We start from the raw sequence: 72,089 nt of genomic DNA, 5'->3' as shown, positions 1-72,089 counted from the left end.
AAGCAGCATTTGTTGGATCTTCCTTTTTATTCCAGTTTGCCAATTGGTGTCTTTTGATGGGGGAATTAAGTCCATTAATATTTAGTGTTAGTATTGGTAGGTATGTGGTGATCCCTGTCATGTAGTTGTCTTTGTTGATTAAGGGTTTGATTTGTGTAGCTGAATCAATGTTACTCTCTACTTTCTTGCCTTTTCTTCTCCTATGGTTTGGTATTGCCTGCCATTCTGTGGTTTTGTTTGCTTTTACTTTCTATGTGCAGAATTCCTTGGAAAATCTTTTATAGTGGTCATATATTGTTTTAGTTTCTGCTTATCATGGAAGACTTATTGCTCCATCTATTTTGAATGATAGTTTTGCTGGGTAGTATCCAAGGATTGAAGTTATTTTCATTTAGTGCCCAGAAGACCTCACTCCATGCTCTTCTTGCTTTTAATGTTTCCATGGAGAAATCTGCTATGATTTTGATAGGTTTACCTTTGTATGTTATTTGTTTTTTCTCTCTTACAGCCTTCAATATTCTTCCCCTATTCTCTGTGCTTGTTGTTTTTATAATAATATGTTGTGGGGTAGTTCTATTTTGGTCAAGTCTGTTTGGTGTCCTGGAGGCTTCCTGTACCTGGATGGGCATAGTGTTCTCTAGATTTGGGAAATTCTCTGTTATTATTTTGTTGAATATATTATGAATTCCTTTTGCTTGCACTTCTTCTCCTTCTTCAGTGCCCATGATTCTCAGGTTTGGTATTCTGATGGAGTCAGTGAGTTCTTGCATATTCCTTTCACAGATCTTGAGTTGTCTGACTAATAGTTCTTCAATTTTTCCTTTAATTTCCATTTCATCTTCAAGTTCTAAGATTCTGTCTTCTGTTTGTTTTATTCTGCTGGAATGGCCTTCCATTTTGTTTTGTATTTCTGTTTCATTCTTTTTTCTGAGGTTTTCCATATCATAGGTCACTTCCTCTTTAATATTGTCAATTTTTGTCCTTAATTCATTTATCTCTCTATTTATGGTTCTCTTGCTTTCATTTTAGTGTTTATTTAGGGGTCTATGATTTCATTTGTTTTTGTGTTTTCTCATATTCTTTATTTTTGTTCTCTTGGAATTTCTTGAGTGCTTCCTGTACATTTTGGTTGACCATGTCTAGTAACATCTCCAAGAAATTCTCAGTGGTTATTGGAGGATTTCTTCTTTCAGAGTGTTCTGTGTGGGCTTCCTTGGGTTATTTGGCATAGTTTGTCTTTCTTTTGTTGGAGTCTGGATCTGGGTATGTTTTCTTCTTTTCCTTCTGAATTCTGTACTAATTTATTTTTGGGGGGAGAATGGTTTCCATCCCTTTTTCACTTTACCATATTTCCACTTGATAGCATTTCTGTTCCTGGACTATGTGTAATTTAGTGTTAGCTGAGCTACAATAGTGAAACTAACAAAATCAAGGAAGAAGGAGAATATAGATAAGAAAGAGAAATAGAAGGAAATAAAAGAAAAAATTTTAAAAAGAGAATACCAAGGAAAATAGCAGGAAGAGATGGTAGATGGTCAAAGAGCAAATTAGACAGCCCCACTTTTAAAGGAAGGCAAACAAACAAAAAATTAATAAATAAATAAAATAAAAATAAAAAAATCACCAGTTCAGGAACAGTGGAATTTCAGTCTTAGTAGTTCTGCTGTTACTGCTTTAGCATCTAGATCTGTCTGTGTTTCCTAGGCAGGTTTGGAGCCCTCCTGTGGCTGGTGGCTTGTCGGTGGGGTCCCATGGTTCTGTGGGCAGAGGCCTGTTGTTGAGGTGATCTATTGGGCCTTTGGAGCATGGGCCTGGCATGCCTGAAGTGCACGGCCTGGCAGAGTGGAGATCATATATGCCTGTGGATCACCAGCTTGGCAGGCCTTAAGGATGCAGTCCTGGCAGAGATCGTGCATGCCTATGGATTGCTGGCCTGGCAGGCCTAAGGGGCATGGTCCAGCAGAGATCATGCAGGCCTGGCAGGCCTCAGGGGTGTGGGCCAGTGGAGATCGTGAATGCCTGTGGATTGCCGGCTTGGCAGGCGTTAGGGGTGCAGCCCAGCGGAGTTTAGACTGTGTGTGCCTGTGGATCTCCAGCTTGGCAGGCCTTAGGGGCACAGGCCTGGTGGAGCAGAGATCGTGCAGGCCTGTTCGGGTCTTAGGGGCATGGACCCAGCAGAGTGGAGATCAGGAATGCCTGTGGATTGCTGGCTTGGCAGGCCTTAGGGGTGCGGTCCGTTGGAGATCGTGCAGGTGTGAGTGGTGGGAATTTGGGGGAGTGCGCACTGGTGGGGCTGAGGAGCAGGCCCAAGGATTGGAGATCCCACAGCCTGTACCACTGGCTGTTCTTTTAGTAAATCATGGCATGGGGAAGCCTTCCATGAGCTAGGGTTCAGAGTGCTGATGTTTCAGCTCTTCCTCATGCTTTACCTCAGCCAAGCATGTCTCCAGCATCTCGGCAAAGTCATTCATGGAGCTCATGCGATCTCTAGCTGTGTCCCAGTCACCATCTTGGATCCTAATGTGTGAGAACAAGTGGTATTTTTTATTGTCATAGCTTTCCACATGTAATAAATTACTTGTATTGTCCCAGGGCTTTTGTTTTGCCTGATCCTTGCATATGTTTTGGCTTGCAGAAGTGGTTATTGGACAGGTGTGTGTCCTCAATAGACATGGCCCATGCAGAAGGAAGATCAGAGGATGAGTTGTAGGAAGGAGATGTCTGCCTTCCCATGCCACAGTTGAGTTTGCACATGCCTGTGCTTTCTTAAGCATGCTACAACTGAGGCTTCCAATTCATTGGAACTAGCAAAGGGTCCCAGACCTTGTGGCAAATACAATGGTTAATATGGATTCTCATTCTCATTGTTATTGCTAGCAACATATGTCAAAACTGATCAACCTCTGTTCAAAACCGGGATGACTGAGTTGTGTTCATATGACACCATTCTTGGGGTTTGCCTTACTTCTCCAGTGACTCCACAGTTCCCTTTTCTGCTTGTCATCTTGATCTCTAAATGGAGAGTCCCACAATTCAGGCCTCTGACCTCTCATTTATCTCCCACATTCACTCTGCAGGTGATCACAAATGCTCCCATGATTCAACTGTCTTCTACTCACTGAAAGTTCTCTCTCTGCTTACCTGTCTATGCTTAACCTTGAACCTGAACCCCAACCTTCAATACCCAACTTTCTACTTAAAATTCCTTTAGGTGTTTCAAATTTAACACACCCTATACTGATTCTTGTCTCCTCCCCAAACTTGCCTCTTGTCTTAGTAAAATCTCAGTGTACTCAAATGTTGAGGCTAAATGTTCAATTACATTTTATTTCACTCTGTCTTTAGCACACATCTAGGTGATTTGAAGAACCTGCCCTTTCAAAATTCACAACATGACATATGTGACCACCACCTTGCTTTTCACAACCTCCTTTGCAACACCATGGACGAACAACATCATGGCTCTCCTGAAAGTAATGACATCTTGCTGGATCCTCATTCTTCCCTGTGGCTACTCTCTAGACTGTTTTCTACAAGTGCCAGGCACAGCTTTTAAGTTCTTTGCACATTTTAATCTGCACTTCTTGTACCCAGTAGCTTCCACAACATTTGGGTCTTATTAAAATTATGCTTCCCTCCTCCTCAAGAAGCCTGTAAGTTAGAGTGACAGAGGGTTCAGAGGCTCATCTTTTCATGCAATGTGGTGCAATGAGGTCTCTGAACTACTGTTTGTCAGTGCTGGGGATCAAACTCGGAACCTTGTGTGAGTGCTCTACCACTGAGCTACAGCCCCAGCCCTAGCTCCTCTCAAAGCTGTGGGTCTTTCCACCCCAGCTCACTACAGTAGAGTTTACAGAGAATACTGCCTGGCCACCTCGTACAAGACAGGAACCTTATTCTAGCACAGCAGTATAATTAGAGTGAAATTTATCTATTGCTTATTGTTAAAAAGAAGCAGTAATAAATAGCTCAGAAAATAAGAAACAGTAAATAGATAAAAAATGATTAAGTTCTTTACCCTTGAAAACTAAAAACATGGATGGAAGGATTCAAAGTACAGAAAGAAATGAAGGGATATTCCATATTTACCTGTCGGTCATTCCCTAATTCCCAAAACTCAGACTGAGACAACTCCTACTCTACTTTCTCTCTCTTTGGATTTGCCTTTTCTAGACATTTCCTGTAAGTAGGATAATACTTCTTTGATTAGCATGATATTTCCAAGGTTTATTTGTATTGTTGCATATCTTACTACTTTATTCCTTTTTGTAATCAAATAATGCTCCATTGAGTGGATATACTATATTGATGGACATGGGAGTTGTTCCTACTTTTTTTGGCTATGAAGCATAATGTTGCTATGAACACTTGTGTACAATTTTAATGTAACATATGTTTTCACTTCTCTTGGGTTTTCATTTCTCTTGGAACATATGTTTTCAGTTCTACTCATAAGTCATATGCTAAGTCCATGTTTAACATGTTGAATTGCCAGACTGTTTTCCAAAGTAGCTACACCATTTTGCATTTCTAATTGTGTGGGAAGGTTCTGATTTCTCAACATCTTCATTATGACCCTGAGAGTGGGCATGAAGTGATGTCATTGTGGTTTTGATTTGCATTTTCCTCATGACTAATGATGTCAAGCTTTTCAAGGGTCAATTAGCCATTCTCATATCTTTTTTTGTTTTTTTGGAGAAATAACTATTTTGTCCATTTTTTCAATTGATTCTTTTTTTTTTCACTGAATTGTAAGGGATCTTTATCATAGACACAAGTCTCTGATAATATGTGATGTTCAAGCATTTTGTTTTATTCATTAGTTTTGGTTTCTACTCTCTGGATGGTGTTCCTTAAAGCATAAAAGGTTTTAATTTTGATGAAATTCAACCTACTTTTCTTTTGTCATTTGGGTTTTTGGTGTTATACTTAAGAAAACTGTCTTTATAACTCAGGGTTATAAAGATATTAATTTTGACTGATTTAATTTAGACTGTTTAATTTTTCAGCATTATTTTTCAGTTTTCAGAGAACACATTTTCATTTCTTTTGATAAAATTGTTTCTTTTTGGGGGAAGTTTTTTTCTTTTATTGTTGTCCTGGGTGGGGGTACATTGTGACATTTACACAGGTTCTTAAAGTGTATAAAATATATCATGCATGAATTCACCTCCTCTACTGTTCTCTTTTACTCCCCCCCCCCTCCAATTTCTGGAGTAGTTTTAATAGGTATAATTTTTGCATTTACATATATGTGTACACAGTTTTTGCACCATAGTCACCCTCCTACCCCTTTTTTCCACCACCTCTCCCCTCCCACAGGTGCTAGCCCTCCCCCTAGGCAGACCTTGTTCTGTTCTCCTGTTATCTGATTTTGCAGAAGAAAAAAGAGAAAAGATAAAATTAAAAACATGACATCCTAGCTTGCTTGAGATAAAGTTAGCTACACAGAGAGTTTCCTTGTGATATTTCCATGTACATAGGTATTATAACCCCAACTGGTTTATCTCCTCTAATTTTCTTCATTCTACCATGTCTTTTTCTTATGGTAGTTTCAGTCAGTTTAAGATTTCTATATTCATTCTTGTATAGAGAGTATATTAACCCAATTCAAGTTCTTAGTTTCCCTAACCCTCCTGTGTCACCCTCTACTTAGGGTGACCAGTGTTTCATAATATTGCTGCATCTGTATTAGGTCTATATTCCACATATGAGTGAAAGCATGTGACTTTTGCACTTCTGAGCCTGGCTAACTTTACTTAAGATTATGTACTTCAGTTCATTCCAATTACTTGCAAATGACAAAATTTCATTCTCCTTTGTGGCTGAGTAAAATTCCATTGTGTATAAATAAAATATTTTCTTAATCCATTTGTCAGTAGTGGGACATCTTGGCTATTTCCATAGCTTAGCTATTGTGAATGGTGCTACAATAAACATGCCTTTGTGGTAAGCTGGCACACAATCCTTTAGGTGTATCCCTAAGAGTGGTATTGCTGTACCGTATGTTTTTAATTTTTTAAGGAGCCTCCATACTGTTTTCCAGAGTGGTTATACTAGCTTACATTCCCATGAGCAGTGTATAAGGGTTCCTTTTTCCCTGAGCCCTTGCCAACATTCTAACAGGAGTGAGGTGGAATCTTAATGTTATCTTAATTTGCATTTTCTTTATGACCAGGGATGGTGAGCATTTTTTTCATGTGTTTTTTAGCCATTTGGACTTTTTCCTTTGAAAAGGCTCTGTTTAGTTCATTTGCCCATTTCTTCATTGGGCCATTAATTTTTTAGGTGTTTAGTTTTTTGAGCTCCCTGGTTATCAGTCCTTTGCCTAATGTATAGCTGGCAAAGATTTTCTCCCATTCTGTGGATGGCCCCTTCAATTTAGAGACCATTTCTTTTGTTGTGCAGAAGTTTCATGTAGTCCTATGTGTTGATCCTTTCTCTAGTTGCTGAGCAACTTGAGTTCTACAGAGGAAGTCATTGCATAAGTCTATTAATTCCAGTGTATTCCCTGCTCTTTCTTGTGCTAGCTTCAAGGTTTCAGGTCTTCCATCAAGGTCTTTAATCTACTTTGAGCTGATACTACTACAGGGTGATAAACATGGATTTAGTTTTGCTTTTCTGCAGCCAGATACCCAGTTTTCCCAGCAATATTTGTTGAAGAGTCTGTCTTTTCTCCATCATATATTTTTGGCACGTTTGTCAACAATCAGGTGGATGTAGTTGTGTGGATTCATATCCGGATCCTCTATTCTGTTCCACTGGTCTACATGTCTGTTTATGTGCCAGTACCATGCTGTTTTTATGCCATGGCTCTGTAGTATAGTTTGAAATCGGATATTGTGATACTTCCAGCCTTTCCCTTTTTGATCAGCATTGCCTTAGTTATTTGCAGTTTTTTTTTAATGCTTCCAGATGAACTTTGGGGTTGATTCTTCAATCTCTGTGATGAATATCATTGGGATTTTTGATGGGAATTGCATTGAACATGTAGATTGCTTTTCGTAATATAGCCATTTTTACTATGCTGATTCTACCAATTCATGAGCATGGGAGAACTTTCCACATTCTCTAGTCTTCTTTGATTTCTTCCTTCAGTAGTTAATAGTTTTTCTTGTAGAGATCATTACAGCCTTTGTTAAATTTATTCCTAGGTATTTGATTTTTTTTGAGGCTATTGTAAATGGAATCATTTTCCTCTATTCTTTCTCAATTTGTTCATTGTTGATGTATATAAAGGCTACTGATTTTTCTAAATTGATTCTGTATCCTGCTACTTTGCTGAAGCTGTTTATGGTGTCTAGGAGTTTTTTAGGTATAAGAACATGTCATCTGCCAATAGGGATAATTTGACTTCTTCCTTACCTATTTGTATTCCTTTTATTTTTTCTTCCTTTCTTATTGTTTTGGCTAGGAATTCTAAGACTATGTTGAATAGGAGTGGAGAGAGTGAGCATCCTTGTCTCATTCCTGACCTTAGGGGAAATGGTTTCAGTTTTTCCCCATTAAGCATGATGTTGGCTCTAGGTTTGTCATATGTGGCCTTCATTATGTTGAAGTGCATTCTTTCTATTCCTAGTTTCATCAGAGCTTTTATCATGAAATTGTGTTGAATTTTGCTAAAATTATTTCTAAGTATTCTGATGCTATTGTAAGTGGATTTTTTTCTTAATTTAATTTTTAGAGTTTTAGTTGCTACTTTACAGAAATATAGCTGATTTTCTATATTAAGCTTACACCTTATGGCCTTACTTAACTTGTCTGTTAGCTCCATGGTTTTTGTGGATTCCTTAGTATTTTTTAGAACAAGATCATGTTATTGGTGTGTAGGGATAGAGTGTCTACTTCTTTTCATGTCTTGATGTATTTCATTTCATTTTCTTCACTAATTTCTTGGCTAGAACCTTCAGTACAAAGTTAAGTAGAAGTGGTAAGAGCAGACATCATGGCTTGTTTCTTATGTCAGTGATAAAGTATTTCATCATCGAAGTAATCTGTTAGTAATGTTGGTATTTTATAGATTCCCTTAAGTTCACTTCTATTCTTATATTGCTGCGTGTTTTTATTCTGACAGCCTTTGCTTTTACTGTGACAATTGAAATGCTTATGTGCTTTTGTTGACCATTTGACCCCTGAGTTTCCTTGTGGAAGTCCTTTACTTACTAATTAAATGTCTTGTTACACTTACTTGTTGTTCAGAATTTCTATTTCTTGTTCAGTCATTTTTTTATGTTTCTTGTAGGAATTTGTTCATTGGATCTAATTTGCCTAACTTGTTTACATACAGCTGTATAGTGTCACATTCCATGTACATATCAAAAGAATGTGTATTCTGTTCTAAAAATAAATATGTTAGGTTTATTTATGTACACTGTTGTGCAATTCTTCTATTTCCTTCTACTTCTTCTGGCTGGCTTTTCTATTAATTGCTAAAAATGTTGTATTTAAGTGTCTGACTATTATGTCACTTACTTATTTCTTCCTTTAAGTCAGTCAGTTTTTCCTTTAGATATTTTGGGGCCCTGATATTATGTACAAATGAAGTTGTAACTGTTTTATATCTTCCTTATAGATGAACATTTTCATTATTGTAAAATATATTTTTTATCTCCAGTAAAACTTTCATTTAAAATATATATCATTTATTGTTATATTATATGTAATATGTATTTTATATGCACATATATTCCAACTTTCTTATGGTTTTTGTTAGAATACTTTCCTTTTTATTTGCTTTCAAGTAGCTTTTTGTTTTTGTTGGTGGTGGATTTTTTAAAAAGATTTATTAACAGTACAAAGGGATTTCATGTGAAAATTCCAAACATTGGCTACAGTTTGTGAACAAGCTGTGATAAACATGAATGTGCAGGTAGCCCTCTTGCTTATTGACTTACATTCTTTCAAGCAAGTTTATGCCCTCTCTTATGTTCCCTTCACCACTCCCTCCCCTTTCAAAACAATGTTTGGTCAGTTTGTTTGTGCTGTCTCCATGCATACCATACACAGTAGGTAACATACTATGATTCTTTTCACACCCAGGTACCCTCTCCAATTCCCATACTGTCCTGTTGAACCTCCAACTATGGACAGAGTCTCTTTGTACTCAAGTCCCACTATTACTTTTTAAGTCTTTTTAGACATAGATTCCTCAGATTAGTGAAAACATTCAGTATTTGGCTTACTTGCAGAACTTGGCTTATTTCACCCAATATGATCTCAGGTTCTATCCATTTTTGTGAAAATGGCATAATTTCATGTATCTTTCTCCATTCATCAATTGTTGGGCACCCAGGCTAATCCACTGCTTGGCTATTGAGAAGGTTATGATAAACATGTATGTGCAGGTGTTCCTCTTGAATATTGATCTATGTCGTTTCAGACAAATTGAGAGTGGTATAATAGGGTCATATGATAGGTCTATTTTTAGCTCTTTTACCTTCATACTGATTTCCATAGTGGGTATACTACTTTACATTCTTACCAACAGTGTATGATGGTTTCTTTCTCCCTTATCTTCACCAGTATTTGTTGTTATTTGTGTTATTGATGATAGCCATTCTGACTTTGGCAAGGTGGAATCTCAATGTGGTTTTGATTCGCATTTCCTTTATGGCTAAGGATGCTGAACATTTCTTCATTATTGGCAATTTGTACTACTTCTTCTGAGAATTGTCTGTTTAATTCATATGCCTATTCATTAATTGGATTATTTGTTCTTTTGATGTTTAATTTTTTTAGCTCTTTGTATGTACAGGATGCTAACCTTTATCCTAAGAATAAATAGGTGGTGAAAATTTTCTTCTATTCTGTAAGTTGTCTCTCCATTATGGAAATTGTTTCCTTTGATGTGCAGCTTTTTAATTTGATCCAATTCCATTTGTCAATTCTCCTTATTTCTAGGGCAATTGGAGTCCTATGCAGAAAATACTCATCTATGTCTGAACCTTCAAGAGTTTTACCATAGCAGTGTCCCAGTTTCAGATCTTGCATTAAGATCTTTGATCCATTTTGAATTGATTTTTGTACAGGGTAAGAAAAAGGAGTTAAGTTTCAGTGTTTTGCATGTAGATAACCAGTTTTCCCAATGGTTTTTGTTGAAGAAGTCATCTTTTCTCCAACATATATTTTGGAATCTTTTGTCAAAAGTCAATATGGTTGATGTACTTCCTATAGAAGAATGAATATAGAATTTTTAAACCTGTCAAAATCACCATAAGAAGAGGACTAAGGTAGAAAAGAGAAAAATGGAGGAGATGAACCAATTTGGATTACAATAAATATATACATGGAAATGTCACAAGGAAACAAATGTATAGCTATTTTAAACAAACAGAAATGTCATTTTTTTAACAAGGATAGAGAACAGGCCAGCAAATGCTGTCTGGGGGATTGGTACCAGTGTGGGGAGGAGGATGTGGGGATAGGGTGTAGGTAGGTGAATATGGTGCAAATATTGTGTACACATGTGTGTAAATGGAAAAATGAGATGTGTTGTAACTCTTCCAGGAATGGGGGGCAGAAAGATAAAAGAGAATGATGCAGGGGGTGAATTCAACTGTGATATATTGTAAGAACTTTTGTAAATAGCACAACGTACCCCCAGTACAACAATAATAAAATAAGTGAATTCATCAAATGACTGTTGCTGTGTGGATTTATTTCTGCATCTTTTATTCCATTGGAATTCATTTTATTGTTGTTTTTATGTATTAGTACCATACTGTTTTTGTTATTATGACTCTATAGTACAATTTGAAGTCTTGTATTGAGATATTTCCATCATTGCTTATTGCTCAAGATTACTTTGGCTGTTCTGGGTCTTTTGTGATTCCATATGAATTTTAGAATTGATTGCTCTATATCTGTAAAGAATAACATTGGGATTTTGGTGGGGATTGCATTGAATCTCTAGCTAGCTTTCAGTAGTATAGCAATTTTTGCAATATTAATTCTTCCCATCTATGAACATGAGGAGGTCTTTCCATCTTCTGTTGTCTTCTTCAATTTCTTTTTTCGAGTCTTTATAGAGATCTTTTACTTCTTTGGTTTATTCCTAAGTATTTTTTTGAGACTATTGTGAATGGGATTACTTTCCTAATTTCTTTCTCAGCATGTTTATTTTTGGTGTATAGAAAAACCACTGATGTTTATATGTTTATTTTGTATCCTGCTACATCACTGAAGGTGTTACTTAGATCTTGTAGGTTTTTGGTGGAATGTTTAGAGTCTTTTAAATGTAGTATCATATTTGCAAATATAGATAATTTAACTTCTTCCTCCTCTATTTGAATCTTTTTTCTTTCTTTCTCCTGCTGTATTGCTCTGGCAAATCCCAGTACTTATTGAATGAAAGAATTTGTGGGGGAAGTGTACACCATTGTGTTCCTGATTTTAGCAGAAATGATTTCAGTTGTTCCCCATTTTGTATGATGGTGGTTTAGATTTGTCATATATAACCTGCATTATGTTGAGACACATACCTTCTATTAGTAGTTTCTTCAGAGCTTTTACATAAAAGGATATCGAATTTTGTCAAAGTCTTCTTTCTGCATCTATTGAGATGATGATGTGGATTTATGTATTTTGAACTATACTTGCATCACTGAAATGAAACCAACTTGATCATGGTGTATGATTTTTTAATGTGTTGTTGAATGCAGTTTGTAAGTATTTTATTGAGGATTTTTGCATCTAGGTTCATCAACGATATTGGCTTATAATTTCCTTTTTTATGTGTCCTTATCTGGGTTTTGTATTAGAGCAATACCAGCTTCATAGAATGAGTTTGGTAATTCCCTTTCCATTTCATGGAGCAATTTGAGAAGTACTAGTGTTCATTCTTATTGAATTCATCAGTGAATCCATCAGGTATGGGCCTCTTCTTTGTTGGGAGACTATTACCACACTGTAATCTCACTAAATGTTATAGATCTGTTCAAGTAGTTTATACCCTCTTGGTTTAGTTTTGGTAGATGTACTGCATGTAGTAATTTAACCATTTCTTCCAGATATTCTAGTTTATTGGAGTATAAGTTTTTAAGTATTCCCTAATGATCCTCTAGATTTCTTTAATGTTAGTTGTGATATCCCCTTTTCATCTCTAATTTTATTGATTTAGGTTTTCTTCCTCCTTCTTTTTGATAATTTGGTGAAGGGTTTATTAATCTTATCTTTTCAAAAAACAAAGGTTTTATTTCTCAACTTTGAATCCAAAATGTATCCCCTATGTATAGCACATACTTGGATCTATTTTTTTAACCATTCTGATTATCCTGGGTTTTTATCCAGTTTTTCAATTCATTCATATTTAATATTACTATTGATATAGTTGGATTTATGTATGGTATTTAACTTTTTGTTTAGAATATATGTCATGTCTCTTATTTTCTGTTCTTCTTTCGCTACTTCCTTTTGCATTAATGAATTTTTCTAATGAAATGTGTAAATTCCATAATGATTTTTCAATGTATATTTTTAAGTTATGAGTGGCTACTCATATGGCTTATAATATCTTTCCTAAGTAGAATTACTTTCAGATTTATACAAAGTTAATTCCAATGGGACACAGAAACATAACTCATTCTATTGCTTTTTCTTTCTTGTGCTTCTATTTATATTCAATATCTGTATATGTTAAGAGCCCAAAAATATATTGGTGTGATTATTAATTTGCATAATTTTATTCTTCTTAAGGGAGAAGCAAATATATACTTATGGAGTTTGCTTTATTAAGTTTCATACTTAAGATTTCCTGCTTCTATTTGTTGCTTTGCATTTGGTATACCATTTGTGTCACTTCCCTTATCAGAGCTTTGCCTCAACTATTCCCTTTGTTCTAGTTTAATCAAACTTATCACATGTCTACATTTTAGAGTCCCAATTATATACATACTGCTTTACATAACTGTTTTTTCATAGGTCAACTAAGAAAATAGAAAAAATATGTACTTATACTGTCCTTCATAATTATCTAAATACTTACCATTAGCGGTGCTCTTTCTTTTTCATGTAGATTTGGAGTCACTTTCTTTAGCTTAAATAACTTATATAAATATTTCCTGCAAGGCATTGTACTTTCTATAAATTCTCTCAACTTCTGCTTATCTGGGGAGAGTATTGTCAGGTTGTTAAGTGCCATAGAGAATAGAATTAGACATTCTCACATCCACTGAGATTAGCACAGGATATGTAACCACTCAGAAAAACCAAGAGTTAAGATAAAATAAAAAAGCAGAGAGGGGCAAGTAAGTTACAAATCAAAATTTTTGACATGACATAATAGAGAGAAATATCTGAATGCCCAGATAAGTACAATATGTGTGTGTTAACAGCAGTGGAAGTCAGTAGGAATAGGTGTTCAATGAAGTATCTTATATTCACTGGGAAAGAATTGGTGCAATGTGGGCTGCCAGACAGTATTTAACACCCCAATAGTAGTTGCAGGATAAGCAAGCTGCTGTAGTTATCAAATCACCCCTAACCATTTTCTCTGACTATTAAAAGGGATTTCATTTGTTGCCTTTTGTTTTATCAGAAAGAATGTCAGGTGGTTGAACATGATCACCTAGGTGCTAACAAGTTTATATGCACATGAGGTACTATATTAGGCTTCTTCTTTTCCTCAGCCAGGCATGTTGATGGGTTAGATTTATTGCATCTAATCCATCAGACTGTGTGTGCTGGAGGACAGGGAGGAGCATGGGAGAGAGGAGTATGGATAAGTTCCAAGTTGCTGGCATAACCAATTGAATGGACGGATTTGAATATTTATGGGAATAGGAATGCTGAATGAGGACAAGATAACATATTGGGAGACAGAACCTTTATGCTGAAGCCATTTAAACTCTGTTGAGCATTTATGAGATATGCATGCAAGGAAGTCTAATACAGGACAGTGCCCAAAACAAATATTGACAACAACGACAATGATGGCTACCTAATGGTCATGGTTCTCAATTTGTACGAAGATTTTGGAAACACTCGGTTACCTTCAGCTATGTACTAAACACTGCCAAAATATTTCCTGTCCTCTAGCACATGTTTTGGCCCTAAATATAAATGTTAATCTTAACTCTGTTTTACTCCCTGGCATCTCAATCCTCAGCCCTTTCTAATTTCACTTGGATAAACACAGCCAAGTATTTTCTTCCAAAATACATATACAGTACATCCAAGGGTTTTTCTACAGACAGATTCCCAGAACACCAAACAAAAACGAAAAGATGTCATATAAACAAAAGCAACTTTATTTACAAAAACTCAACTTAAGATTGAACCAAGGAAGAGTGAGTCAGCCCCAGTCACCATCAGCAGATGTTCCTTGTGGTCACTGTGGTTGCTTTTTAATCTCTGTTGGTTGTTTTCAAGCCTTAGTGTGTGCAAATCACCTGGTGGACTCACTAAATTGAAGAGTCCTGGGACCCACCTTCAGGGAATCCAATTCAGTGCCTGGAATGAGTCACAGGAAATTGCATGTTAAGGTAATCATAAGATGATAAAAAGGTAGTTTTATCCATGGATCACACATAGAGAAGCTGCCTGTCACACTGGTCATTGACACTGTGCATGTTTGTCATCTCTGCCTACTTTGGGAGGTTGTAAGCATGAGTGAGATTAAGCACACCATTATACCTAATGCCAGAGCTGGGGACTGAACTCTCCCTACCCTGAGCGTCTGCAGACCTCAGACTCTGTATCTTCTGTTATTGCTTCTACCAAATACTCTCAAGCTGCCTTGTTGCCAACACAGCTGTCTCACATAGAAAATAACTCAGGAATGTTTCCAATTAGGCAAATATGACGATCAGTTATTCTAAACACATTTTAGAAACTGTTTACCGGGGGAGACGTGCAGATTTAAGTCTGGCCTTGTGGAGAGTGGGCATCAGGGCCAACTTTTACATAAGTGCTTAAGGTTCCCCACTGTGTCTCCCAGATGTGTCCACTTTGGAGAAGGCTCCTGTGCAAAGAAAGTGTTGTCAGGACCTCTTTTCCCCAAAGGTTTCAGGTGCCAGAGAGTCATAAAAGTGTGATTATCAGGAAGTTTGCATTCACTTTAGAGGGTCACAAGCTTCAGTCAGGTTCCATCTGAACTGAGCTGTGTGTTCACACTAACCCAGAAGGAATGAGTAGATATGGCTTTGGAAAAACTGAAACTAATAAAACATATTAAATCAATTTATGACCAAATGGACCATATGGCAGCCTTTCATAACACAAACATGCTTATATACATATACATATATGACAGACATACATATATGTGTATGAATATAGGTACATGGATGAATGGATAGATTCTTTATAGGTATACACCTTTGTAAATACACACAAATACTTAGAAATAATTGTATATAAAATAGTTCTATGGTACTGGACAATCTGTACAAATTGAAGTGTTCTCATAGGTTATGGGTAACACAACCAAGGCACTTACTCCAGTTCTTAAGTGCTTATTGCTCATTACTGGTTGCCATTTTGTTTAGAGTGATAAGATAGAAATGGAAAAAGCAGCTTTGGTTTGGGGAATGTAGTCAGTTATTGAATGCTTGACTAGCATGTATGAAGCATGGATCCCATGCCCAATACTGCAAAAAATTTTAAAAAACAACAAACAAGTACATTTCTAAAACTAGAACATATTGTTGGTAGTTTCTGCAGGATCTGAACTCAAGAAACATTGCAACATTTAATATGAGTATTGCAAATAAGTTTAAGGTAAAAGTAACACAAGTCACTGTTTCACATAGATCTGCCATATGATCCAGCAATCCCATTCCTGGGGATATACCCAGAGGAATGCCACTCAGGTTCCTCCAGAGACACCTGCACACCCATGTTTATTGCAGCACTATTCACAATAGCCAAGTTTTGGAAATAGCCAAGATGCCCCACTACTGATGAATGTATTAAGAAAATGTGGTATTTATACACAATGGAGTTTTATTCAGCCATGAAGAAGAATGAAATCTTATCATTCTCAAGTAAATGGATGGAACTGGAGAGCATCATCTTGAGTAAGGTTAGCCAGGCTCAGAAGACCAAAAATCATATGTTCTCCCTCATATGCAGACTTTAGATCTAGGGAAAATGCAGTAGTGTTGTTGGACTAGGGTCACACGCTAAGAGGAGAGCACATACGGGAGGAATGGGGATAGGTAGGAAACCCAAAACTTGAAAGTGTTTGATGTCCCCATTGCAGAGGAGCTACTACAGTAACCTTAAAATGACAGAGGTTAATATGGGAAGGTGACCGGGAAGTAGTGAAGAGATCAGGTAGAGATGAATCAATTCGGGTTGTAATACACTTGTGCATGGAAGCAATGCTAGGAATCTCTCTGTATAGCTATCCTTATCTTAACTAGCAAAAATGCTATGTCTTTCTTATTATTGCTTATGTCTTCTCTTCAACAAAATTGGAGATAAGGGCAGAACAGGTTCTGCCTGGAAATGAAGGGGTGGGGTGGGGGGAGAGGGAAGGGGTGAGGAGTATGGGGGAGAAATGACCCAAACAATGTATGCACATATGAATAAATGAATAAAGAAAAAAATTCACCATTTCATCAAGTGTGACACTTTTCTTTGCTATGTGTGAAGCATTAGTTAATATTCCAGTGCTTCTTGCAAACTGATTTGTGCCCCATCCTCCTTGGGAGAATGGTGAACAGTTCATCAAGGTAGAGTTTGGAGGAAAATGTACATGGATGTGTCTCTTAGTAATATGAGACTCACCTTCTTTTCCTTCTTGAACAAGGTAGGTACCATGAGGGAACATTTACAATCACTTCAAGAACACTGGGAAAGTAGATAATAACTCAGAAAAAAAGTTTTTAAGATCCAAATGCCCCTTTTATCAGTATTACATCAATAACTTGTTACATACTAGATAATTAATATTTGACAGTAAACTAAATCCCTTAATTATTAGGTGACTTTCATTGCCCTTTTCTACCAGAATATTTCTATATGTTCACCATTTACCTTATCTTCTGAGGATTTATACTATGGTTTCAAGTGCTCAGAACACACTATGAAAACATCCAAATGAGCAGATATTCCATTTCTCTTTGAGTTAACTTTCTAGCTGAGGAGAGGAGGAGGATTAAATGCAGAGAAAATTGTGCATTTTAGGGTGTGCTGAAAGTGATGAGTGCTGTGGAGAGAAGAAAAAGAGGGAAGTAGAGTTGGTCAGGGGAGTCAAAGTACCAGGCTGGACAAGAGTGAGGGCAGTGGAAGTTTAATAAAGTGATCAGCAGAATGTTTTTTACAAAGGTGACCTGAGTGTCATGAGGAGAAGTGAGTTCTAAGCAGAAGTTTGATGTGAAATAAGTATCCTTTCTGAGGTGTCTCTGGCTGCTCTGTGGAGAACAGATTGTAAGAGAAACAAGTGGAATCAGGAGAGCAGTTATGATGCTCTTAGCAGCACTCCAGGTGGGCCACACTGGAGATTCACCCTGCGTGGTGACAGTGCAACTGGTAGAAACTGGCTAGCATCTTTGCCTTTGGCTACAACGGAGTTGATTTTAACAGACTAACCATTGTAACTGCAATGCTATAAAAAGCTGATAAAGTTAAAACAGCAGCAGCAACCTTCTGAAGACACTATAGAACAGCCAAGGCACACACTTGAGTGAACAAGATGCCCAGAAAAGGGGAATGACATTCAGGGTAGCTGAACATCACTACCCCTGCTCTTCTCTGTTGGCATTTACCAGTTCCTAGGCAGTGTGAGGATGAGAGGGTCAAGTTGGAAGCACTGGCTGAAGTCTCTAGCAATTTCAATTGCTCTACAATGTAGCCAAAGGCAAAGATGCTAGGCACCTCCTACCAGGTAAGGAAGACACAGCTGAAATGAAGGTCTATACATGCAGGCTGGATTTGAGAGGATTTTTCCAAGCCTGAAGAAAAGGCATCTTGATGTTTCCCACAGAGGAAGGCTGGGAGGGAAGGCAGCTGATGAGGGCGAGGGGCCAGAAATCAAGCAAAACTACAGCAAGTCTCCAGATAAATCACCCTAAAACACTGAGCATTAGGATTTAGTTCAAGACAAAGAAGAAAGGCCCTGCAAATGCAGGGAGGTCTCAGGTAAGAACTCCAGAGTGTTATTTTCTATGAGAAAAGGCAAACTAATAAAATAAAATCCCAATTGAATAGCTGTACATTCTGAAATGGATCAATCTGATCTGTCTGTATTCCAATGATCTTCCAGAGAGGAAGAAATAATTTCTACATGGAGACAATATCCATCTTTCAAAGTCTCTGTAATATCTGACACCCTATACTTCCATTCAGGAATTAATTCTCAGGCTTTTAGGAGACAGAACCACGTGACCAAATCTCAAGAGAAAAAATTTAAAAATTAGCAATAGTTTCACAGGTAGTAAGCAGTTATTTCTAATAAATGAGTACAGAGGGTAAATGGAATAAAAATAATAAATATTTGATCAAAGTTAAGTAATTCAAATGAATGAATATCTCAAATAAATAAATGGTAAAATGGAAGTTTTCACAATGCAATGGAAATATATTAAACAGAATGAAATGGAAATTCCAGAACTATAAAATAATGGAAATCAGCAACTCAATTTCAACAGCAGTTCAAACATGAGAGTGATAGCTCTGTAAAAAAGACTTTCATCCAAAACAAAAGATTAACAAAAAAGAGAAAACAGTATATGAAATAAAGGACATTTTGAAAGACCTAAAAAGTGTATAATTGGAGTTCTAGAGGGAGAAGAGAGGTATAGAACAGAAACAGTATTTGAACTGGCTTAGCGTTTTCAAAACTAACAAAATACCCAAGTGAAAGATTAAAGAAAAACTATGAACCACAAGCAAATTAAATTAAAAAGAAAAAACTGCCTCTGCACATTTAGCCACATAATAAAACTGCTAAAAGGAAAAGACAAAGGAGGAGTTTTCAAAACATCCAAGGGAAATGGACACATTACCTTACAAACAGCAGCAATAGGATTCTGAGAGCTGAATTCTCAGCTGAAATTATCTAAACACAAAGAAAATGCAATAACAACTTTAACATGCTAAAAGAGAAGAATTACCCATCCAGAATCCTTTTACTTAGTGAAAACAATCCTTTGAAAATAAAGACCTTTATGGAAAATATGGAAACGGGGTCGAAGGGGGAATTTATTGGCAACAAAACAAGCAATGGGAGAAATAATCAGAGTTTTGCAGGCAACAGGAAAATGAAAGAAGTGTGGGAGCACAGAAAGGAATAAAGGAGATGTAGAAAAGTGAACATTTGGGTGAATTCAGAGGACTAATTTTCTATCCAATGACAACAATGTCATATGCTTGAAGTGCACTTGAAAATACAAGTAGAATTACAGTTACTCTGCTAATATACTAAAAACAGGGAGTGTTAGTAAAGTCAATACTTTATCAAGGAAGATATGATGAAAAAGTACTTAGTGTGGCCCTTATTAATCTAGGATTTATGCTGAAATCTCTCAGGACATTATGACAATAGCAATGAGAGACAATATTTCTAATAAACTAGTAGAGAGGAAAAATGGAATAAAAAGAATCAATAAAAGAGTAAGTCAAACAATGAGACAAATAGTGAAGAGCCCATAGATATAAAGCCAAGTTTATCACTAAATGCTTTAATTAAAAGACAAAGAGAGAGAAAAATTTAAAATTCCAAATACATACCATTTACAAAAGACACCTTCAAAGTGAGGACACAGAAGGTTAAAAATGAAAGATGTAAGTGGTGTGACATGTGAAGATTAGCCAGAGCAAGCCGTTATTGCTGTATTAAAACCAGTCAGAGTGCATATGAAGGCTACAAGCATTACTAGAAAAGAAGAGATAGTTCTTAATGATAAAATGGCCTGTCCACTAGAAAGACACAATTCCAATTTTACTTGCAGCTAATAAAATAATCTAAGCCATACAAAGTAAAAGCTAAAAAACTGAAAGGAAGAACAGAAGTGCACAATCATAGTGAGAGACATTAGTGTCCTCTTGATAGCTGATTGAACAGACAAAAATTAATAATAACAATGATAACAATAATAATATTGATAAGTCAAAGCACAAGCAGCATGCATAACAAACGTGACCTGATGGGCATGCATAAAGCCTGTGCTCAACTTTTTAAGTACACATGGTTTGGAAGGTAAAGCAAGCTTCACCAAATTTCAAACCACTGAAATCATAGAGTGTGGTTTCTGCAACAGTAGAATTAGGCTAGATATAAACAACCAAAAATTTTTGAAAACCTTGAATTAAGACAAATATATTCCAATAATACATAAAAATGACAAAGTTGAATAATTGTGGGAAAATAGGAGTAAGAAGATCTCAAAACTAAGTTCAGGATTGGAAGTACCCCAAAAGGAGTATCTACCTCATTTTCCTCTCCAAGCACTGCATGTGCATCTGTGTCTGCCAGGAGTCCCTTTCTTGTAGAGGTGGCTCTGCACAATCTCAAAGGAAAACAGGGCAGCACAGGTTACTCTTAATGTGTTCTTACACCAGAAAAGCCACAAACAAACTGGATGTAACACAAAAGAGTTCAGATGAAGATATCATTCCTATTAGTCCCGATTAGTGGAACTGAGCGTGGGTTTCTTGCAACTACTTGTGTTTCAGGTAACCAAGAAAATAATCAGGAAAAACTACCTTCAGCAGTAGAGTGGCCATGAGCAGTCAACCAAGGCATCTGGAGTGAAAAGAAGTGAGGGACAATGCAGAGAAACTAAAGCAGATACTTTAAAGCAACTGAGGCCAATAGGAGAAGGGGACCAGGAACTAGAGAAAAGGTTAATTTGAGAAGAATTAACCTAGAAGGTAACACACATGCACAGGAAACTAATGTGAGTCAATTCCCTGTATAGCTATCCTTATCTCAACTAGCAAAAACGCTTGGTCCTTCCTATTATTGCTTATACTCTCTTCAACAAAATTAGAGATAAGGGCAAAATAGTTTCTGCCAGGTATCAAGGAGGTGGGGGGGGAGAGGGAGGGGGCGGGGGGGTAAAGGAGGGGGTAGGGGAATGGGGGAGAAATGACCCAAACATTGTATGCACATACCAATAAAAAAATAAATTAAAAAAAAGAAAGAAAAGAAGTGAGGGATTAGGAAAATTGTCAGTGTTATATTGAGAAGGTAGAAAATATTCAACACACAAAAACTGGGATGGGGAGAGACATCAAGTGGTAGAATGTGCTGATTGCCTTACCTGTAAGGCTGAGAGACAACATTATAAATTGTATAAACTAAAAGTCAAGCAAATAAAGTGCAAGGGTAGAGAAGAAGAAAGATAATACTTTGTGTGAGATTGAGGGATAGTGCAGGGTGAGAGAGAAGGAATAAGGATGTGATAAACTTCTAATTCAGAACATAAAAGAAAGCATACAATAAAAATGTATCATATAATTTTAGTAACAATGGTTACTTCTAGAACAAAAATACAGCCACTCTTAAATATTAAGACTCCATAAGGAAAAGCAAAGACAGGAAAGACATCATATTGTAAATGACATAGTACATAATAAATAAATACAAACCTGAAACCAAAACACAATGGTTGTAGCCATAATATAAATGAGCTAAAAGAGTTACCTTCACATGTTGAAAAAAAAGTAATTTCTAATAGATAATTACATAAATCAAAGATATCAGAAAGACTGCCCATAAAGAGATGGCCAAGTTTGCTAATAAACAGAAAGCAAGGGTTTGTAATGTTATTGAGAAACTGATGGAATGCCAGCTACAAACGCAGTAGGCAAGATAGTTTTCTATAGCTAATGGATGAAATTCAAATGTATGAGAATATGTCATACATCACAAAACATAAAAGCAATATTTATAAATACAACTATAGGACATGCAAGGAGAATTAGCTATAACACACTAGCACTATAAGATTTAAATAAATCTACCAAAAATCAATTTACAAGGAAGAAAGGTTTCTTTTTCACTCAGTTTCAGAGGTTTCAGTCCATGGTCACTTGGCCTTTGTTTGGACCTTTAGTTTACCACAATACACCAAGGTAGGAGAAGGTGACAGTACAGCCACTTACCTCATGGTGGCCAGGAAGCAAAGAAGAAGAAAGGAAGAGGCTGGGGTCTCAATATCCCCTTCGAGAGCCCATCTCTGATGAATGACCTCTTACTAGGCCCTTCCTCCTCATTGTTCCACTGCCTCCTAATAAATAGTGTCACAAGCTCGTGACCAGACTACACGTGTCTTGGCGGGTGGCACTCTAGATTCAAACCAGAGCACATATGAAGGTAAAATCAAGGTGGCAGCAAACATAGTAAGAGGATGTGAAAAGTAGATATGATCCATTTATGCATCTATCTATTTGTGGTGGACCTTCTGAAGTGATCCCCACTCATTTCCACCTTCTGATCTGTAGCTCTTTTGTGTAACCCATTCTTGAGTGCAGACAGAATCTGAGGCTTGTTCCAACCAATAGAATACAGCATCGGTGACAGAAGGTCACTTCTTTGATGACATTGCAAATGTTCAATTGTTTTAGCAGATAAGAGCCAGAGGTTCTCTGGTTTGAATTAAATGTCCACAGTGAGGAGACATAACAAGGACCTGGGTGAGTCTTCTAGGAACAGCAGAAAGTTCTAACATCTTTGGATGGCCTCTAGGACCCAAGGCTCCTTTGGCCCATAGTCAACAACACCTCTTAGAGCTCAGTTCTACCACAGCAGAAAAACAAATCCTGCCAACAATCTAAATGAGCCTGGCAGCAGATTCTTCCCCCAAAAGTCCCTCAGTGATAACACACAGCTTGGCTTCTACCTGACTAGCGCTCTCAGAGCTCAAGCAGAGGACAGGTTGCGCCCCACCTAAGCTCATGATTATAGACATTAGGAGGGAGGAAGTGTGACTTGGTTACAGCTACTGAACTTGTTATAATTTGCTATTTAGCAATACAAAGTTCATATTGTTTATTTATATATACATTCAAAGTAAAATATATACAACTTAATTTTAAGTGCTGATGGAGTACTTAATAAAATTGAATTAGGCTAGAATAATACAAAGTAAACTCCAAATATAGTATTGGAACAATTTTCTAATCATAATGCAATAAAGTTAAAATGAGAAAAAATGCTAGGAAAAAACACCAAAAAGCTGTGTCTCCTTAAAATTAAAAAAAAAATTTCTAAAATACCTCTGGTCAAGGTAGAAACCCAAGATAAATTGCAATTGTTTTTAAAAAGAATCATGAACAGGTGTAACTCATTTTAGCAATTGATGTGTGGTTCAATATTAGGAAATCTATTAAGATAATTTAGCCTATTAATATATATAAGAAAAATTATGATCACTTACATAGACAACTTACAGGAATTTCATGAAATTTATTATTCAATTACTATTTTAAAAAAATTAACAAAGTAAGTACCAGTACCAGTGAATACATCCTTAATATGATAAAATACTTGTTCCTAACCTCACCCCCCCAAAAGATCCCTAGCCCTTTATTTAAGGGTGAATCTAGTAATCTCAGGGGAAAAAAATAGAATGAGACCTTCTCACCAAAATCTAGCATTGCATTGGACATATTTCTCCATTCAGTGAGAGAATACAGAGGTCAGAGGATTTGAAAGAGAGTAATTGAAGATGGTATAACTGTATGCCTAAACAACCCAATCAGATCAGTTATTTTTTATAATCAGCAAGACAATAAAAAGTTATAAAATTAGTATACAGAAATGGAAAGCTTTCATGTAAAACATCTATGTATTTTTCACTATATAATGAAAAAGAAGACCCCATGTATATTAACAAGAAATCTTACTAACACTTAGTAATCTGCATACATGCAAAACATATATGAAAAAATCTTAAATATGCTCTTGAAATAAAATGATAGAATCTCAAAAAATGGAAAGCCGCATCATGGGTTTGGATAGGAGACCCCAACATTATAAATATATTGGTTCTCTCTAAATAAGTTGGTATTTTATTTTAGTTGAATGAGCACATATGATTGTACAGATGTATGATACAGTGTGGTGCTTGAATACATGCATACATTGTGTAATTATCAAAGCAGTGTAATTAGCACCTCTATTACCTCAAACATTTATTATTTGTGGTGCAATATTCAAAATTCTATTTTTTTACCTATTTTGAAACATGTGACACATATTATTGACTATAGTCACCATAGTCTCTCAAAAAATACCACTAATGATTGTCTAATTTGACAAGTTGATTCTAGAACTCATACAGAAAAATCAACATAAGTAGCCAAGTGAACCCTGAGAAGGAGGAGCTATGACAGGGAGACTCTTTCCTAGTTACCTCAACACCTCAACACCCTTGTCATCAATGCAGTGTGGCGTTGTTATGTCATAGACAGGTAAATGCTAAGGGAACAGTTAAGAGTTTTCAAAATAAACCCCAAAACATAAGGGAATTTAATAGACAATAAAGTTATGGTTTAATTCAGCATAGGCAATAGTGAGCTTTCAAATAAGCAATGTAGGAACAACAGAGACGGTATCTGAAAAAAGTTCAAACTCTATACATAGACCCAGCAAGAGAGATATACTACAATGGGTAGAGTATGTAAAAGTAACACAAGAACTAATTAAAACTGTCAAAGTACAAATATTCAGAAAGAGTAAATTCCTTTATCATCTTTGAGTGGAAAGACTTCTCTCACTATGACTCAAATCACAAAAGCCATAAGCTAAATGTGTGATAACCTAAAAGTGAAAATACAGATGATAAACTAGGAGAACCATCTCTCACCTGTTTCATAGTTGTAGGGCAGGCATCTCAACAGACAAAAATTTTAGAGAAATGGAGTTGCAATAGGTTAACCACAGCAAAGCTGCGAGCAACGGTATCATTTTAAAAGTCAATAAATAAATAAATGACCCATCAACACATGAAAATAATTCTCAACCTTACTCTTTGAAAGAGAAAGGCAAAATAAACTGCACCAAAATACCATTTTTCATCTCTCAGATTGTTACCAAATCCGGTTTACATTTGGTGTGGCTACAATTGCATTACCAGTTCGGTTGTGCATAGTTATGACCATGATGAGGGATAATTCACAATATGTATCAAAATTATGCATGTCCCCTTTGTCACACTAAATGCCACTTCCAGTAATTTATTACAAATATACTACCTACTATACTACCATATATTGTAAGATAATTCACTGCAGCCTTCTTTATGGAGAACAGAGAAATCTGTTTTGGTTATGGTGCAGAATGATCTCCAAGAGTGTCTTGAGTTAAAAAGAAACCAATGGGTGCAGAAGTGTGCTATCATTTACAGAAGAGAAGAAGAGCAGAGGACAATGAAAGAAGGTGTAAGGAAATTTCTTCCATTTGAATAAACACTTAGATAAAATACAGGGCACTCAGTTAAAGTTGAATATAAGATAAAAATTTTTTGGTTTTAGTAAATGTACATCTTGTGTAATATTTGAGACTTACCACTACTGAAAATGTATTAATTGTTTATCTGAAATTTAAACTTAATCAGGATTCCTATGCCTGTATTTGTTAGCTCTGGCTGTGCTGGAGATGCATGAGTAACTTCCTATAATGCTCATCAGTGAGTGTGGAGAGAACAGAGCACTCAAGTGAACATGGGCAGGGTTGGACAGTGACTTTCCCTCAATATACTGTATACTTTTAAATCATTTAACTTTGTCATCTTTCAGAATAATATAAATAAATAAAACCAAATATGAATAAAGCCAATATTCCCACTAATGGACTACTGGAAACCATATGTTTTTTATTGAGATTTCCCTTTTACATTGTTTATAGTGAAGCCAGGCCCCAATCTACCACCTTGTATAGTGAAAATACAAATGTCCACAATTTGGTGAAAGTTGTAATATTCTGTGACTTAAATTTTAAAAGTATTCTAAATCCTCCTATGCTTTTTGTAGCCCCAATTTTACAGTGAAAAACAAGCTTCTGAGGCTTGGGGTAGAAAATCAAAGTGTCATAAAATATTACTCCTGAGAAGTCAGGCTCAGCCAGGTTTTCAAAATCTTCCCAGATCTTCTCACCCTTTTGACAGCTTCTAGGATAACTCAAATGGCCAGCCAGACATGTTCTGTAGAAAGCACCAGGTGGGGAAAAAAATCAAAGGGGAGTGTGACAGGGGACTTGTTAGTGTGACAGGCCTTGGATCAACACCTGGTGGGCACATACTCACAAATGCATGTGCACATAAGCCAAGGCATCAAAGTAATTCAAGATTTTCTTGATGGTTAGAAACATGAGTTCCTATTCCAATATAACTCAAGTGATTGGAATTTATAAAAACTGAGTAACTCTAACTATGGTCTTTCTTTCCTTAACATTGTGAAATGAACACAATGAATTGTTAACTTGTTGACATGAATTGTGTCATTTACTTCAAAATTTACATTAAAATTAACACACACTCTCTCTCTTTTTCTTAGATAGGAAAAGTGACAAAATTACAACCCCAGGCTCCTTAGCTGGAAATATATAGATGGCTTTAAATTTTTTCCATCTTAGCTTTTTGTGGTGCTGGAGGTCGAACCCAGGGCCTTGCACTTGCTGGGCAAATGCTCTACCAATGAACTATGTACCCAGTCCTTATGTTTTACACATTAATGAATGGCTCATTTTAGGGGTTCAAGTAATATGAATCAGCAGAGATATTTTAAGTAGAAAATTATTATTTCTGAAGATATTATTCTTGGTAAAATTGCAGGGGAGCCAAAGCAGGGTTTTTCCACTGCTCATCTTTCTGAAATTGGAGTTTATAAAAATGTCTTCAGCCATAATCCTAATCAGCTGAGAGATTCCCACCCTTCAGCCATATGCCAGCTGGCTCATGTAGCCACAGATTTTTTTGGCAAATGTTCAAATACAACACACATTTAAAGCAACTAGATTAACCTAACAACTCTTAAGAGAACCCTTTCATCTGTTTTACAGAGATAGAATGCTGCTATTTAATTATAGCCTAACTGGAAAACACACACACATTTTTTCTAATCAGTAAAATTGTAGCACAAAAATATAATTTTGAAATGCTAAATAAAAGTTATTAACAGTGAAATCTCAAGCTTATAACTTTCTTTTCTATGTATATTTTATTTTTCAATTTTTGGTTATCATTTCCTTTGAAATGCAAGCAAAAGGCAAGTTACCCTTCTGTTGTGACCACCAAGACGTTAAAGTAAAAATCAAAATAACAACACAACACAGAGTTAGACATTTCTATAATAACACACTGGAATTCTTAGTTTAGCATGCAGCTGTTTTTTGATTTTTTTTCCTTCTGTCTGAGTTTATAATCAAAACAGTGCTGGTCTTTCTTAAAACTTCGCTTCTTCACCATGATGATAGTTGCAATGCTCTGAATGAGAACCATATGCTCTCTCTAGCCTATTTAACAGTGGTAGCCAGATGTTTGAACAAATTATAAAGGACAGCTCTACCCACTTATCCTAACAGTTGGGCACAGTGCTGACCACTTACCAGCTCTCACTATCTGTCTTTGCCTCAACTAGCAGTAAAAAACAGAAAATCACCTTTAGCAATGTATTTGACCAGTGATCATAATTTTCATTAGTGTTAAATGGTGACAAACACCCTGAGAATTGAAAAAAATACCTTTAAAATATTTATAGGGTTCAGATAAATAATAAAAACAGTCTCTTGGTTGCATTTATGCTAAAGTCAGGATGAAATTCACAGTATTTTTATTGTCGGTCTCAGCCACAATTTTTCAGTGTACATTTGCAGTTTTAATAATGGATTCTGTAGTGTTAAAAGACTTATACTGTCAGCACCATCCAAAACACATATAACAGATTAAACATCATCTTTTGAAGCAAATTTCTAAGGTAATTAAGCTAACACATAACATATATGTTCTTTTCCACCTTTGGAAGAATGAGTTTGCTTGCAAATGTAATTAGCTCTAACTAGTTACTGATTACTGCTTTTGAGAAAATCCATACATGTAAGGTACATTTTGTAAAAAGCAAAGAAGTAAATACTTTCACACTTGTGCTTATAACTAGCTCTGGAAACACAAGTAAACTTCCTGCAGTAATTTCAGACTAAATTACAAAATTTTCACTAAAATATGGATCAACTCAAAGAATTAAGAAGACAGAAATGTTAATTAAGTGGGATAATACAACATCCCACTTAATTTAAATGTTTAAAATATCTTTAAAAGAGTGTCAGATATTGTGGTGCATGCCTGTAATTCCAGCACATTTGAGGCTGAAGTGGGAGGTTCATGAATTCAAGGGCAGCCTGAGCTACACAGAGAAACCCTCTCTCTCAAAAAAAAAAAAAACCCAAAAAACCAACAGCAATCTTCAATTGCTAATTGATTACTTAAAGCCAGTGCAATAGTATGATATATTTTTTATACATGACAATCAAAGTGAATGAGAATGGAGCTTAAAATGGTCTTACACATCTGAAAAAATTGATAGAATTCAAAGTTTGTATAGACAATCTGAAATATTTTTATTTTCACAGATTTCTTTTGCAATGGTAAAGAACAACAGGCAGAAAGTCACTGTGCATACAGAAGATTTTACTGTTAGCCTACTTGATCTGATCTGGTAAAGATTAGAGAACCATGGGACACTCTTTTTTTGTTTGTTTGTTTTATTATTCATATGTGCATACAAGGCTTGGGTCATTTCTCCCCCCTGACCCCACTCCCTCCCTTACCACCCCCTCTACCCCCTCTCTCTCCCCATCACCCCCTCAATACCCAGCAGAAACTATTTTGCCCCTATCTCTAATTTTGTCGAAGAGAGAGTATAAGCAATAATAGGAAGGAACAAGTGTTTTTGCTGGTTGAGATAAGGATAGCTATACAGGCAGTTGACTCACATTAATTTCCTGTGTGTGTGTGTGTGTGTTACCTTGTAGGTTAATTCTTTTTGACCTAACCTTTTCTCTAGTTCCTGGTCCCCTTTTCCTATTGGCCTCAGTTGCTTTTAAGGTATCTGCTTTAGTTTCTCTGCATTAAGGACAACAAATGCTAGCTAATTTTTTAGGTGTCTTACCTATCCTCACCCCTCCCTTGTGTGCTCTTGCTTTTATCATGTGTGTGCATGGGACACTCTTTCAACAAGAGGAGAGTGCACATGCTGTGGGGCACAGGGGACAGTTATGAAGACAAGCCAAAAACGCATCCTCAGTACAAGTTATGATCATTGATAAAAACCAAAACTAAATCACAAACAAATAATAAAATGATATCTGGAAAATTCAAACCTATTTGGCAATAAGGAATGAAGGAATGAAGAAAGGAAGGAAGGAAGGAAGGATGGAAGGGAGGGAGGAAAGGAGGGAGAGAGTGAAAGGAGGGACAGAGGGAAGGGGTAAGAGGGAAGAAGGGGAGAAGAGAGCAAAGGAAGGAGAGAAAATCAGTACAGAAGCAAAAGCAGCACAAGGGAAATTGGCAGCCAGTACAAAATCTGCCTAAATTCCTAACTGTCAAAAATCCATTGAGACTCAGGGAAGAGGCCAAGTCCCAGAGTAAAGGCAGATGGCAAGCATAAAGGAACTTGCTCTTGAAAGATAGAACTGCATGGAGTTTGGTGGGATTTAACTGAGTGTGCTCAAATACTCTGCACAGCCCAGAGAGCAGACAGTTAAAGCCTCACAGGTTTGATATGTCAAGGGACAAAGCCTAAGACCAGCAGAATGGCTCATGTTTGCAAAGAAACCACAGAGAAATAGATTCTCAAATATGTGTGTAATTTTTACTCACATCCACTGCTGGCCACAGAAGAGCAAAGACCTATAGAAGACGTCTTGGGGATTGTCCTAAATGAGGATGGATCCAAAATGGAGACTGGAACACAGATGCAGACTGCATGAGCTCCGTGAATCATGGAACTTGCTGAGATGCTGGAGACACTATTGGCTGAAGTAAAGCACCAGGGAGAGCTGAAACTTCAACACCCTGAACCCCTAGCCCATGGAAGATGTCTCCAAACCATGATATACTGAAAGAACAGGTGGGCTGCCACTCCCATGCTGCTGCAGTCTGCCAACCAGCCTGCTGCCCACCTGCCAGGCCACCATCCACTGGCCTGGTGGCCTGTTAGAACACCAACAGCTGCCTGACTCCCTGCTGGCCTGCCAGAACACCAACCACTGGTCTGCCTGCCTGCCAGCTTGCCAGCCACCACTGCCCATCCACAAGACCACTGGCCACCAGCCCCAAATATGCTTGGGAGACCTTCAGCAGACCAAACAGATACTTTTCTGCTGGAGCCACACATGGCAACAAAAAAAAAAAAAAAAAAGAGAGAGAGAGAGAGAGAAAAAGAAGAAACAAAAAAACCCTGAACTTCCAGCCCATAAAAAGCTTCTCCACACCAAGTTACACTAAGAAAACAGGAGGGCTCCAGCATCACCAGATACTGTCTCCAAACCTGCTTGAGAGATGAAGACAAACAGGTGAGCAAATAAGCAGACAAACAGGACTAGATCCTAAAAGAGTAATACCAGAACTACTAAGACTGAATTCTACTGTTCCTGAACCAAGTATTTTTTTTCTTTTCTTTTCTGTAAGTGTTTGTTTGTCTTATTCACTGTTTCATTGTTCACCATCTCTCCCTGTTGATTTCTTTGGTTCTCCATTCTTTCTTTCTTTTTCTTTTTCTTTTTTCTCTTTCTTTCTTGGTTTAGGTAGTTTTACCATTGTAAGTTAGCTAATACTAAATTACACATAGACCAGGAATAGAAACAGTACCAAGTGGAATTATGGGAAAATGAAAAAGAGATGGAAACCATTCTCCCCCCACCAAATAAATTAGTACAGGATTCACAGGGAAATGAAGCAAATGGATACCCAGATCCAGACTCCAACAAAACAAAGACAAACTATGCCAAAGAACTCAAAGAAGCCCACAAGAACACTCTGAAAGAAGAAATCCTCCAAGAAATCACTGAGAATTTCATGGAGCTGTTACTAGACATGGTCAACCAAAATGTACAGGAGGTACTCAAGAAATTCCAAGAGGACAAAAATAAAGAATATGAGAAAACACAAAAACAAATAAGTGAAATCATAGGAGCCCTAAATAAACACTAAAATGAAATAGAAAATACCATAAATAGAGAGATAAATGAATTAAGGATGAAAATTGACAACATTAAAGAGGAAGTGACCCATGACATGGAAAACTTCAGAAAAAAGAATGAAACAGAAATACAAACAAAAAAATCAATTAAGAAATTCTAGATTTAACTCACACCATCGATCAAGTGGAGCTACAGAATATTTCACCTAATTTCTGCACAATATACACTTTTCTCAGAAGCTCATGGAATCTTCTCCAAAACTGATCATATCTTAGGGCACAAAGCAAGCCTCAGCAAATATAAGAAAATAGAAATAATCTCATGCATTCTATCTGACAACAATGCATTAAACCTAGAACTCAACAAAAACAACAGTAAAAAACAAGCAAACAATTGGAAGTTGAATACCACATTAATGGCTCAATGATCAATGGGTCATTGATGAAATAAAAGAGGAAATTAAAAGATTCCTGGAAGTTAATAAAAATGAAAACACAACCTACCAGAACCTATGGGACACAGCAAAGTCAGTCCTAAAGAGGAAAGCTTATAGCCATAAGTGTATATATTAAAGGACAGAAAGATCTCAAATCAATGACCTAATGCTAAATCTCAAACTCCTAGAAAAACAAGAACAAGAAAATCCCAAAACAAGCAGAAGGAGAGAAATAATTAAAATAAGTTCTGAAATCAATGAAATAGAAACAAAAAAAAACATACAAAAAAATCAATGAAAATCAATGAAACAAAAAGCTGGTTCTTTGAAAAATAAGATTGGCAGACCTCAGGCAAACCTGACTAAAATGAGGAGAGAAAAAAATCCCAAATCAGTAAAGTCATAAATTAAAAAGGGAGATAACAACAAACACCACGGAAGTCCAGGAAATCATCAGAGACTACTCTGAGAGCCTGTACTCTAACAAATTTGAAAATCTTGAAGAACTGGACAGATTTCTAGAAACTTACAACCACCCAAAACTAAACCAAGAGGATATTAATCACCTGAATAGATCTATAACACAAAAAGAAATTGAAGCAGGAATGAAGAGTCTCCTAAAAAAGAAAAGTCCAGGACCTGATGGATTTATTGCTGAATTCTATCAGACATTTAAAGAAGAACTAATAGCAAATTTCCATAAAATATTCCATGAAATAGAAAGGGAAGGAAAACGGCCTAACTCATTTTATGAAGGTAATATAACTCTCATCCCCAAACCAGACAAAGACACCTCCAAAAAGGAGAACTACAGGCCAAATTCCTTAATGAATATCGATGGAAAAATCCAACAACAACATGGCAAACTGAATCCAACAACACATCAGAAAGATCATACACCATGACCAAGTTGGCTTCATCCCAGGAAAACAGGAGTGGTTCAACACACACAAATCTATAAATGTGATACAGCACATCAACAGAAGCAAAGCCAAAAACCACTTGATCATCTCAATAGATGCAGAAAAAGCCTTTGACAAGATCATAAACCACTTCATGATAAAAGCTCTAAGAAAACTAGGAATAGAAGGAATGTACCTCAACATTATAAAGGCTATATATGACAAACCTACAGCCAACATCATAATTAATGGTGAAAAACTGAAACCATTCCCTCTAAAATCAGGAATGAGACAAGGGTGCCCACTATCTCCACTCCTATTCAACATAGTACTGGAATTTCTAGCCAGAGCAATTAGGCAAGAAAAAGAAATAAAAGGAATACAAATAGGTAAGGAAACCATCAACACATCCTTATTTGCAAATGATATGGTCCTATATCTGAAAGACCCAAAAAACTGTACCTAAACACTCTTAGATACCATAAACAGCTACAGTAAGGTGGCAGGATACAAAATCAACTTACAAAAATCATTAGCTTTTTCTATACACCAACAATGAACAAACTGAGAAGGAATAGATGGAAAAATTCCACTCACAATAGCCCCCCTAAAAATCAAATACCTAGGAGCAAATTTAACAAAGGATGTGAATGACCTCTACAATGAGAATTACAAACCCCTGAAGAAAGAGATTCAGGAAGTTGACAGAACATGGAAAGATCTCCCGTGCTCATGGACCGGTAGAATCAACATAGTAAAAATGGCTGTACTACCAAAAGCAATCTACTTGTTTAATGCAATTCCCATCAAAATCCCAATGATATTCATCACAGAGATTGAAAAATATATCCTAAAGTTCATTTGGAAACACAAGAGACTGCAAATAGCCAAGTCAATACTCAGCAAAAACAGCAATGCTGGAGGTATCACAATACCTGACTTCAAACTATATTACAAAGCAATAGCAGTAAAAACAGCATGGTACTGGCACAAAAACAGACATGAAGACCAGTGGAACAGAAGAGAGGACCCGGAGATGAAGCCACACAACTATACCCACCTTATTTTTGACAAAGGTGCCAAAAACATACAATAGAGGAAAGACAGCCTCTTCAACAAATGTTGTTGAGAAAAGTGGTTACCCATGTGCAAGAAACTGAAAGTAGATCCATGTCTATCACCCTGTACTAGTATCAACTCAAAATGGATCAAGGACCTCAATATCAGACCTGAAACTCTGAAGTTACTACAGGAAAGAGCAGGAAACACTCTGGAATTAATAGGCATAGGCGAGGACTTTCTCAATAGAACCCCAGCAGCCTAGCAACTAAGAGAAAGGATGGACAAATGGGACTTCATAAATTAAAAACTTCTGCACAACAAAAGAAATGGTCTCTAAACTGAAGAGACCACCCACAGAGTGGGAGAAAATATTTGCCAGCTATACATCAGACAAGGGACTGATAACCAGAATATATAGGGAATTTAAGAAGCTAAACTCTCCTAAAATCAATGTACCAATTAAGAAATGGGCAACTGAAGTAAACAGGATTTTCTCAAAAGAAGAAATTCAAATGGCAAAAAAGCACATGAAAAAATGCTCACCATCTCTAGCTGAAAGGAAAAGCAAATCAAAACCACACTAAGATTCCACCTCACCATGTTCAAATAGACATCATCAAAAACATCACCACCAACATGTGTTAGGGAGGATGTGGGGAAAAAGGAACCCTTGTACACTGCTGGCAGGAATGCAAGCTGGTGCAACCACTCTGGAAAAAATTTGAGGGCTTCTTAAAAATCTAAACATAGATCTGCCATATGATCCTGCAATCCCACTCCTGGGGATATACCCTAAGAAATGCAACACAGGTTACTCCAGAGGCACCTGCACACCCATGTTTATTGCAGCACTATTCACAATAGCCAAGTTATGGAAACAACCAAAATGCCCCACTACTGATGAATGGATCAAGAAAATGTGGTACCTGTACACAGTGGAATTTTACTCAGCCATGAAGGAGAATGAAATCTTATCATTTGCAGGTAAATGGATGGAACTGGAGAACATCATTCTGAGCAAGGTCAGCCAGGCTCAGAAGACCAAAAATCATGTTCTCCCTCATATGCGGACTTTAGATCTAGGGGAAATGCAGTAATGTAGTTGGACTTTGATCACATGACAAGGGGAGAGCACATAGGGGAGATATAGGAATAGGTAGAAAACCTGAAACATGAAAGTGTTTGATGTCCCCACTCCAGAGGAGCTAATACAAAAACCTCAAAGTGACAGAGGTTATCATGTGAAGGGGCTCAGGAACCAGTGTAAAGATCAGTTAGAGATGAATTAACATGGGTCATAACACATGTGTACATGAAAGTAATGCTAGGAAAACTTCTGTATAGCTATCCTCAACTCAACTAGCAAAAATGCTTTGTCTTCCTTATTAGGCTTGTGTGTTTTCTTCAACAAATTAGTGATAAAGGCAGAACAGGACCTGCCTGGAACTGGTGGGGAAAGGGTGGGGAAGGGGAGTAGGGGAGAGAAATGACCCAAACAATGTATGCACATGTGAATAAATTGATAATTTTTTAAAAAAAAGATGACCCCAAAGGACAAATGTCAAACATTCCTAGTTATGTGTGTGTGTTCCTAATATTAGAAATCTCCTTTCAATCAATTTTGAAGTTTTACTGGTTCCCTCATTGTTAATTAAATATTTGTTGACAAAAACAAACAAACAAAAAACAGCAAGCATGATCAACTCAGAAAACCAGCAAAACCCAACGTTGAACAAAGCCAAAAGTAAGAACAAATTACAGAAGAATCAATCTAGAGAAAAGGGAATAGAAATACAGGAATCAGAAAATACCTCTCAATCATAACCTTAAATATAAAAGGACTTAACTCTCCTATCAAAAGATACAGGTTGAATCAAAAAGTAAGATTCAACAATCTGTTGTTTACAAGAAACACACCTCACAACCAAAAACACACACAAACTAAAAGTAAAAGGTTGGGAAAAGATTTACCAGGCATGTGGAAACCAAAAACAAGAAAGAATAGATATTCTCATATCAGACACAGCAGATTTTATGGAAATGTCAGTCAGAACACTACATACTACATACTAACAAAGGGAAAAATCCAGCAAGATGTAACAATTCTAAATATATATGCACCAAACATTCATAAAACAAACACTTCTGAGCTGAAAGGAACAGATAGGACCAGATACAATAATTGTGGGCAAACTCACCCAACTCCCTCCATAGACAGAACTTCCAGGCAGAAAATCAACAAAGATATCCTTGAACTAAACAATACCTTTGACAAAATGGACTTAGCAGACATTTATAGAGTATTTCATCCTCTGGCAGCAGATTACACATTCTTCTCAGCAGCCCATGGAACTTTTTCCACAATAGACCCACACCCTGGATCATAAAGCCAATCTCAACAAATACCAAAAAAAATGAAATTATCCCCTGTATCCTAATAGACCATATTGGAATAAAATTAGAAATTAGTAACAAGGAAAATCACAGAGCTATTCAAACTCACAGAGATTGAACAACACACTTTTGAACAAGCAATGGGTTGTTGAAGATATTAGGAAAGAAATGAAGAAATTACTCAAATCAAATGAAAATGAGGATACAAGTTGTCAGAACCTGTGAGAAATAGCAAAAGCAGTCTTAAGAGGGAAGTATATAACCATGAGTAAACCATGAGCACCTACAACAGAAAACTAGAGAAGACTCAGATAAATAATCTGATGATACATCTCAAACTCCTAGAAAAACGAGAGCAAGACACCCAAAAAATAATACATGGAAAGGGATTATAAAAATCAGGGCACAAATCAATGAGTTGGAGACCAAAAAAAAAATACATGCATCAACCAACAAAAAGCTGTTTCTTTGAAAAAAATAAGATTGACAGAGCTCTAGTCAAATTAACTAAAAGAAGAAAGGAGAAGACCTATATTAACAACATCAGACATGAAAAAGGGAAAATTAAACAGACACCAATGAAATTTAGATGATCATAAAGGAATACTTTAAAAGATTATACTTCTGAAAACTGGAAATTAAGAAAAAATTGATAAATTTCTTATCATATATGACTCACCAAAATTGAACCAAGAGGTTATGAAAAACTTAAAAAGATCTGTAACAAGTAATGAGATTTGGACAGCTATAAAGAACCTCACAGCAAAGAAAAGCCCAGGTCCTGATGAATTCACTGTTGAATTCTACCAGACTTTTAAAGAAGAACTAATACCAATGCTCCTTAAATTATTCCATAAAGCACAAAAGGAACAATTACCAAACACACTATCCAAAGTCAGAATTACCCTAATACAAAAGCCAGGTAAAGACACATCAGAAAAAGAAAGTTATAGGGCAATACCCTTGCTGAACATAGACTCTAAAATCCTCAATAAAATACTTACTAACAGAATCCAATAACACATTAAAAAGATCACACATACATCATGATCAAGCAGGTTTCATTACATGGATTCAAGGATGGTACAACATTCTTGAAATGAATAAATAATACCACTCATAAACAGAATCAAAACCACATCATTATATCAATAGATGCAGAAAAATCCTTTGACACAATTCAACATCCTATCTGATAAAAGCTCCAAAGAAATTAGGAATAGAAGGCAGAGCGAGATTATTCTCTTACTCCCTAGTTGGAGCCAGCTTTCTTTCACTTCTGGTTGTTACCAAACCTAACAAGGCTTAACTGGGTGGTGACAGGAGATTCAGAATGGACACAGGATAGACAGACAGACAGAAAGTGGGATCAGGTGTGTTGGGCACTTGGGTGGAGACGCACAACCTCATTGCTTCTTTATCTCTAGTAATCTCTTCATTTACTCTGCTTCCTTTCTCTATATTCTTTAAGGCCTTACTCCTTTACAGTTCTTTAAAACCTTGCTTCTAAAGTCTTCTTTAAAACCTTGCTTCACTAGTCTTTAAAACCTCTTTCCTTAGACTCTCCTATGTTTTCTTGTAGCTGTTCTTTAGCATATTCTCTCTTAAAGTCTTTGCCCCCAATGCTTTCACTGTCCCATGTTCTCTCTTTAGCTTTCTTAAAGCCTCAGTGCTCAGACTTGCACTGACCCACGTTCTCTTTAGCTTTTCTTTAGCTTAGCTTTTCTAAAGCCTGTGTATAAAGTTCTTGGTGCAGACTTGCACTGTCCCATTGTTCTCTTTAAAGTCTCCGCCCTCACTCTTGCTAGCAAATCCCCTTTAGCAATTCTCCTTCAGCAATTCTTTTCCCTTCAGCAAGCATTTCCCTTCAGCAATTACTTCCAAAAGCCTCCCACACCAAAAAGCCAAAAGCCCAAAAGCCAAACGCAAAAGCCCAAAGCACAAAGCCTTATGTCCTTCTTCAGCGAGTCTTTCATACCCAGTGGTAAACAAGGTGGAGCAGCTACTCTTGGGGAGGGGCGTGACATTGTAACAGGAGAAACCTGCCTTCCTGCTTCTCTGAATGTAAACAACTTAGGAAAAGCAGCTGTTCTGCATTTTCCTCTTCTGTGGCCAGGGCTGTGCCAATCTTGGCCTACAGATAAACATCTCAGGAAAAGCTGCTGAGCTGCATTTTGCCTTGCTTATGTCCAGTTCTCATAGGCCTCTCACAATCTGATCTCCATAAGAAGGCACATACCTCAACATTATAAAGGTTATATGTGACAAACCAATACCCAACATCATACTTAGTGGGGAAAAACTGGAATCATTTCCTCTAAAATTAGGAACGAGGCAAGGATGTCCACTCTCCCCACTCTTATTCAACATACTGCTAGAATCTGTAGCCAGAGCAATAAGATAGGAGAAAGAAATACAAGGGATTCAAATAAGAAAAGAAAAATCCAAATTGTCTCTATTTGCAGATGATATGATCCTATACCTGAAAGACTATAAAAACTCAACCAGAAAACTCTTAGTTCCCATAAACACTTTCAGCAAAGTTGCAGAATACAAAATACTTGAAAATCATTAGCATTTCTATACACAAACAATGAACAGTTTGAGAAGAAAATCAGGAAAACAATACCATTCACAATAGCTTCAAAAAATTAAAATACTTAATAAATTTAACAAAGGAGGTGAATGGAAGGAATTCCAAGATGGCGGCTAGAGGTAGGAAGCAGAAAGCGAGTCTCCTATAGTGAAATCTTGGAGAGACGCTGGAGACACACTTTGCAGGCATAATCACCGAGAAAAGGCATAACTTTGACTCCTCCACATCTCCAGCCGGTGCAGAGAATCTCCACTTCACGTTAAACGGAGAACCGAGGAGGCCCCCGGGGCCGCCAGTGGCCGGCGCCCATACAGCTTGGGAAGACGCGGACCAGGTGAGCTTCGCGGTACCGCGGTAGCCCCACAGACAAGCCTGGGCCAGAGCAGCATAGCCCCCTGGACAGAGTGACCTCCACCCGGGAAAAAAAGAGAAACTGAGTACTAAGCAATAAGAACAGTTAAGACATGCTGGAAAGAGGGTGGGGTGCCCTGAGCGCTGAAGATTGGGGGAAGGGAACCCTTCCCGGGACTGTAAATAAACAAGCCGGGCTGGCCGGAGAGGCTCTGGTGGGAGCGGGGCGCGCCCAGCAACCAGGAGCAGGACGCTTGTGAGAGGAGGGAAGACCCACTTCCCACGTGAACTGTAAATAAACACGCAGGCCTGACAACGTGGGGCAGTGTCACCTTTCCCAGTGCTTGGAAAGGGGAAAGCTTGTAGCAGAGGCCCCCCGCACAGGAGAACTCTGAGCAAACAAAGCCTGTGGGACCAGGTGAGCGCTAGCTCACCCCAGAGATCTGCATAAATAACGCCACCAGCTACAGGCGGAGAGCAGCAGGCAGGCAAGCCACAGTTGCAGATACCACTCTCAGAACTGCCTCCAGATGCTTTTTTTTCTTTTTCTCCCTACCTTTGATGAGAGAACAACCGAATTACACCTGCAAGCCGAAAAACTTACTGAAACTCTATTGCATTTGAACTGGGGACACTTGGTGGGGCTTTTTTTTTTTTTTTCTTCTGTGTGAGTGTGAGTGTAGTTTTGTTCTACTTTATGCATCCCCTTTGATGAGACAACTACAGAACAACATCTGAGGCACCAACTCCAGGACTGGAGATTAAGACGGACATCCAAATTATTAAGACTGAAATTGCATTGCATATAAACTTGGAAGTTTTTTGGTTTTTTTTTTTTTTTAATTTTCTATTTTCCATTTTATTTTAATTCATTTTTATAAATAGATATTACTTTCATATACTTATTTTTTTTTATCTTTGATTTTCAATCCTCTCTCTGTCTCTCTATTGTCTGTTCAGCTTACTGTCGATTAGTACACTAACACTCCCTGTTTATACCTTTGAAACTCTCTTGTCTGATACCTTGTTCTGCTTTCTCCCTCTTGTCTGTATATTTGTTTTCCCCTTTTCTTTAACTTCTTGCTTTCCATCTCAGCTCACTCTTCCATTCTCAATATTACCATTGTTATTATTACAAGCTAGAAAATACTTAATTACACACAGTACAGGGACAGTAACAACACCAAGGACAATGACAGGAAGACAGAAAAAACAAGGAAACCAGTTTCCCCACAGCAAAAAATTAGTACAGGAACCAGAGGGGAATGAAGAGAACAGAAACTCAGATCCAGACTCCAACAAAATGAAGATAAACTATGCCAAAGGACCCAATGAAGCCCACAAGAATAATTTAAAAGAAGACATGCTACAAGTACTCAATGAGAATTTTATAGAGATGATACTGGATAGGGTCAACCAAAATGTACAGGAGACACTCAAGAAATTCCAAGACAATAAAAATAGAGAATTTGAAAAAGCAAAAGAAGAAATAAAGGAAACCATAGAAGCACTGTATAAACACCAAAGTGAAAGAGAGAACACAATGAATAAATGGATAAATGAACTCAGGACAAAAATAGACAACAATAAAGAAGAAAACAGCCAGGATAGGGAAAACCTCAGAAAAAAGAACGAAACAGAACTGCAAAACAAAACGGAAGGCCAATCCAGCAGAATAGAACAAACAGAAGACAGAATCTCAGAACTTGAAGATGAAATGGTAATTAAAGGAAAAACCGAAGAACTATTAATTAAACAACTCAAGACCTGTGAAAAGAAAATGCAAGAACTCACCGACTCCATCAAAAGACCAAACTTGAGAATCATGGGCATCGAAGAAGGAGAAGAGGTGCAAGCGAAGGGAATGCGTAATATATTCAACAAAATAATAACGGAAAATTTCCCAAATCTAGAGAAAGATATTCCCATACAAATGCAAGAGGCCTCCAGGACACCAAACAGACCAGATCAAAATAGAACTACTCCATGACATATCATCATTAAAACAACAAGTTCAGAAACTAAGGAAAGAATATTGAAGGCTGCAAGAGAGAAAAAACAAGTAACATACAAAGGTAAACCCATCAAAATCACAGCAGACTTCTCAACAGAAACATTAAAAGCAAGAAGAGCATGGGGCGAGATCTTCCGGGCACTGAATGAAAATAACTTCAACCCCAGGATACTCTACCCAGCAAAGCTATCATTCAAAATAGATGGAGCAATAAAAGTCTTCCATGATAAGCAGAAACTAAAACAATATGTGACCACAAAGCCACCATTACAAAAGATTCTGCAAGGGATCCTGCACACAGAAAGTGACACCCAACTTAACCATGAAAAGGCAGGCAGCACCAAACCACAAGATAAGAAAAAGCAAGACAGTAGAGAGTAACATCAAGTTAGGTACACACAATCAAACCTTCAAACAACTAAGATAACTAAATGGCAGGAATCACCACATACCTATCAGTACTAACGCTTAATGTTAATGGACTTAATTCACCCATCAAAAGACACCGTTTGACAAAATGGATTAAAAAAGAAGATCCAACAATTTGTTGCTTACAGGAGACTCATCTCACCAACAGAAATAAGCATATGCTTAGGATGAAAGGCTGGAAGAAGATTTACCAAGCCAACGGCCCCCGAAAACAAGCAGGAGTAGCAATACTTATCTCTGACAAAGCAGACTTCAAACCTACATTGATCAAACGAGATAAAGAAGGACATTCCATACTAATAAAAGGGGAAATAGACCAAAAGGAAATAATAATCATCAATCTGTACACACCCAATGTCAACGCACCCAATTTCATCAAACATACCCTGAAAGACCTAAAAGCATATATAAACGCCAACACAGTGGTTGTGGGAGACTTTAACACTCCATTATCATCAATAGATAGGTCATCCAAACAAAAACTCAATAAAGAAATCCAAGATCTAAAATATGCAATAGATCAAGTGGACCTAGTAGACGTCTACAGAACATTTCATCCAACCTCTACACAATATACATTCTTCTCAGCAGCCCATGGAACCTTCTCCAAAATAGATCATATCCTAGGGCACAAAGCAAGCCTCAGCAAATATAAGAAAATAGAAATAATACCATGCATACTATCTGACCACAATGCAGTAAAAGTAGAACTCAACAACAAAAGTAAAGACAAAAAACATGCAAACAGCTGGAAACTAAATAACTCATTACTTAATGAAGAATGGATCATCGATGCAATAAAAGAGGAAATTAAAAAGTTCCTAGAAGTCAATGAAAATAAAAACACAACCTACCGGAACCTATGGGACACAGCTAAGGCAGTCTTGAGAGGAAAGTTTATAGCCATGAGTGCATATATTAAAAAGATTGAAAGATCCCAAATCAATGACCTAATGATACATCTCAAACTCCTAGAAAAACAAGAACAAGCAAATCCCAAAACAAATAGAAGGAGAGAAATAATAAAAATAAGAGCTGAAATCAACGAAATAGAAACCAAAAAAACCATACAAAGAATTAATGAAACAAAAAGTTGGTTCTTTGAAAAAATAAACAAGATCGATAGACCCCTGGCAAACCTGACTAAAATGAGGAGAGAAAAAACCCAAATTAGTAGAATCAGGAATGCAAAAGGGGAGATAACAACAAACACCATGGAAGTCCAGGAAATCATCAGAGACTACTTTGAGAACCTATATTCAAATAAATTTGAAAATCTAAAAGAAATGGACAGATTTCTAGATACATATGATCATCCAAAACTGAACCAAGAGGAAATTAATCACCTGAATAGACCTATAACACAAAATGAAATTGAAGCAGCAATCAAGAGTCTCCCCAAAAAGAAAAGTCCAGGACCTGATGGATTCTCTGCTGAATTCTATCAGACCTTTAAGGAAGAACTGATACCAACCCTCCTTAAACTGTTCCATGAAATAGAAAGGGAAGGAAAACTGCCAAACACATTTTATGAAGCCAGTATTACACTTATCCCAAAACCAGGCAAAGACACCTCCAAAAAGGAGAACTATAGGCCAATCTCCTTAATGAACATTGATGCAAAAATCCTCAACAAAATAATGGCAAATCGAATTCAGCAACACATCAAAAAGATTATTCACCACGACCAGGTAGGCTTCATCCCAGGGATGCAGGGGTGGTTCAACATACGAAAATCAATAAACGTAATAAACCACATTAACAGAAGCAAAGACAAAAACCACTTGATCATCTCAATAGATGCAGAAAAAGCCTTTGATAAGATCCAACATCATTTCATGATAAAAGCTCTAAGAAAACTAGGAATAGAAGGAAAGTTCCTCAACATTATAAAAGCTATATATGACAAACCTACAGCCAGCATTATACTTAACGGAGAAAAATTAAAACCATTCCCTCTAAAATCAGGAACCAGACAAGGATGCCCACTATCTCCACTCCTATTCAACATAGTACTGGAATTCCTAGCCAGAGCAATTAGGCAAGAAGAAGGAATAAAAGGAATACAAATAGGTAAAGAAACTGTCAAAATATCCCTATTTGCAGACGACATGATCCTATACCTTAAAGACCCCAAAAACTCTACTCAGAAGCTTCTAGACATCATCAATAGCTATAGCAAGGTAGCAGGATATAAAATCAACATAGAAAAATCATTAGCATTTCTATACACTAACAATGAGCAAACGGAAAAAGAATGTATGAAAACAATTCCATTTACAATAGCCTCAAAAAAAAATCAAATACCTAGGTGTAAACCTAACAAAAGATGTGAAAGACCTCTACAAGGAAAACTATACACTTCTGAAGAAAGAGATTGAGGAAGACTATAGAAAGTGGAGAGATCTCCCATGCTCATGGATTGGTAGAATCAACATAGTAAAAATGTCTATACTCCCAAAAGTAATCTACATGTTTAATGCAATTCCCATCAAAATTCCAATGACATTCATCAAAGAGATTGAAAAATCTACTGTTAAATTTATATGGAAACACAAGAGGCCACGAATAGCCAAGGCAATACTCAGTCAAAAGAACAATGCAGGAGGTATCACAATACCTGACTTCAAGCTATATTACAAAGCAATAATAATAAAAACAGCATGGTACTGGCACAAAAACAGACATGAAGACCAGTGGAACAGAATAGAGGATCCAGATATGAAGCCACACAACTATAAGCAACTTATCTTTGACAAAGGAGCTAAAAATATATGATAGAGAAATAGCAGCCTCTTCAACAAAAACTGCTGGGAAAACTGGTTAGCAGTCTGCAAAAAACTGAAACTAGATCCATGTATATCACCCTATACCAAGATTAACTCAAAATGGATCAAGGATCTTAATATCAGACCCCAAACTCTTAAGTTGATACAAGAAAGAGTAGGAAATACTCTGGAGTTAGTAGGTATAGGTAAGAACTTTCTCAATGAAACCCCAGCAGCACAGCAACTAAGAGATAGCATAGATAAATGGGACCTCATAAAACTAAAAAGCTTCTGTTCATCACAAGAAATGGTCTCTAAACTGAAGAGAACACCCACAGAGTGGGAGAAAATATTTGCCAATTATACATCAGACAAAGGACTGATAACCAGAATATACAGGGAACTTAAAAAACTAAATTCTCCCAAAACTAATGAACCAATAAAGAAATGGGCATGTGAACTAAACAGAACTTTCTCAAAAGAAGAAATTCAAATGGCCAGAAAACACATGAAAAAATGCTCACCATCTCTAGCAATAAAGGAAATGCCAATTAAAACCACACTAAGATTCCACCTCACCCCTGTTAGAATAGCCATCATCAGCAACACCACCAACAACAGGTGTTGGCGAGGATGCGGGGAAAAAGGAACCCTCTTACACTGTTGGTGGGAATGTAGACTAGTACAGACACTCTGGAAAAAAATTTGGAGGCTACTTAAAAAGCTGGACATCGATCTACCATTTGATCCAGCAATACCACTCTTGGGGATATACCCAAAAGACTGTTACTCCAGAGGCACCTGCACATCCATGTTTATTGCGGCACTATTCACAATAGCCAAGTTATGGAAACAGCCAAGATGCCCCAGCACTGACGAATGGATTAAGAAAATGTGGTATCTATACACAATGGAATTTTATGCAGCCATGAAGAAGAACGAAATGTTATCATTCGCTGGTAAATGCATGGAATTGGAGAACATCATTCTGAGTGAGGTTAGCCTGGCTCAAAAGACCAAAAATCGTATGTTCTCCCTCATATGTGGACATTAGATCAAGGGCAAACACAACAAGGGGATTGGACTATGAGCACATGATAAAAGCGAGAGCACACAAGGGAGGGGTGAGGATAGGTAAGACACCTAAAAAACTAGCTAGCATTTGTTGCCCTTAATGCAGAGAAACTAAAGCAGATACCTTAAAGCAACTGAGGCCAATAGGAAAAGGGGACCAGGAACTAGAGAAAAGGTTAGATCAAAAAGAATTAACCTAGAAGGTAACACCCACGCACAGGAAATCAATGTGAGTCAATGCCCTGTATAGCTATCCTTATCTCAACCAGCAAAACCCCTTGTTCCTTCCTATTATTGCTTATACTCTCTCTACAACAAAATTAGAGATAAGGGCAAAATAGTTTCTGCTGGGTATTGAGGGGGGGAGCGGGAGGGGGTGGAGTGGGTGGTAAGGGAGGGGGTGGGGGCAGGGGGGAGAAATGAACCAAGCCTTGTATGCACATATGAATAATAAAAGAAAAAAAAATTATATAAAAAAAAAAAAAAAAACTCTTGTAAGGAAACAGAGAAAGGGGCAAGACAAGTCCTTAGATTTCACAAAGCCCAACACCAAAAGTATGATCAAACAAATATAAAAATAAATCAAATTTCATAAAAAAAAATAAAATTCTCTAGTAGTCACATTTAAGAAGTAGAAAGATGAAATTAAATTTAATAATGCAGTTCCTTAACCCACTATGCCAGAAAAATCTCTTTTTAACATGTGACCAATATAAAGCACTGTTACTGATAAAAAAAAAAAAACAAAGGAGGTGAATGTCCTATACAATGAAAACTATGAATCACTAAAGAAAGTAATCAATGAAGACATTAGAAGATGGAAGGACATGCCATGCTCATGGATTCATAGAATCAATATTATGGAAATCTTTATTACAAAATCAATCTATATGTTCAATATAATCCCTATCAAAATTCCAATGGTATCAATCTTAAAGTTCATATGGAAGCACAGAAAACATCAACTAATCAAAGCCATCCTGAGCCAAAAAAGCAATGCTGGAGGAATCACAATACCTGACTCCAAACTATACTACAGAGCCATAGCAATAAAACAGCATGGTACTGGCACAAAAACGGGCATGAAGACCAGTGGAACAGAATAGAAGATCCTGACACAATCCCACACAACTACAACTACAGCCATCTGATTTTCAACAAATGTGCCCAAAATATGCACTGGAGAAAAGAAGTCTTCTTCAACATATGGTTCTTGGAAAACTTTATATATATATATATATGATAGTATAATGAAACCCACTGAAATCATTTTTAAAAAAGAGGTTAAGGGAGATAATAAAGAGATCCAACTTGATCAAAGTATTCTGTATGCATCTATGGGAATATCACAGTGAAATCTCCTTTTGCAATTAATTTACCTAATAAACAATAATAATAGTGACAATAACTAAATATGTTAGAAAAATTAATTCATAGATATAAAAAGTGCCACAGACCCAACTCAAAAAGAAAATAAATTCCTGTCTCTTCATAGTCAAACTCCTGAAAAACAAAGACAAAATTTTGAAAACAGCTATAAAATAAAAATATCTTATTGGTGATGTCAAAACAGTAAATATAGGTGCCAAAGACATTGAAATGACATAATTAAATGTTATAAGAAAAAAACCTCAACACAGAATTCTGTATCCAATGACAGCATGCTTCATGAATGGAGGCTACTTATAAAATATTTTCACTTAAACGAGAGCTAGGAAATCCTTACCAGCAAATCTGCACTATAGAAATGATAAAATAAATTCTTCTAGCTGCAGGGAAAAGATACACGTTTCCCTTCAACAGGAAGAAATGGCGATCACTAAAAATTGTTATGTGGGTTAATGTTAAAATATTTAGGAATTTTCTCTCACTTTTTATAAAAGCTATAAGCAAAACAAAATAGTACCATATCTGTAGCAACAGAATATCTATAATGTAATCTATTATGTATAATAGATTATACATAGATAATGTATAATCTATTATAATGTATAATCATGTATAACAGATTATATTAACATAATAATTACATATATTAACATATATTACTGTAACCGCACTAAAGACAGAGTTGTTGCCAGGTTCCAATATTTTAACTAGCTTGTTACTAATGCTAGTTTTGTCTGAGAGGAACAGAAACAGAAGTATAACAAATGAATAAGAAATGGTGTTTCTAAGTACAACCATGTCAGATTGTATTAAAACTACCAGCAATCAATTACATTATCACTATAAAAATATCCTGGAAATACAGAGACAAAAAATAGAATTTAGAGGGCTGGGGAAAGCTATTCCATGAAAACATTAATTTAGATAAAGCTGAGTATACTATATTTATGTCAAATTAAGTAGGCCTCAGGACAAGGAATACACAAAAGAATGTTATTTAAAATCAACTATGATACATTGTAAGAACTTTTGTAAATGTGACAATATACCACTAATACAAAAATAGTATAGTAAAATGTTATATATATATATATATATATAGCCATAAAACAACTCTCAAAAGATGTTAAAAAGATAGAACAGGAGAGGGAGGGAGGGAGGAAAAAAGAGAGAGGGAGCCCTTATAGAGAATTGCCTTTGATTTCATGAGAATTAAATTAAAATCAATTACAAAATAATCAACACGGAATTTTATAAGATGCAAGCTAATCTACTTAGCAAGAAGTGTCTGAGGGCTGGATGTTGAAAGAAGGATGACCTGAAAAAGACAAGGAGAGTTATGAAAGGTTGGATGTCTTCTGTATCTTCATTTTGGTAGTAGTCTTATTGGTATTAAAAATTCATCAAAACTCATTTGATTGTACACTTTAAATGTCTATATTTTGCTGGACATAAGTTATTTCTTAAATAAGATACAAAATGAGTTAGACCTATTAAGAGGGTCTTGGTTCTGGGGAGGTAATATTGGAATTCACATCCCTACAAAGTGAAATAACTCTGAGAAACACCTGTCACTTTATCTGGGAATCCAAATGACTGAATTCTGGAAGTTAAAAATAAGCCATGTTACACAAACTGACAACCAACTTTGCATCAATGCAGTTTGCGTGGAAATTAAAGTGGTTTGCCAACCAAAAACTAAAAAAGAAAAAATCAATTCTGGAGAAAATATCACCAAGGCCTTTGAAAATTTTTATACACAGTGCCGAGTGTTACATCAAAAATGATTAGTTATAATGTGAGACAGGACTAGAGCAGAGAAAACGACATATCAGTATTGTTCTGATTAAACATGAACTTTAAAATGAATACAGTGTGTTCCAGAGTATAAATGACTATATGGAGAATTTCAAGAGAGAACTGAATTTTGAGTTGTGTTAAAATATGGAAAATATTTTTATGTTAAATGCATAAAAATGAATAACTGAAATATACAAGTATATCAATGAGTTTGGTAGTAGATTGGACACAGCTGAAGAGAGAGTAGTGTTCTACACTTTAGGAATAAAGAAGCATTCGGACAAAAGATGTACATATGAAGACACAAATACAAGAATTGGGAAGAAGCAATATTTGAAAGTTCCAAACTTGAAGAAAGACATTGGTAGACAATTGATAGTCATGCTCTGAGACTGGCTAGGCAAAAATGAGAGACCATACCAAAAAAGTAGTCAAAGCAAAAAAGGGCTGGGAGTATGGCCCAAGTAGCAAAGCTGCTTAGCAACTGTAAGACCCTGAGTTCAAACCCCAGTAATGCCAAAAAGATGTTAAATGAGTTTAGTTTTATTGGAACACAGTACAATTATTGTAACTAAAATAGAGATTTGATATTTTATTGAAAAATCATGTATTGATTCTCACTGAATGCTAATACAGTAAGTACATTTTAAAAATTTACAAATTACGTAGGGTTTTCTCATAAATAATCATATTATTAGTAAGTACATATAGTTTTACCTAATCCTTTCTCAGATATAGCCATCTTAAATTCTTTTTCTTACTTCATTTCACTAATTAGGACTTCCCTTTGAATTAAAGTTATGAGTATCACCAAACTTGCCTTGTCCCTGATCTTGGGGTGGGTAGGGAGTGTTTTGGCTTTTAGCATATGATGCTAACTGTAAAGTGTCATAGTTGCTCTCTATCAGGAAAAAGAGCCCTTTTATTCCCAGTTTGCTCATAGTGGTTATCATAAATACCTATTGACTTTTCCATGTGTTTTTCTGCATTTATTGAGATGATTAGGGTTCTTTTTAAACTGATTTTTGGTCTATTGACTTGTTAGATTAATTTGACAGATTTCTGAATGGTAAATGAGCCTTTCATTTCTGGGATGATTTCCATGTGATTATGCTGTATTATCTTTTTAAATCTTTATCAGATTTGATTGACTACAATTTTGCTAAGGGTTTTGTGTACCTACACTTATGAAGAATACTGCTTTGCATTGTATTTACAATGTCTATCCGGTTTTGATATCAGAATAGATTGGTCTCATAAAAGAAGTTGTGATAAGTTTCCTCCATTTCAATTATCTGGAATAGGTTTGTAAAATTGGTATAATTTCTTCTTAAATAGTTCATAGAATTCCAGATGGGCTTAGCATTTGCTCTGTGAAGTTTTTCAAATTCTGTATTCAACACAATTAAGATATAAAAACATATTCATGTTAGTTTTTTCATTTTCATTGAATTTTTCAAAGAAATTATTTAATCTAAACTATTGTATTTATTGGAATAAAGTTGTCAATAATGTACCCTAACATTCTTTTATTATCTGTAGGATCTGTAGTGATGCTCTTATTTCATTCTTTTTTTTTTCCTTTTTTTGGTGGGATTGGGGTTTGAACTCAGGGCTTTGCACTTTCAAAGCAGGTGCTCTACCACTTAAGCCACAACTCCAGTCCCTCTTATTTCATTCTTGACATGAATAATTTTTTATTCTCTCATTTTTCCTGATAGGTCTGACCACATGAGTGTCAGATATTTTTAACATTTCAAAGAGCCAGATTTTGGTGTTTTTGATGTTTCCAGGGTTGTTCTTTTTAATTTCTTTCATTTTCAGTATTTGTCTTCTTCTAACAATTTAAGGTTTAACTTGTCTTTATCTGGTTTCTTAAGGTAGAATATCAGATTGTTTATTTGAGGATTTCACCTGTCATAATCACTTAATGCTAGGATTTCCCCAAAGCATTGTTAGTTTATGACATACATTGAATTAATTTGGATATATTTCAATTTCATTTTCATTAGAATAAAACATTTTTAATTGATTTGCAATTTCTTTTTGATTTTGACTTATTTAGAAATGTGTTTTTAAGTATGTAGAAATTTTTCAGATAATTTTCTGCTATTTGTTTCCATTTTAATTTTGGTGTGATTCATAATGTAATTTTTATCCTTTAGATTGTGTTATATATCAGATTGAGACTGATTTTATGGCCAAGAACATAGCCTATTTGGTAAAAGCTCTCTGTGCATTTAAAAAGAATGTGTGCATTACTGTTGCTGGGAGCTGCATTCTCCACACACCAATTTCTTTGTTGGTCTCCACACACCAATTTCTTTGTTGGGTGATGATGCTGTTCAAACCTTCTATAGTCTTACTGATTTTCTACATAATAGTTTTAAGATAAGAAGAAAAGCATAGTAAAACATCTTAGCACAGTTTTGAGTTTGCCTAATTATTTTAGCTCTGTCTGCTTTATTTTGTATATTTTGAAACCCTATTAACAAATCCATGTGTATTTAGGACTGTTATATCCTCTTGATGAGTTGACACCCTCCCGCTTGTCATTGACAAATGGTTGTTTTATCCATTGTAATGGATCTGGTTTTAAAATCTGCTTTCTTTCATTTCAGTATAGCTGCATAAGCTTTCTTTTGATTAGTGCTTATAGCATATCTTTACTTCTAACCTTTGTGTCTTTTTACATTTTAATGGATTTCTTATAGATGATGCATAATTGACCTTATTATTTTTATTCAGTATGATAATTTTTATTTGATGTATTTAGACCACTTACATTCATTGAAACTATGGATTTGGTTATGTTTAAATCTACCTTTTCTGTTTATTCTTCATTTGCTTTTAGATTAAGTACTTTAAAAATTATTATTGTATCTGAATTTATGGTATATAAACTATTCCTCTTATTTTATTTTGTAGTGTTGCTCTTGCACTTATAACATATATTTTAATTTATAGCTTCTTTTGTTAAAGTGATATTATAACACTTCCTATGTGGTGTGGTGTCTATCATGATATTCTTGTCTTTGAGCTACACTTTACTTCCCCTGTATGCTATAAATCACATAAGATGTTGTTACCATATTTGCTTTGTACTATAAATTATTCTTACAATTACTTTACAATGATGGCAGATGTAATGCATATTTATTCCCACAGTTTAGGGATTTTCATTACCAAGTCCTAATAATACTTTTGTACACAAGCTATTCTTCTGGGACTCCAGCTGCACATGACTTAAGCTGATTGGAATGGTGCCACTTCACTACTGCACTTTTTATAACTTTTCAGTATGTATTCTTTCTACATTCTGTTTTTATTTCTTTATCACTAAAGTCACTAATCTTTAAGTCCATAATCAAATTACCCAATTGCTAATAATTTAATCAGGTGATCCTTATTTCTAACATTGTATTTTCCTTTCTAGATTTGGCATGTTTGCTTAGGTTTTCTTTCTCTCATGCTCTTCTCTTCCCCCATCTTTATTTGGTTAGCCTCATTTTCCCCAATGCAGAGATTCAGAGCACAGCTGCAAAAGTGGTCTTAATATTCTCATCTGCTACTTCTCCTTCTTTGTCATTTTTTGGACACGTTTATATTGATTACTTTTTCTCCTGGTTATCAGTAACATTTTCCTGGTTTTACTCGTCCGTTTGGCAGTTTTTGGTAGAATGGCAGATATTCAGAACATCATACTGTTTCTTGATGGATTTTGTTGTATTCCCTTAAATAGTGCTGAATATTCTTTCTAGCATGCAAGTAAATTACTGAGATTACTGTAATACTTTCCTTTAAGCTTTTAAAGTTAGAATTGGAGTAGACTTTAATCTGGAACTAATTTGGCTACAATGGTAAGCATGGATATTCTAAGTAGCCCAGTTGCTGTCTTGTGTTAAAATTACCATGCCAATCCCACTCCAGGGGAAACATAAACTGCCCCTAACTTTGCATGAAAACTGAGAATTTTTCTGCTTCATTTTCTCCAGGTGGTTGTTTCTTTGGCTGTGGGTAGCTTTCCTCACACATGTACAGATCAGCACTAGGTCGGAGCTTCTGACCTACTACTCTTCTGCACTCTGTAAATCGCTACTTGAGCATCTATTTTCTAGATGCTATCCTGCCCTGCAAATTATAGGCTCCATGTCCTCCAGGAATTGTTATTTCAGTCTTCTAAACTCAGAGAGAATATTGGACTCATTTGAGTTTTCCTTTTACTTATGCAGTCTGAAACTGTGTCTAGGCAATAGGTAATGCAACCATGTGTTTTCTTTGTTTCTTTTTTGTCCACTTTAATACTTAAGTTGTGAGTGTGTGTGTGGTAGGGAGAGGTTGTTAATTCCAAACTCTCTTACCTAGTCTTTGCTGAAACTTACTTGAGTACTGTAATAAAAGCATAATTCTGAAACCACAAAAATTCTATAATTTGTTCTCTGTGTGATTCAGAACAATCTCTCACAAATTCTTAAATTTTCATTTGTATTTTTGAAAAGTAACATTATGCTTTGCTGATGATAACAACACACCCACCCTCATTAATGATATCCTTTTGTCACCATATTTATTTGGAACAAAGAGTGAGGTTGACTTACTTTTACAAGTGTATGTGTATTGCACATACAAACTGAATAGACAGCTATCATTACAGAGAGAGAGAGAGAGAGAGAGAGAGAGAGAGAGAGAGAGAGAGAGAGAGAACCTAAAGAAGTAAAGAAAGGAAAGAACCTTAGGAAAACTAATGAAGTCAGCAAGTAGCTCAATCATGTAAGATAAACTATGGTTCATACATTCTTGTTCAAAGTGGGTTTTCCACATCCCATGCTTTCATTTCTATTTTGGAGGTGACCAGACCACCCTCTAGTGGGATAAAGATGCATGCCCAGTAGCCAAATTCAGTGTGTGTTGTCTTCAGAGAAAAGTAACAAAATGTTCTGCAGAGATTTTCAGTTTCAGAGATTAATAGAACTTAGAATTTTCCATGTTTTACATTTTTCCAAAGTGTCTTAGTATTTATTCTTGTGTAATCTTGGTAAGGACATAGATTCATAATCTTATTTACAGGTATGAAAGCCAAGATTTGAATACACCTCCCTGGGTCATCTGTATTAATAACCAAGTAATGTGATCAGAATTCACAAGCCTGGTTTGACATTCCATGTGTCATGATGGTAGAAATTTCTGTAAGACAAAGTTACTGACCCTGCTCATATCTTTTGACTATCATGCTGCAGAGTGTCTGCTTTTTCCACTGGGAAAAGTTTCTTCAGACTCTTAGCATTTTATATTGATAGTAGTTTCTAAGAACATTTCAGAGAAAAAAATTAAGTATCTTCCAAATTAATTACATGAGTTTTAAATTTAAAAATAACAAAACCATTTAACATAGATAAACTCCCAGAATTGCCAGGAATTTTTGGAAAGAAAGTTTACATTATATGAAAAAAACCCTCCATTTTCTTAATTGCACAATTTTCCAGTAAGCACTAGGAGATCCTACTCTGGGGGTCTTTGGTTTTATGGTATGAATTTATTTATAGGCTCCATTAACTTTTTTATTTTGCTAAGAAACAGTTTGGTCCCATTTGTTCATTGTGGGTTTTTGTTTTAGTGGCTAAGATGGATCTAAAGACCAACCAAATCACCTAACTGCTAATTTTAACTTATCACCTCAAAAAAACATATTTTTACAACTATTACCTAAAGGGTAATTAGAGGAAATGGCTGTGTTGCTTCGTGGTTAGGGACTTGGCTGGAGAATTAAAGAACCTGGTCTCTTCACTCCCACTCCTTGAGCTGAGTATATGCCATTGGGTTAACTCTTGAACTCCTAGAAATGCAGATTTTTCAAAAAGAAAACCAACATTTCATCAGAGGTAACAAGGTTAGTGTTTTCCAGAATGCAGCCATTGTGTAATGGTCTTGGATAGCTGTAATTTATTTTGAGATGGTAGATTTTGACAACAGCTATTAAGAGCTCAGAGCCTGCAGTGAGCAAAAGCCACCTTCTCTGGTTCACCATGGTTACTATTGCTGTCAGTGAATCTGGACGACCTGCTAGATTTTAGAAAACAATCCAGGTTCTAAAGAAGGTTGGATATGCTGATTCTATTTTATTTTGACCAAGTCCATAATGATCTCTAGAAAGGGGTGTACTAGTGTGGCCGCCATTCAAGTCAGCAGGTTTAGCAAGAGGAAGCACAATGATGCATATTTTTTTAACCCCTGTCTGCTGTCCATCCTCCAAATCCATGGGCAGAAATAAAAATGGAGATGATAATTCATCTGCACTAAAGTTAGGAAAAGAGACAAATTCATACCTCAAACTCAAGGTGAGTTAAAATATCAATTGTTAATAGCATGAATTGACACAAAGTGAGAGAACATTAAGAGCTTGTCAAATAAATACTTTTTTTCCTTTTTTTTTTTATTCATTTGTGCATACAATGTTTGGGTCATTTCTCCACCCTCTCCCCACCCCCTCCCTTACCACCCACTCCGTCCCCTCTCTCTCCCCCCTACGCCCTCGATACCCAGCAGAAACTGTTTTGCCCTTATCTCTAATTTTGTTGAAGAGAGAGTATAAGCAATAATAGGAAGGAACAAGGGTTTTTGCTGGTTGAGATAAGGATAGCTATACAGGGAGTTGACTCACATTGATTTCCTGTGCGTGTATGTTACCTTCTAGGTTAATTCTTTTTGATCTAACCTTTTCTCTAGTTCCTGGTCCCTTTTTCCTATTGGCCTCAGTTGCTTTTAAGGTGTCTATCTGCTTTAGTTTCTCTGCGTTGAGGGTAACAAATGCTATCTAGTTTTTTAGGTGTCTTACCTATCCTCACACCTCCTTTGTGTGCTCTCGCTTTATCATGTGATCAAAGTCCAATCCCCTTGTTGTGTTTGCCATTGATCTAATGTCCGCATATGAGGGAGAACATATTATTTTTGGTATTCAAATAACTACTTTTGAACACAATACGCAAAGTAAGTGTGGAAAGTTTTGGTAAGTGCTACTTGTAGTCCTCAAAGAATATTCTAGATTACAGAATTTTTACTCATGTAAATCAAAGAAAAAAATTAATTTCTTGACATAAGACAGAATGACACAAATGAGAATTAGCATATCTAAACACAAAATCACAGAGGAAAAATCTCAAAACATAAAACAACTATTGGTGTATAAAGAACTCAAAAACACAAGAATAAACACATTAAAATATCTCTAGTTTAAAGTGGGTAAAAGACTGGAGTATTGAAATATTGTTTCTCCAAACAAGATATATAAATGGCCACAGGTGCATAAAGAGATGCTCAACAATAGTTGTTAGAAAATGAAATCAAAACTACAAAAAGTTACCACTTCACACCCATGAACAAAGCGACAATAAAAAATACAAACAAGTGTTGATAAAGATATGGGAAAATTGAACCCTTTATGCATGCATCACCTATCAGAATGATAGAAATCACTCTATTAGTTTAATTCTGGAGTTACCATATCACCCAGCAATTCTAATCCTCAGTAAATACCCAGAAGATATGAAAACATATATTTACATTAAACTTTATTACAAATGTTCATAGCATCATCACTGATAACAGCCAAAAAGTGAAACAACCCAAATCCCCATCAAATGGAGAATGCATAATCAAAATATGAGGTATGCCTATGATGGATTATTCACCCTTAAAAAGCAGTGAAATGGAAGGAGAGGATGAATGGTAGAAGATATTTAGGGCAGTGGAATTGTTCTGTATGATACAACAATGACAGCACATGTCATTATACATTTGCCCAAACCCACAGAAAGAACCATGCTCAAAGTGAGCCCTGATGGAAATTGTGAACTGGTATGGTAATAATAGTATCAATATAGGCTCATCAATTGTTGCAATTGATTTTTTGACTAATTGATTTTTAATACTGAGTTCTTTAATATCCAAATCTTGAATTTTGCTTCATATTTGTTTTAGGTTATTCAGTTCATTCTCAATGTTTTGCAGGAATGCCTTCACTTTCACACACTGAGTGAGTTTCAAGTTTGATAAAACAAAGACTAGCCTCTTGTGTCAGTTCTTTAGGGAGGTGGCTCCCCAGCAGATTAGGACGTACAAACACAATTCTTTGTGAATAATGTCTGCTGTGCTTCCTCCAGAGCCAGCTATCAGGGAACCATCCCGGGAATATGGTGGCTATCTTAAGACCTGTGTGATTCAGTGATGGAAGGGGGCAAAGGCAAAGGGAAAAGCCAAAAAGGTTTTCCTCCTGTGTTTTGGATGCCGTTGACATGACTCAGAATTCATTTGAGTGCTAAAAACTTTTCACAATTTTTCAGAGTTCAGACAAAGTTGGTTCGTACTGTTCCTGCTTGGTTTTTGATTGGTCTGTGGAGCTACCTACTGGAGTATTTTCACTGACATCACTCTCACACATCCATACATTTTTTACACTATGTGGAAATGCTTAACTTTGCTGGGAAAATGTAAATTACCATAACTGCTTACAATTGGAATAGACCAAAAGACAAGAGATCATAATCAAAGCTCTGGAAGTTTTTGAATTAATTTCTATGAAATTTCCAAGAAATAAATTATCCAGAACGCATAGAAAATAATGTGTTTATTTCACATTCTTCTTTGCTAAGGTCTTTAAAGAATTTTAGGATGTGATGAAGAACATTTATCATATGAATGTAAGTATGGATTAATGTAAGACACTTTATCAGTGTTACTCTCTTCACTTGAAGAGTAAAATGAGCAGAGATCAATTATTCATAAAGACTTGATAAATTCAATATGAAACTTAGCTAACAAGGTCCATAAAAATATACATATTTATGCAGCATATTATAAAATCATGAAAAAGTCCACATCTCACTTGGAAGAAATGTAATCTCCAGGTACCAGAAACAAAGAAGGAAATTGTAGCCTAAGCATTAATTAGCAAGTAACAGATTCAGTCTTCCAAAAAGATATTTCAGACATGCATATTTTTTTACCTGTGCTTCTATAATTGAGGTATTTTCTCGAGAAATTTTCAAACTAGAGGAAGAAAAAAATGTGTACCTAGTAATAAAGGTATTAGCCTCTAAGGTGTAGCTAACTACAAGTACAAGCTGAAATAGCAAATTTCCTGCTCTCAAAGAACAAGAAATATACATAGTCGCCAAGCTGAAAGCAATGGGCTATAAACGGGATAGGAACAAGCTGAAGAAAGTGACCCATGGATCCCTCTTCTTTACAAGTTTTACTTTAGAAGTTTTTTTAATAAGTAATATCCTCAGGTATTTTGTTATCATTACAGAAAACTGACTAACACACTTGGATAAGAAATTGAAATTGAAATTTTGAGAAGTAAACACTGCTGGGAAACAAATGAATATAGTCTATGATTGAATAGATCTCAGTCTTGGTTTGGCTGCTGGAAGACAAGTTTGCAATAGAAGAGGAGAACCCACAGTATTTCCTGGTGTTTTTCACTCTTAGTCCTGTTCAATATTTCCTACCCTTCTCAGCCCAAGTAAGGTCCAACTGTGCCAGCTGTGCAGATCAATCATCTAATTCGAATATGAGCTCTCAGACTTCCCTCACAAACACATTTCTAGGCAAATCTCACCTAATGGAATGACATCCATCTCACATATTTATGATACTATTGGGACCCTTCAGCATTTTGAAAATATGAACCTTATTTTCTGAAATATTCAAAAACCATACTTAAAAAAAAAGAATTATTTAGTATTTATTGAATATCTACTTGTGTAGGTCTAAGATAAAAGAGGGATAAAATGGTAAAAAGGGAATTATGAAGAGAGCTACTGGCCAAAGCAATTAGAATGATAAAATCAGGAAGGCAATTGATGGCATTCCTTCTGTAGAGGAAGAACATATAGGTGGGCTGTGTTGGTCTGTATGAAGTTGAGACCAGTTTAGATGACAGTAGTCATGGAGGCTTTTGAAGCAACAAGGCTATGTTCAGAGTTTTCACTACTGCACTGTAGAGTGTTTACATTCACTGGATTGCTAGTGTTTAATGTGGTGAAATGGCTCTAATTATCTGTAACTGTGGCATAATTACATCTACAACTCACATGATGATTTTCCACGGAAGCATTTTTTCATCTAACAAAATTAGCATGCTAGAAGTGTTAATAAATATGAAAATTTTTAATGTGTAGTAAGAGAAGTCTTCTGTCTGATGGTGTAAGGCATGATAAAAACTGCAGTAACGAAAGAAACATGGTACTACTAGTGATAAATCAATAGAGATGAAATCTTTCAAGCCTCTCTAAGTTATTACAAGATTTTCTAAACTTGAAGGTAGAAATATTTATCTCTGTACTGTAATCATACTGTCTCTCTCTGTTTACTAAGACAATTCACAGATTGCATCAAGGGGCTTCCTTGACTGTAGCTTCTGTTGGGTTCAGTCAAGGAGAAGTTCATATCAGAAGGAGGTGAGGGGCAGGAGGAAGACTGTGACTTCAGGCTTTTTATTTCTCCAACTCCCTTCTTTCTGTGTCACCACGGCTTGGTTACACTCCTCTGTTGAAAGTCACAACTTGCATCAGGTGGATTTACTAAAATTAAATTATATCTGTACTGATCACGTACAGACTTTCATTTCTTTGCCATTGTTCTCTATATGATACAGTAGAATACCTGTTTACATTGTACCAAACATTATATATCATCCAGAGACTTAAAGGATATGGGAGGATATGGGAAGGTTCTATGCAAGTACCATCTGCAGATTGGGGTATCCACAGAGATCCTGGAGCCAAGCCCCCCCAGATACTTAGGGATGACTGTATGTGTTTTTAAGATGTGATATGCAGAATCATAATTTGAGGACTGTTGAGGAAGTTCACACCATCTTAGCCAACTGAGGGCAAATACTGTCTAAACACAGGGCACGTTGAATAATATATGTGTGGGCACACACACACATTCTGAAGCTGTCTGGCACCTTTTCTTAATGGATCTGCCATGATGCGGCAGGCTGCACAGGGCTTAGGGCATATCCAGTCCTTCTGGATGTTGTCATGGAACATAAAGTGGCATAAACCCCTGGAGACCTGTGAAGTCACTATGGGTCATTGGTCAGAGTAGAGTCTTGACCTGAGTCCACTTCTCCATGAGTGTAGTGTGTCCACAACCCCATCTTTGTGTGTCTGTTGCAATATAATCTGAGAGGTCCTTGGTTGGCCTTATAATCCAGAGAACACCAATGTTCATTTTCTCAGTGATATTATGGTAACTGGAAACAAGCACATCACATGCCTCTGTTCACAGGGCCTTTGCACTGCCTGTTCTCTAAGGACATTCTTTTCCCAGATGTTCTGGTGGTGAACTTTGCACCTCCTTAATCTTTGCCTGATTGTTTCTTTTTCACTGAGACTTCTCTTGACTATCATATTTATAATCATATTTCATTCTCATGTGTTTAAGTGAGGAATTTGTGTGGGAATGGTGAAAGAAGAGGGAAATATTAAAATGAGATCAGAGGGGCCTTGGGTAGACTGATGTCAATTGTTCCTCACAAACTGTGGAATATCATTTACCCAATTCTTTGCGTCTAAAATCCAAAGAAGAAAACATGTTTTAAATGAACAGCATGCATTATACTTTATAAGTTTGCATAGTTAATTTTATTTATGCACAAACATATATAAAGTAGAATTATTTCCATGTGTCTGCAACCTTTAGAAATATGAATATCTTATGATAGGTGAGAGGAGGAGGAAGTGAGGGGAGCTTTAGGTATATTTACAACAAATACAGAAAAACCATAATATCAGTTTAGTCCTTTTAATGGATGCATAGACACCTTATGGGGATTTCTACACTTCCTCTAACTTTCATTATACATATATTTACAGTGCTAGAACTCTGACCCAATACCTTGTGCATGCTAGGCAAATACTCTACCACTGAGCTACACTCCCAGTCCTACCTACATATTTTTTATGTTTTTATTAGTATATAATAGTTGTACGGGGGCTTCATTGTGACATTTCTATTTTGTGTACATTGTACCCTGGTCTGGTTCATCCCCTCCATTATTCTCCCTCTTCTGCCCTCCCCCATCTTAAGGTGACTTTGGCAGGTTTCAGTGTTCCTGCTTATACATGTATACAAAATACATCACCATGTTCACCTCCTTTGGCCTCTTCATTTGCCCTCCCCCTCCCATTAGTGCCATCCCGACACATGACCTGTTTTGCATTCCTGTCCTTCATTGTTTATATGTCTGTTCATTGTTCAGTAGTGATTTGCTTGGTATTTTACTTGTAAATATGTTGTACTACTGCTCTTCCTTGTCCATTTCTCTCTACCCTGCATTGTTCAACAGCTTTCAGTGTTTTTCTTTGTCTTGTTTCTACACAGATGCAACATATTTTAGTATTATTCACTGTCCATCTTTCTTCTCTTCTTTCCTTCCTCCTCTAGTCTCCTCTAATAGTTTCGCTATTGCAGACATGTTCTGTATAGATGATAGTGCTTCGATTTGTATTGGATCTATCTTCCGCATATGAGAGAGAACACGTGACCTTTGTCTTTTTGAACATGGCTTAATCACCTACCATAATGTTCTCTTTTTCCATTCATTTACCTACAAATGACAAAATTTTCATTCTTTTTTATGGATGAATAATATTCCATTGTATATATACCATATTTTCTTAATCCACTCATCAGTTGTAGGACATCTGTGCTGTTTCCATAACTTGGCTGTTATGAATGATGCTGCGATAAATATGGATGTGCAAATACCTTTATTGTATCCTGACTATGTTTTAAATGAAGCAAAAAGGAATGATAATATGAGAACAGAGACAGAGTGAGAATCAACTTGTGGAAATTTCCTTCTGCATCCCATGAGGATTAGGCTGTGTCCTAGGAAGGCAGGTAGCTGAAACATTCCTTAAGTGAGGGAGCCAACTGGCACAGTCTCACTATCTTGGACAGGATACACGTGAGAAAGAGAAGAACAAAAGCAGAGACTTCCTTGAGGAGGCAGTGAAGAATGAGTGCCTGGAAAGTGCAAAAGAAAGGAACCTGAAAAAGAAACCATAGAGGGACAAGTCACAGATACGCTCCTCACCTTTTGTTGTGTGGTTCTCTATGGCGTAATTCAGTGTCAGAAATAAAATCTGAATGAATACATCTGCATTCTGAGAAAATTCTTGGTCTAGTTCATTGTGGATTCATCTTGATGACATCTGTGCCTATCATCAAAGGACCAAAGATGGTCCAGGAAATGTTTCTCGCCATGGTAATTTTTAAATTACTCCTTGTTTGCAAGTTTTGGAGGAAAATTTCTTTCAATGGTTTATGATTAAAGTCTATAAAATTTAAGGGCTACCATTTTCCCTCGTTGTGGTGGCAACAGATGCATTTCACTTTCTTAAAAGTGTACACAACACTTGAACCATCTAGGAAAAGAAATCAGTATTTATTTAGGTGAACAATTTTGATCCTCAGTCATCATCACATGAAGCTTGACTTATAAATTCTTATGTAAACTAGAATAAAAGTCTAGCAAAATTATGCATATTTAGAAATGCAAAACACCCTAATAATTAATCAAAAGATGAAATAAACTGGTTTCTCATAATTTTAAAAAATAGTTTTGGTAAATAAACATCGATAATTCTAATTCATGCCCTAATAATTATTCCATGGACAGGTCAGACACATTTAGCAAAGTTACCTGTGAAGTTACATTAACATCCTGATTTGAAGGGCTGGGGATATAGCTCAGTGGTTTAGTGTTTGCCTTGCATGAATGAGACCCTGAGTTCAATCCCCAGTACCACCAAAAAAAAAAAATTCCTGATTTCATCTTCCTCGAATTTTCTTTTTATATATACATTCAGAATGGCAATGCTGTGAATGATTGGTTTGTAGTCCCTGCTTTTATAAAGGCCGAAGGTGTTGGTACACTGTTTTAATTAACCCATGGGTCACCAAGGCTAAACAGAAGTCCAGAGGAAAGTGACAGTGACAAATTGAATCCTTTATACTTCATTATAATCTTCTAGTGAAAATCAAATGCTCATGTCTGACATTTCCCCAGGAATCTGTTTGCACATTTCCTTCTCTAAGAAGCACTGTGATTCAGTGTTTCTTTGTGCCATTGCAAAAAACACATAATGAAACAGCCTTGAAACATTAGCTAATTCCTGAAATTCATAACTCCCCTGAGTAGGAGGAAAGAGAAAAATCACATTTTAAAAAACATGGTCTTATTCTTTTTCCTGAGAATTTCAAAGCACACATCATGCTTTTAGCATTTGGTAACAAATTAGAAACTCAGTGTGTCAGAAAGCATTGACTCATCTTCATTTCTTCCTGAAGGCAGATGCAGAACTAGAAGAATACAAATAACTGGTATTCACAAAGAGGTCCTCAGAGTGCTGCTGTCTGGGCCACCTCCCCAATGAGCCACTGCCCAGCAAAGAATCTAGGGTCCCATGGTGTAAATACTTTCTGAGAGATGCTGGCCTCTGTGGTTTGGAGGTGCACAGCCTGTAGAGTTTGAGACACCATTGCTACACCATATTCTGAGGTTCTCCTAGGGGGACACCTCTGGACCTTATGGGAAGCCATGGGGAGTAAACCTGTAATCTCAGTTACCCTGCAAGCAGAGGTAGGAGGTTCACCAATTTTGAGGTCTGCCTGGGTGGTGAGATCCAATTTCAGAAACAAAAAGGCTGGAGGCACAGTTCAAGTGGTAGAGTATTTGCCTCACAAGTGTGAGGCCCTGGGTTCAAAAAAAAAAAAAAGAAAGGAAGGAAAGAAAAGAAGGCTCTCCCTCCTGCTGGAGGGTTGGAAAAGGAAGTTCACTGGTGCAGCACAGCCTCAGAAGCAAAGGATTCCTTCATCCCCAGGCCAGGACAGAGTTAGGTATTGGCACTATGCTGGCGTTGTACCACCAGCCTCATCCCCTGCAGTACACAAAGGAGCATTTAGTGCCTTCCTCTCTGTTGAGCTGTGTGCCCTAAAAATCTACACTGCTCCCACACTGCACTGTGGACTAGGCCATGGGTCATGCAGGCGTGGACTAGCCCATGGAAGCATGCCTTCTGGACTCAACCTGCTATATTCCCATCTCCTGAACACCCCTGGATCCTTGCAGGCGCCCTGCCCTGGGTGCGTCAGACCATGGGGACTGACAACAGGCTTGATGGAAAGTCTGCCTCCTCCCTTCCATAAACCAGTGTGTGTCTTTCATCACAGATGCGGGGTCAGCTTCCTAACTGTACCCTTGGAGTCCTGTGTTCTGGGTCCCCAGCAGTCTTTGTTGGACAAGGGCAGAGCGGGAGTTTGGGGTGGCCTCTCTGAGTAGCTTCCTCTTTGACTCAGACCCTATTTCATGGCAATATGTTTGCTTCAGAAATGAAACTGTCTTCATTTTCACAGAAACGGAACAAGACAAAACAAAGCCACTTTAAATGGAAACATTTTCTAGACTCCTGAGTGAGGCAGGAATGGATGTTGCGCAGGACCTCAGTCATTGCAGGGAGACGCAGCCTATGCACAGCAGTGTGGATGAAGCCTTAGAGACAGACCATTGCGCAACAGTCTACACCATTCTGTTAAGGCTTTACTCAAGCGGCCCTTAGCCAGGACACACTGCAGCTTAAGCCCCTCCCTCCAAGAATCCGTAGGGCAGAGCTGCAATCCGTGGGAGGGGTCCCCACCACCAGTGCTGGCACTGGAGCTGTGCACTTGAGCGTCAGAGCAAGAGCACCGTTAGCTCACATTCCTGCAGGGAGCAGGGGCTCTGCAGAAAAGAAACTGAAAGGCAATTTCCTGGCACCAGATGACACAATCTGTTCAAGGGACAGGGTCAGTGGAAAGAAAGGCCAACTAGGAAGATCCATTCCCTGACCTCAGTGGTTCCCAGAAGCAGAGTGGTTCCTGCAGCTCTGAGACCTGTAGGACACAGGGCTAGTCTTTTGATTTCTGTTTTTAAACCTGTGCAGGAGATTGGTAAGTCACAGACATGAAGACCTAAATTTTTATGGGGCAGTATGTTTTGAAGATGTTTATAATCAGTAGTTCCCCTCTCTGCTTTCTCCTTGGTAGATTCCATTCCACTGGTAATTATTGTATTAGCCAGAGTCAAGGCAAGAGGAAGGAAAAGCAAAACATACAAAAACAACACCTAGATTAGAAAGAAAGTAGGAATATAAGAATAGGGATAGACTTCTATTTTGGACCTTCAGCTATTTCTGTTTCTATTTTTGGGATGGCCACTAACACAGGCATAAGCATCTCTAATCTGAAAATCAGAAACTCTCCAAGTTCTGAAACTTTCTGAGGGCCAACAGGCCATAAGTAGAGAATTCCTGACTCACACGACAGATTGCAGACAATGCACCGGGACACCAAAAATCTATAAAATACTTTCAGGGTATGTGTATAAGTTATGTATGAAACAGAATGAATTTCGAGTGTAGAGTTGGACCCATTTCAAGGTACCTCATTATCCGTATGCAAATATTCCAAAATCCGAAATCAGTTGTGGTCCCAAGCATTTTGGATAAGGGATGCTTAACCTGTATTTTAAAAAGAGAGTGAGGCCTTGAGTTCAAAGCCCAGTACTGTCAAAGAGAGAGAGAAAGTATCCTCACATACCATCCTTAGCCTATCATTGCTCTTTTCTTCTGGCTAAAAACTGTTAAAAGTACTTAAACACATGAGTCAAAGAAAGATGACAAGGGAATGTTTTAGGCAGTAATGGAAACTTCAAGCCATGATGCTCTTCCTAAAATGATGATATTGAACTTGAGGTTTGAACCTTCAGACTGAAGACAGCTAGTGAGAGTGTGCAACAAATGCAGCAACTTTTATTCTCAAATAGTAAGGCCCAGTAAAGACACAGGTGCAATGACTTGAACACTGTCCAGACAGAAAATTTTTATGGAATATAAGTTGTACTTATCTCATGCAAAGTATTACCACATAAACAAGGAACAGCAGAAATGAGACAGTTCATCATTGTATCTGTACAGCACTTATTTCTCTCATAACAATACGCTTATGATTTTAAGAGCTACTGTGGGTGAGGCATAATCTACCCAACCATAATGTGCAATGGAAGATTCCTTTTTTCTTTCTTGCAGTACTGAAAATCCAACCCAGGACCTCACGCATACTGGGCAAATGCTTATCACTGAGCTCCATCCCCAGTCCAGACAGGATTCCCATTTCTGCATAAGCAAGCTGAAGTTTTATATTCAGATAGCTCATTCAATCAAAAAATGTCTTATAGAAAAGAAGTTAAAACATGGTCTTGTTTTATAAAATAGATGGCATATTAGCACACGCATTAAAAATATTAACTTATCCTTGGGTGAATTTTTTTGCACCCTGGAAAGTGAGGTAACAAGTGAAGAGACTTTTTTTTTTTTTTGAGGCAGGAACTTGCTATATAGCACAGGCTGGCCTGGACCTGGCAGTCCTCCTGCTTCAGCCTCCCAAGTGCTGGGATTATAGCATGAATCCACCACATCTTCTTGAGAAAGTCTTTAAAAAAATCTTACGAATGAGATCTCTCTCATTTATTTACTATAATATTGTTAGAAGTAAAGGTAAATTACAGCAATATAATAAGCCTAAGGGACAATATGTCAACAAAAAGTTATCATTCTTATCAATGGACAGAGGCTAAGAGAAATGGCTGACCACTGAATTTTAGAGAAAAATCAGGCCTTTCCTGTCTCTGAGGTCACCCAGGCAGCAGCATGGGGAAAGTTTTCATGCTTTCTTCTTGTTGTAGATGTTTCTTTGGTTGGTTTTCTTGCTTTAAAACCTTTTATCAAATTTCTGCCTTGAAGACTTGATAGTTTTGAAATAAAAAAAATTTAAACTTTTGACACTTAAGGGAAAGTGTTAGGTTTTAGACCCTGGTGCAGTCTAGCTCCTAGGAGTGGCCTATCTGGTTCTGGTCACAAGCAGATACAAATAACAACACATCTGCATACCTCTTGGCCTTTATGGTTTTAAAGGCCACAATCCTGAAATATTCCTAGGATGACAACTTTTATCAAACTATTGCATTAGTCGCAGTTGCTGTTGTGATTGAACTGCTTTTTAACAATCTGTTACTCTGTTGATATTTTGTGAGATTTTTTTACTGGCACAAATGCATTCCAAGTTACCAAAGGAAAGGGCAGACATAGATGAGATGTTTACAAGAATTCCAAAATTTGGGGTGAAATTTCTTAGGGCAAGTGCCTTTGAAGATAAGGGCTTGAGATGGAGCCAAAATTCTTCATAACTCAGTCAGACTTTCAAAGATGCCATTGAAAGGGTGGATGACCACAGTCATGGCCAAGGCTATGGCCATAATGAATTCAAAGTTATTTTAGCAGTAAATTTGAACCTTCTGAGAGAAAGAACTTGTCTTTCCCTGCTGTCTCCACATTGACTTCAAGTGGTTGGAGTTTTGTTAATGCCTTTTGGTTTTATCATCAGTGCACAGATTTAGCTCACCCAGTAAGATTCAGCTGGATGAATAAGAATGAAACTTGCAAGCCAAGAATTCTCACTCCATCCTGAGTTAAGGAGACCCATAAGGAAGAGGAGGTGGATCAACATTTGCTTTTGGTTGAGGTTGTAAGTCACCAATGTCCTGCACCTCCTCAACATTTAACATTTCTGACAATGAAATCAAGAAGATGGGGCTAAACAAAGTATCATTTGGAGCACACAGCAAGGATGCTGTTGTCAAAGCAGTTTCTCCAAAGCAACCTGCGAGAGCTTAGAAGAAAAAGCATGGCTCAAAGGCAAGAGTGAAAACCTCCAGTTTGTCCAGTGCTACAACAGAACACGCCTCAAGCTCCCTGCCATCCACTTCCTGTGGCTCATGTATAAATAACCATTGAAGAGAGTATTTCTTACTTAACACCCGGGGAAAGCTTCCTGTTCAACAGTTTGCTTTTGATGTTAAAATGTCTTTTGTCAATGTCTTTCCTGCTGTGTTTCTCACCTTTGGTATCTGGTGGAATGCTGAATACATTGTATTGCATGATACACATGAACCTGTTCAAGGTACACCGTACGCACATGGAATTATCACACAGAAGTGCCCTCATGTTTTTAATTTATGATAAATCAGAAAAAAATTAAAGAGTTAAAAAAGATAAAATAGAAAAAAATCATAAAATCACAAGAAAAAATAGAAAAGTAGACAGTTTGTGATTCGGGTTGTAGACATAGAAATAAAGTCATACATTTTAATAAATTATAGGACAGCACCCAGTCATTCTCCTCCCCGATGGACTATGGGATGATTGCTGGTGGTTAGTTTAGACACCCATGATAGCACATCGTTCATGTCATAAGTGGAAGAAACTCAAGTTGTGTGACACTTACGATAAGATCTCAAGATCATGTGATCCTTCAAAGATCATAATACAAGGTTTCGCATTTCTTTCACTTGCCAGAGCAGATAGAATAGTAACCATTTTATGAATGAAACAAATTAGAGGAAGGAAAAGTTAACTGATTTGCCTACATTCTCTTATTAAGTTTTTAATGGTTCTAAAGCTAAAAATTATGGCTTATGAAAATGATTTAGTTATGCTTTCTTGTAGACTTATTTTTCTAAATAACCATATGAGTATTGAATTTATCACAGTAAAAATTACACTATTATAAATGGTATAATACTAATGTTAGAATTGATAATAATATACTATAATGAAGTACATTTTTACATGTGACATAGTAAAGATAACCATGAAATTAAAAAAAAAGAATTTCCTGAAGCAAATTTTAATTTCCTTTTTTCTTTTCCTGTCTTCTCTTTTCTCTCTTTCCTTTCTGTTGCTATTATAGTCACTTAATCTATATTTTTTTCTTTAAAACCAAAAATGCTAGTTGGTTTCAGTTAATTGATTTCCAGATTCCCTTACATGTCTGGACATGCCAACTGAAAACACTGCTTGAAACTGTAAATGCTTGTGTGTCTTTCACTGTACTATTAAATTTTTTTTCTTTTATTATTCATATGTGCATACAAGACTTGGTTCATTTCTCCCCCCTGCCCCCACCCCCTCCCTCACTACCCACTCCGCCCCCTCCCTCTCCCCACACTCAATACCCAGCAGAAACTATTTTGCCCTTATTTCTAATTTTGTTGTAGAGAGAGTATAAGCAATAATAGAAAGGAACAAAGGTTTTTGCTAGTTGAGATAAGGATAGCTATACAGGGCATTGACTCACATTGATTTCCTGTGCGTGTGTGTTACCTTTTAGGTTAATTCTTTTTGATCTAACCTTTTCTCTAGTTCCTGGTCCCCTTTTCCTATTGGCCTCAGTTGCTTTTAAGGTATCTGCTTTAGTTTCTCTGCGTTAAGGGCAACAAATGCTAGCTAGTTTTTTAGGTACCTATGAAATTTTAAGAAATGAAGTAGGAAAGATGGTGCTGCCTGTTACGCTTGGCAACAGATTTTCTGGTAGTCATATCTCACTGCCATCTTGGGCTAAGGTCCTTGCTCTGCCCTGGCCTTTTGAAATAATATTATCTCAACTCCTTCTTTTTTTTTTAAACACTCCTACCTGGGCATAATTAAGTAGTTTTCAAATTCATAGAAGTTCTCTAAACGTTATTTGTTGTTAACAGTTTTGGTTAGTGTTGAAATGCTTGTCTGTAGATATTTTTAAGTACTTGACATGGCAAAGTCAGAAAGCAGCTAAAAATGACCTCATTATCTTCTGCTGCTGCCAGTCCAGACCCCATGAACCTGTCTCCATAAATACATCTCGACACCCTGACTTGCTCAGAGGAACATAGTCATTCTTTCAACCAGTTAGAAGTATTTTTAAATTTTTAAGGCAAACTTTCCTTAGAAATATTCAATGTGCTGAGGCTTATGTTGAACAATATATATATATTTGGTTGCAGAGCTCTTCTCCAATCTGCTGAAGCAGTAAATCTATGCCATGCAGGAAGTAGACAGAGCCACACCCAGCTCTGAGCACTCAGATGAATTTAAGTAAGACTGAGAAGCTGAGCTTTAAATTTTATACACCTTGATTTCAAAGACGTTAAAGAATGTGAAATCAGGATTAGCAATTCTTCATGCTGACTTTATATTGAAGTGGTATATAATAAATCAGGTGTATAATTACAAAACTTCACACTTTATTTTTACTGCTTTAATGTAGTTGCTAGACAACTGAAATCCATACGTGGGTGAATGATGACTATTTTAATAGTTTGTTTTTTATTATCATATTATTGTGACATTTACAAAAGTTCCTGCAATATATCATAGTTGAATTCATCCCCTCTATCATTCTTTATTTCTCCCTCCTTCTACTCCTGGAATAGTTTAAACAGGCATCATTTTTCCCTGTTCCAACATGAGTACACAATGTTTTCACCATATTCGCTCACCTAACTCCATTTCCTGTCCTCCTCTTCCACTGGTACCAACCTCCAGACAAGACCTGTTCTTCCTTCCTCTTCACTGTTTTATAAAAAAAGGCATTTTTGATTAGGATAGCTATACAGGGAGTTTCATTGTGTTATTTCCATGTATATATGTATTATAACCCCAATTGGTTCATCCCATTAGTCCCCTTCTTATGGTGGTTTCAACAGGTTTAAAAATTCTGTACTTATTCTTGTACAGAAAGTACAAATGGTGACTATTGAGTAGTGCTGATCTTGACCTTCCTCCCTTTCCCAGCCTCCACACATGCCTTGACACACAAGTTCTGAATGGGCTGAGCATCTGACACCTGGCCATAGCTCCAGGCTGCCCAGTCTATTTGCTATTTCTGCAGTGGCCTGGAAACAGGAACTCTGGGAAGTTTAGTGACTTGTCAGCTAGTAAGTGCCAAAGCTGGAGAAAATCCAGACTTAATCACTTTTGTTAATCCCTTTTTATTGGCACTTAAATATATTAATTTCCATCTACCTACGTTTCCATTACCCATTTTTAAATTAGTTTTCTGTGAGAAGCACACATACATATAGACCCAAAAACACTTGAAAATATTTCAAGTGTTGGAAATGTCTACCTCTCCTCTGCTCCTAAGTGATGGATCCAGAAGACCTTTGGACTGAAACCTCTGAAATTGTGTCAGAATAAAGCATTCCTCCTTTTAAATTGTTTCTCTCAGGCATTTGTCACAGTGACAAAAAGCAGTATATTACATACAGTCAACCACAATCTAAAAATATTAAGTGGAAAACTGCAAAAATAATAATTTTTTATGTTTTAAGTAATTTTTACTAGAGCATTTTGTCACACTTATTCTATTTTCATCAGTTGCTGCTGTAATCTCTTAGGGTACCTAAATTATAACATTGCCATAAGTATGTGTGTACAGAAAATATAGTACACATTAAGTGTTTGGGACTACCCAGTTTCAGGCATCCACTGGGGGTTTTGGTATGTGTCCCCAGTGAATAATGAGTTGACTTTGGTAAAGAAGAAAAAGTCAAACTTCATTGATGGAAATGGGTATCTTTACTGTGGAGAACGGGCTGGTCATAATCATTTTACCACATGCACCAAGTGAAAGAATTTGTTTTTCAGTTTCAAGAAGGTAAAGAGAAATAACTGTCACTTGGGTTTTTTATTTGTCTGCACAAGGGGGGATAAAGATGTTATGAAGAAGATGGTCATTTAGAAGGCAAAAACAAAGCAATCTCTTGAAAGTTATGGCAAAGTTAAAAAATCAAAATATCAATTATGTGACCCTGGGTTAGTTTCAAACATATTTTGTTGGTGGTTTCCTCTTCTGTATAAGGGGTATTTAATATGTCCATTGCAATGCCAGCTCTTAGCTGAAACTGTGGTACTCACAAGGCTGTGTTCTCATAGACAGTATGGGGAATGTTACCCAATGAGAACATCAACAGTTAGCTATGCCTTCTGCCTAACCCAACCAGAATTGTATTCAGCGAAGAGTGCTCCCAAGAGACAGAAGGCTGGAGGAGATATACAGAGGAGACTGACTATAGAGATGGAGGTGACTTTGCTCTCAGCAGATCCAGTTACCTGGCAATCTAAGTATGTCCAAGAGGTAACTATGTCAGGCTACAGAGCTTCCTGAATCCAAAAACAACTCTTCACTTACCAACTGTGTAGTGAAGAACACCTTAAGCAAGTATGACAAACTGCACAGTTATCTGCCCTGTAAGTGGAGCTGAGAACTCAGGAGAGTGGTCACTGGCCAGATGTGTGGTAAAGATATAGTGGACCAGGGAAAGGGAGTGACACGTTCACAATGATGCTGGCAAGAACACCAAAACCCAGTTTTTTTATTTTATAATATGTTTTATTTCATGGATTCATAACCTATTTCTTGGAAGCACTGAATAATATTTTTGTCTGAATGTACCACAGTTTATCTATTTACCTGAAGGACAGGTGAATTCATGAAGGACATTTTGGTTGTTTCCAAAATTTGGCAAATGTGAATAAAGCTGCTATAAATATGTGTGTATGTTGGTGTGAGCATAAAATTTTTAACTCGTTTGGGTAAAAACCAAGGGAGAAGTAATATATATGACTGGGGGTGGCTCAGGCTGTTGGCACCAGCTCCACTACAAACACAGGAGTAGTGTGTTGTGCTGTGATGTTAGATGGCTACAGTGTCGCCAGGACATAGGAATTTCTCAGCTCCATTTTAAACTTCAGGGACTACTGTCACATATGCAGTCTTGCTGACCAAAATGTTATGTAGGAGCTGGCTGTACCGGAAGAAATTAAGGTCACACTAATAGGAAACTTTAATACACTTTCAGTT

This window comes from Castor canadensis, chromosome 10 (genome assembly GCF_047511655.1).
Source record: "Castor canadensis chromosome 10, mCasCan1.hap1v2, whole genome shotgun sequence".
Classification (NCBI taxonomy): Eukaryota; Metazoa; Chordata; class Mammalia; order Rodentia; family Castoridae; genus Castor; species Castor canadensis.
The sequence above is the reverse complement of the archived record's forward strand: the minus strand, read 5'-3'. Positions refer to the sequence as shown.